At 44.3% G+C, this 72,089-nt stretch overlaps 3 protein-coding genes across 3 annotated transcripts in view; 1 reads left to right on the top strand and 2 right to left on the bottom strand.

The window, feature by feature from the left end:
• sbk1 (SH3 domain binding kinase 1) overlaps positions 1-1,959 on the bottom strand; it is a 3,746-nt gene extending 1,787 nt beyond the window's left edge. The window contains exons 1-3 of the mRNA XM_076298816.1: positions 1,932-1,959; positions 1,015-1,179; positions 424-626 (exon numbers count right to left, since the gene is read on the bottom strand). Of these exons, the coding sequence (XP_076154931.1) occupies positions 424-626; positions 1,015-1,179; positions 1,932-1,959 (396 nt within the window). The remainder of the gene's footprint in view (positions 1-423; positions 627-1,014; positions 1,180-1,931) is intronic.
• Positions 1,960-20,177: 18,218 nt separating this feature from the next.
• Positions 20,178-33,022, top strand: LOC143138572 (leucine-rich repeat-containing protein 4B-like). Its single transcript, XM_076299016.1, has 2 exons — positions 20,178-20,420; positions 31,106-33,022. The coding sequence occupies exons 1-2, from the start codon at positions 20,178-20,180 to the stop codon at positions 33,020-33,022; spliced, it is 2,160 nt and encodes a 719-aa protein (XP_076155131.1).
• Positions 33,023-43,565: 10,543 nt separating this feature from the next.
• On the bottom strand, positions 43,566-71,051 carry LOC143138320 (myosin-binding protein C, fast-type-like). Its single transcript, XM_076298815.1, has 28 exons — positions 71,009-71,051; positions 70,325-70,345; positions 68,939-69,001; positions 68,273-68,421; positions 66,368-66,485; positions 66,095-66,146; positions 65,290-65,349; positions 64,979-65,148; positions 64,492-64,624; positions 63,971-64,095; positions 63,262-63,367; positions 62,164-62,330; positions 60,947-61,112; positions 60,638-60,744; positions 60,338-60,367; positions 55,664-55,806; positions 55,232-55,391; positions 54,549-54,653; positions 53,466-53,654; positions 52,903-53,037; positions 51,851-52,018; positions 51,551-51,639; positions 51,139-51,334; positions 50,126-50,265; positions 49,017-49,176; positions 48,550-48,686; positions 44,959-45,213; positions 43,566-43,637 (listed from the first exon to the last, which is right to left on the bottom strand). Exons 1-28 carry the CDS (start codon positions 71,049-71,051, stop codon positions 43,566-43,568), a joined length of 3,459 nt encoding a protein of 1,152 aa, XP_076154930.1.
• Positions 71,052-72,089: the final 1,038 nt, after the last annotated feature.

Genomic DNA, 72,089 nt, shown 5'->3' with positions numbered 1-72,089 from the left:
TGCGGCAAGTCTTTTAGAACTTCCGATGCTAGCTTCTGGATTAACCGTTATCTGCTGTCTAACATGCTGTCCTGCATGTACAGGATGTAGCTACCAGCTAGCAGACAGCAGTAAAAAGCAAAGTGCACACCTGAGATTAATGACATTTTTATACAGAGTGGAAACGTTGAAACGTGTCGGAAATACATGTTCTGGACCACAGAGGGACAACAGCTCAACATACAGTATATAATGAAATCCAGAGATATAGCCATAGACGTGAATGGAGCTTGCGATCTGGGTTCCAGGAAGTGGCTTGTCACCTTGCTCTGCCTATCCACAACCCGTTAGTTAACACATGCATCCATGCATGAGTTGACAAGCTGTAGGGCAAAAGGAAGTGACCTCCTATGGGCAGGAAATGAGGTTGCGGCGCTGCAGTACCTGTGGGGGGATGATGTCGAAGAGGTCCCCAGCGGGCGCATACTCCTGGCCGAACACGTAGCTGTCCTCAGTCTCGAAGAGCACGTCGAGCGTCTGCACAATGAACGGACTGCAGCTGAGTGCCGCGTTCAGGCTGTACTCACGCAGGAAGGAGCGCAGCCGCGTCTTACCCTTATTCACGTACTTCAGGGCCAGCTTGGTGCCTGTGTGCGCAAACACACCCACACACCCACACACACACACACACACAGAGTCAGTGTGTGTATATTTACACAAACATACATATACTATAAGCACATAAAGTCTCGCACACTCACAGACAGACACACAAAAACATGTGCTCACTGTCCCTTTCTCTTGCAAACACACACACACACACACACACACACACACACACACACACACCCACACACACAATCTCTTTTTTCTCTCACACACAGACACACAAAAACGCACACAGAGACACACAAAAACATGTGCTCACTGTCCCTTTCTCTTGCAATCACACACACACACACACACACACACACACACACACACACAATCTCTTTTTTCTCTCACACACAGACACACACAAAAACGAAAACACACCTTGACCCCGGAGCGCCACCAAGTCCACACGGCCGTAGGTGCCCTTGCCCAGTGGCCCAATCAGCTGGTAGCGCTGCTGCAGCTCGGAGGTGGAGATTGGGGTGAGTGACAGCGCCTGCATGTCCTCCAGCAGAGTTCCGCCGCCCAACGCTGCCCCACCCTGCCCTGCCGATGGCGCCACGGCGGGCACACACACCTGGGCGCTGCTGCGGAGGGAAACGGAAACACACACACACACACACACACACACATACCCTTAGATTCAGACTCCCAGTGCTGAAAGTGTGTGTGTGTGTGTGTGTATGTGTTTGGGTGTGTTTGCATGTGTCTTGTCTGTGTGTCTATGCGTGAGTGTGTGTGTGTGTGTGTGTGTGGTTGTGTTGTGTGTGTGTGTGTATGTACCTGTGTGGTTGTGTTGTGTGTGTGTATGTGCCTGTGTGTGTGTGTGTGTGTGTGTGTGTGTGTGTGTGTTTCCATGCGTGTGTATGCCTGTGTTCTCATCTGTGTGGTAGGGTGCAGCTGCCCTTCACTATCACAGTGTGAGAGTGTGTGCGTGCTCCTGAACGACTGCAAATCTGTCTGTGCTAAAGAAAAAGTGAGCTGTATGTTCTATATGGGGATGTTTTCACACATGATTTGTGTAGCTACTTTTTCACTGTGTGTTGTTTATCTGTTGTTGACAGCACATTTCTACCCTGTGTGTGTGTCTCTCTCTCTCTCTTTGTGTGTGTGTGTTTGCTCTTGTGTGCTGAAACAGTTGCTGACACTGAAGCTGCTGCATGCCCTAAACATAGCCACTCTGCTTGATGCACACAATGGTTACTTTAGTCAAGCGAAATTAATTGTACTACATTTTATACTCAACATCTAAATAAATAAAAATTCTGGTGTTGACCGTGAAGTTTAAGCAGACTTACCCGCTTGCGCCCTGCCTCTCTCCCGCATGTTCCTGCATTCACGCGCTGCGCAGAGACCTTAGTGCCTGAAGCACCTGCTCTCGAGGTCAACTGATGTCGGACGTCCTTAGCTCGCGCCCCCTCTGACGGCTCAAATGTAAACCGCGGGAGGGCGGAACTGCAGGGGCACGAATAATCGTTAATTAGTAATGAAAAACAACAAAGCTTGAATGACTGATAACCAAGTCCCTCACGTGCTCCACTCAACTCCCCTGGCCACTCAGTTCAATCACCGCGTGGCTTTGGGTGCCTGAAGTCCCTCAGCACCTTCTCTAACAGCCGTTGCTTTTTCTTTGTTATTTTCCACCATTCCATCCAAGGGTGCACCTAGTAACCGATCTTATTGAAGGTTAGTCACACTTTGTCCATTAAGATGATTGCTTGAACCTAAAAGCTGCTGTTCCCGTGTTGCTTGAATTTATGTTTTGTTTTAAGTACCGGTATACGCTGTGCATCCCATGCGTCCGGGTTCGGTTCAGAAGTGAAGGTGCGTACCTTATCCAACAAGGGGGAAATGCGAAGCAGCGCCTGTCTGGTGTTTATCTTCTACTCTCCTCCGTGTGCGCGCGCGGGTCGGTGTGTGTGTGTGTGTGACCCAGATCACTCCACTGGTGCATAATGGTTCTCAGTGTGCGCGAGGAAGAATGGCGGCGTGTTTTTTTTCCGTTAGACTGGTTCCAGTCCCAGACTCCATTCACAAGCCGTCATTCCGCGTTTCCATCCCTCCGCTTTCCGTTGAACTCCACTGACGGAGCGCTTATTGTTCCCCTAGCGCCGCTGCTGCTCCTTTGGCCAAGACGCGAGAGCTCACGTGAGCTTGGACCGGGTCCTAGTGCCTGCCTATCAGTGGATCAGGTGCGTTTTGGGTGACGCTGGAGCACCAGTCTTATGAAACGTGAGAGTCACTGAATATGTTTGGGAGCAATAACTAGAAGACGCAATAGCCGTGTAACTGGAGTCCGCATGTTTAGTTGCTGATTGAGTAACAATCACACTGCCCACAGGCACTAAAATAGACCAATTAACTCTCCTCTCCACTGTTCTTCCATGGCAGCGCAAGCTAGAGTCTAATCAGGGCGACCTATTTTCTGTTTTCCTTAGAAAAAAAACAGTGTCCTCTAAACTTGCTTAGATTTAAAGTGTGCTGGGCCTCTCTCTCTCTCTCTCTCTCTCTCTCTCTCTCTCTCACTCACTCACTCTCCTCTCTCTCTCTATAACCACAAAAATAGGAGGCTGCTGGATGTAGGCCTAGAGGACACTGCAAGACTCTGGAACTGGAACTGTTGATAAGTTCGTCCACAGCACTTACGTCACATTATGTCTACGATACAACTGTTTCAATAAGCAACAATGACCAAAACCCATGGCACTGACTTACAAAAGAATTTTGCAGCAACAGTCTAAAAACAATTGTGAGTCCTTTGTGCAGCTGAGCTCCTCTCCCATGTCTTTATGGTTTTTTGTTTGTTGTTGTTTTTTTTCTTTTAAAAGATTTCCGTCAACATACTGGTTAATCCCCAACTGTAGCCCTGAGCTGCTTGGCCTCCTGTTTTAAACTGTCTACTCTCTCATTATGATACTCCTTCATGCCAAACCTACCAGCTGTACCAGTCACTGCCCAGTTCTGAAGGAGGAATGAGAGGATTGTGTTCTGCTATTATTCCATTGCATTTTAGGCACTGTGCTTGTTTTTCGGTGATGATTGTAGTGCCTTTTGCCATATTCTTATAGCCTGAAGCACATGAATCAGAATGAAGATCCACTGAATGTGCAGGTATATCGGAAGCTCTAGTTTGCACAAATTCAGAATTACACTTCTCATATTCAATGACAAAAAGTCCACACAAAAATATTACATAATTATTCATAATCAATAACATGGTTATTACTATTTTGAGGTGGGAATAAGTAACTGTTGCATGGCCTTTTATAGTGCAGATTAGACTTCTTAAAGTAAACTCCTTTCTCAGGACATCTTATGAAATGAAACTTCAGATTATCAAGGCAAGTTAAATGTATCCCTCGTTTTTTTGTGAAAAAGCAATTTCCTTAATCATTACTCAGATAACCATGTGACCCCCATTAGAGCAAAACATAGAACCTATCACAGAGATGGCCAGGAGTTAAAAGTAGACAGATAGACTATTCATAATGTTTGATTAAGGTGCACAAATCCTATTATTGTATGAATTAAACATCTTGCGGGTCTTGTATCTTATCTGCTACAGAGTGGTACTGTTAAAACCATGGCCATGGGTTTAATTCCAAGGGAGACGAAGCGGTAAGAAAAGTGTATGCCATCACCGAACCATAAGCACTTTGGATAAAAGCCTGTGCTAAATGATTCAAGTATGAATATAATATTAAAAGGACATTACATAATGTAACAGCTTAGCAAATCTGTTGAGACAGTAGTCTCCATTGTGAAGCATGTCCTCTTGCAAGATGAACCTGACCCTACAGTTAGCAGCAGCTATCAGGCACTTCAGAAGAATACAAAAAGGTGGTCTGGACCTTACCATCACACATTAGCCTATGTGCAAGTTTAACCAAGGGTTCTGTTCAATGATGTAATAATGAAAAGGGGGCTTATAGAACCTCTGTCAGACATTTAGGTCCACATGTCTAATTCTGGAATGACTTTCAACACAAATTCATTCCATAAAAGGTTAGCCTTGTCAGAGGACTATTTCTAGTCCACATGTGGCATTGGTCAGCCAGACCTGGGCCAGAATACCCTGTAGTCTTACTGTGCTTCAGAGGGAATCAAATATCCAGGGCATACACCTTCCTGAGAATGTACCTGTCTTAATAATTAAAATCCCATTAAATCAATTAAACAGATACAATGTCGCATAGCATACTATTCTCAGTAATTAGCACTTTTCTAAGTCTCTATTGAAGATTAGATAAGCCAGTGATGGATGCGGGCATCGTCGCTCAGTCCAGCAGTGCACTCAGTTTGACATATAGCCTACACTACAGAATGCGACACGAGCCTCAATAAACTTCTATCGTCATCAGGCTCGAGGGCCATTAGTATTGAGGTCACTTTCATGTGAAAGATGACCTACTGTGGGAGTGTATTTGGGGCCAAAAATGTGGGGAGGGGATGGATTCACTGTGTGTGTGTGTGTGTGTGTGTGTGTGTGTGTGTGTGTGTGTGTGTGTGTGTGTGTGTGGGAGAGAGAGAGAGATGTGTGTGTGTGTGTGTGTGTGTGTGTGTGTGTGTGTGTGTGTGTGTGTGTGTGTGTGGTTGTCTACAGAGTGAGTGAGTCTAAATCTGTGTATGCAAGTGTCTCCCCCTAGTGGCAGGTATTTGGAAGAATGTGGCCGGTCATGCAAGAAATTGACTACTATGAGTCATTGCTATGGAAACAAGGACACAAAGAAACAAGGGGTATATGGAGATGATTGCATTGAAGTGGTGTATGAAAATGTTACATGAACACACACACACACACACACACACACACACACACAGTGTAGCCTTTGAAGCTATGGTACTGGCTGCATACTAATTGCACACCATGCAAATTAAGGATGTGTTTTCTTTTTCTTTTTATGTTAAACACACATTTTATGGTTTGCCAGCAATAAATGCAGATGGAGGATGAAGCATAATGTCTCTCTCTCTCTCTCTCTCTCTCTCTCTCATTGTCTAAACATATTTTGTTTGCAGAATGATGAAATTTCTACCTTGCACTCTGCATAGCACATCACCAGACCCAAAATAATCTGTGGGGATTCGGTGCAGTCTGCACAGCCTACTCTGTAAGAATAATATGAAATAAACAAGAAGGCAGCGTGGCTCACCTGCACATTGTGTATTTCATTTGCTTTAGATACTAAGGAATTTGGTCTTGTGTTGGATATATTTAAAAGAAATGTTTCCATCAATTGTAATAGGCTATGTTCATGGGGTGTGAATCATGTTATCCGTGTTCAAGACTAACTGAACGTGTGTGTGTCTCTGTGTGGAATATTTTCATCTTGGAACATCATATGGAGCTGCGCTTTTCTATACCTCATGCATATACAGTAGCTAAATGTTGACAAGCCTATAAAGTCAAACGCCTCCATACACGTTCACCATTAAACACAACACTTGCCTATTACAGTAAAGCAACGTGTTCCAAAATTTGAAATGGGGAGACGAAATGGAAAAAAGTTATGGAATATGTGAAATGAACATGTTGATTCGCAGGGGACACATTCAACTGGATGAATGCTATTTTAGATAAGTTCTGCTGAATGAAAACATCGACCTGCAAATGTGCACATTGCACACAGTACATTAGTGCAATCATTGTAATATGGTTTCTGTCCACTAGGTGGAAGCAGACTACAGCTATCTGTGTAATACTATTGGCAGCAGCAAGGCTGGAAGGCTGTGCATGTCAAGGGGAACAGTGGTCAAAGCGGAAGCATAAATAGATATAGGTAAAGCATATGTCAAAACAACTAGGTTACATTTTCAGTGATACATCAAGGATGTGTTCTGTGTTTGAGTCCGTATTTAAAAACATTTCAATCGAGGTGAGCATCACTAATAGGTCAGTTCTCCTGAAAAGTCAAAGACCCAAACCCCTTACTCCACACCTGAGTCATTTCCATAGGACAGTCTATACAACATTGAGAAATCAAGCAATAACCTGCAAAATGAAACTGACTTTGGGTGCAGTCCCTGTGGAGCGCTGCATGTTGTGCTTTGTTACTGTTTGAGTGGTCAATCAGTATTCAGCGTTTGCTCGTCTGTCCCCTACTGCTAAGATTTCAAGGATCCTTCAGCCATAAAATCGGAGTGGAAATCATGTTTTAAGACATCCCAGCACTCCGCTCTTCTTCTAAGGCTTCGCTCACACCGCTCAACCTTTGAAATGCAAGGCAAGGCAAGGTAGAGAAGAGAAGAGAAGAGAGGGGGGAGGAGGATGGGAAGGGAAAAAAGTTGTCAGGAAGAGCTCAACTGGCAATCTCTCTCATTTGTTTGCGCACCGTGACTGGTTCTGCTGGGATCAGGATCAAAAGCTGAAACCTCTCTGTCTTTCTCTCTCTCTCTGTCTCTCTCTTCAAATCCAAATGGCTTTTTAAAAACTCCAGGCACTTATGTGCCCCCCCCCCCCCAACACACACACACACACACCATTTCCCCACCACCACCAGCCCTAGCTGAGCTGCATCTGGCTATAGCTACTGGCATCACTGTGAGGGGTCAGAGGTCAGAGGTCAAAGTTCCTGACCCCTAGGAATGCAAGCACTGACCTGAGATGGTAGACTGGTCCAGCTGAGCCAAGTACTCATGTCCCTGCCGATGATCACACTGACATCAGACATTTGGTGGAGCATCTACCCAGTCTACAAAGACTTGAAGCGATTTCTTTTGTTTGTTTTTGTTTTGTCACTCCAATCAGTGCAATTTACCAACATCATGAGTAACAACATGGTGCACCAATATGTTAGGGACATAGCTGTGACATTCTTTTTTTGTTTTGTTTAATTGAACGTCTGAGTCCAATTCCCAATAGAAATTAGGGAATAGATTCACTATTAAAATGGTCCCTTTTTGTCTGTCTTTTCTTCCTCCCTTTCTTTCTCTTTCGCTCCCTACCTTTTCCCCCAGGCTCTACGATCCTAGCGCTAGGCCTGTGTCCACTGCATTCTTAATTACCTAAATGCCCAAGCCAAAGGCAAATTAGGGCTCATCTGAGACAAAAGCCTCTGCTAGAGGTGTCCTTTGTAGGCAGGGGAATTTCTCCTTAGCAAAGTCACCCTGAAATTGGGATTCTGCAGGCCTTTCATTGATACAGATCTCTTCTTCTGTTCTTGTATTCTAGAATACCATGCCATTTAATGGGGGGAAACGGTCCATGCAACCCTCAATGGCTCTTCAAGGTCCTTTGGGAAGTTCTAGAAGCAACAAAGAACCTTCTAAGAACATCCTTTTGGGGCATTTATTATGACAAAAAGCACGCCTTTCCCCGTTTGAGTCTGTACACAAATAAAGAAAGTAAACTGAACCTCCAACACTAGTCTGCGGCTGCAGTAGCAGCAGTGCAGTATCGATGACTTGACACGCTGTAAGGAGTTCTGAACATGAAAAATGTGTTGGCGGGAAGGCTTGGTGCGCGGATCGATCCTCACTCCAGGATCCAGCGATGCGGAGCCCTCCCGCGACCCCGCTTCTCCTTCACTGCGCCTCTGACTGACACACGGATGTACTGCTAACAGAATTCGGGTTGCCCAAGGGACGCATGGACGGGTTGGGCTGCCAAAAAGCGACCGCCCCCCCATCCCCCACTCACCCCAGCCTCGCCATGCAAAGGCACCGCTGCGGATCTCGTGGTTTGGAACTGGGCTGAAAGTCGAGGATCTCGTATGGTTGGTCGTTTGAAGAGCGGAACAAACGGATGCTTTGCGGAGGTGCGGCGTGCGCCGCTGATGGATGAGTTTGATCTTTTTTGGCTGTTTCCTTTTCACGGTTACAGGCACAGTGTACAAACAAGGCGAAAAAAAAATCATTTATTTACTTGATGGCATCACTTTGATGATTTCCCCCCAAGAGTCGCTATCCGCCGCTTAAAATGTTCAGCCTATAACGCAACATTATGAACAAAGCATTTGAAATGTCAGATTCAATACAAGTCTTAAGTTATCTAATAAAGGCATTTCTTGTAAATTGATGTAGATAAATATATTCCACTCTAAATTTTGCTAGGTGAGATATGAGTTCACGAAAAGCTATTGGCATGCAAAACTACAATGAATTATTTTGAAATAAATATGCAATGTCTACTTTCATGACATGATTTCAAATAGAATCTGGAACACCGACCAGCCAATCAAAGTGATATAAAAAGCAGTAGGTCTATGCATTCCAAAGCGTGTCGTAACAGCTTGCCTGCTGTGAATTCATTTATGGACAGGATATGTTCCAGGCCTAGATAGTCTGAACTGTTTTGAAAATGTGGTTCTTTTCACGATTTAAGAGAGACGTACAATTTGGTGCTCATTAACATGGAAACTAAAAAGCAGTGGTGTTTAGGAAGCACTTCGCTGGGTGTTCAGCGAACATAATGTGGTGATGGGAGGCTAAACTTGAGGGCCTCATTCAATTGTTTCCAGAAAGATGAAGCCCAATGTGCTAAAACATGAGGATATTAAAGTGATATTTCGGCAAGACATCTAATTAACCTGGTTCTAGCTACTTAGTATGCCGCGGAGGAGCGCAGATGGTGTTTAAATCCACGGGATTCTACACGAGCTGGCTGAGCTGCGCCGGTTTGGCTTCAGCCTCACTCTACCGCGAGAAACACGCTTATCAACATTAATTAAAGGCGTGAGAAATAAACGGAGGGAATTCGGGAATGCAAAGATACGTGGGTGTGGTGAAGATGCAGAAAGAGAGAGAGAGAGAGAATATGGATGACTTCCCCCGACTCCATCTGTAATTCAAAAGAAACAGATGAGAACAAAATTAGTTACCAATGTGGGGCTGTGGTAAATATCACTAGGTCAAGATGCTCATCAAACGCAAGGGCCAAAAATTGAGTGGGGGACTTGAACCTTTCTAGCACAATCGGTTTAATTACTAAAGGCAGGTGAGGGCAGGTATTGCATTAACATTTCATATGTCAATATCCAGTAATGGCAGGGCTTGTCCCGTATTGATGCTTGGAGCACTCCATGTAGGCTGCATTTGGAGACAGACCTCATTAGCGACGGACGGATTTATTTTCACGGTTGTGTTCTGTTGTCGGCTTTCCTGAGAAAACCCACATATTGACTGAACATCATATATTTTAAAGTGCTGTTGGCCTACTTATTTTGTAATGATAATCATGAGAGAAAACAATTTCAGTAACTGTTAATTTATCTATTGCACGCGCGCGCGAGATTATAGATTATAATATCAACATCAACATCAACAATGAACAAATGTAGAGGTGCTTTAGGATGATTCCAAAGGCCCTACACTAGCAGCCACCCTATGGAACAAAATTACCAACATTATCATTGGGGGGTGGGGGAATGGCCTATTATATTTTGTCACAGGGCCCAAAAGGTCTAGCAGCAGCCCTGAAAATATGTGTGGTTATACATACATTGAATATTTCAACGACGTGAAATCTCTGGACGCTGTGATGTGGTCTAATTCTGTATGATACAACAGATGGCTGATGAGACTTTAAGTGCTGAGTTCAGTGTGTGTGTGTGTGCGAGTGTGGTTCTGTCACTGGGTGTCACCAAACTGCCGTGCTGTACGCACTCTAAGCCAGCTGTAGGGGCCATGAAAAAATACAGATGAACCCACTGGAGTGAATGGAGTGAGTGGTGGAGCGCAAGACAAAGACGTGCCCAAGGGACAGTATGTTTGGGCCAGCCATGCCACCACTATAGTATTCTGACTTTGAGAAACATTTAAAAATTCAGGTGTTCAGAGACAAGCAGAAAACTAGTCAGACCAGATGACAGAGGCTGGGTTGTTGACCCAATTAGATCTGGAGGAAAGTTTTTTTTCTCCCTTTTTCTTTTGCGGGGATGGGCACGATGGCCTACATAAAAAAGATCAACGTTCTTCTGGAAAACTACAGCATGTCAATCGTAACCTCATTTGTAAAGAGAGGGTGGAGCAGGGTAAAAGAGGTTCCTTACACTTGGCAGGTCACCCCCCTCAAAGCCCCCACCCACAACCATCACCAGCACCACCAACACCAATGGTGGCTGTTTGTATCAACACAAGAAATCAAATGCAATAGCTGCACACTTATTCTGTTATAATTGATTAGTTTAAAATCATCCTTATCATAAAATCTACACCACATCATAGCAATATATCAAAATAAATGGAGTTTAATGTACTAAAAAAAGATGTGTGTAGACCTATTTTTGGGCCTGCTTGTGAGTTGCTTTGTTTAGCTTGAGCCAAACCAGTAGTTTCCAGTAGATTAAGAAAATATTTTGCTTTCATTGTGATTAAGGAAAATCCAAAACCTCTTAATTTATACCAAAATGAAAGAAACCCTCATCTGAAACAAAGATCCATACCAATGGTTGAGTGAGCAATCAATAGCCACTGCTGTGTAAACTTCGCTACAAGCCTCAGTGTAATAAGGTCCTATTGCAAATACATCAATTACACAGGCATTTAGAAAGCGGACATTTTAGTACCATTAACAATTTAATTTCATTATTGCATGGTTTGACACATCTGACACGTTGCTAAATTATTACTGCGCTGGACGTAATTGGCAGGTCCTTCAAATGAGGTGTTAAACTATTATGAGTTGCATGAAATTCTGTCACATCTGGCAACAATGGCCACTGTCATTTCCGTGATCATACTGACTCTATTAGCCGTTGGTCTGTCCAGCCAAATCTGCTTGATGTCTCTCTTTTTTTCTGTAAAACATAGTGTGTGAATTAAAGAGATTGTCATTAGAGCTTATTCATGGACCTTTGAATGTCAAATGAGAGACAGAGAGACAGACAGAGAGAGAGAGAGAGAGAGAGACAGACAGAGAGAAAGAGAGAGAACATGCCACACCAGGACTCTAGTAACTACACTTTATTCCTACTTGGCCATATAATAACTATGGTGACCTCACACACATACACACACACACACACACACACACACACACGCACACACGCACACACACGCACACACACACACACACACACACACACACACACACACACACACACACACCTTGTAATGTTACCCACATTACCTGTGCCAGTGTGTTACTGGATGGAGACATAACACAAATTCGCTGACAGTGACACTGTTCAGTGCTTACCTATGAAAGGAAGCCCACATATTTATCATTTATTATATATATATATATTATGTTTAACTTTACCAATGTATTATTTTATGCCATTCGTTAAAAAGAAAATGTGTGAGGATTGTGAGTACAGTAATAGTTTCATTTCAAGCAGCCAAGAACATTAGGCACATGATTTAGTGTCAAATGTAAAGACTGATACGAACATAAAAGGAGAGTCCCCTCTTGGGAGATAACAACAGTGGATTTACTGACAAAGGACAAAGAGTCCTTATGCTCCCTCTATCTCTCCCCATCCCTGCACTCTTTCATCGCTCTCATCTCTCCACTCTCTCCATCTTTCCAGGGATCACTTTACTTAAATTTCAAGGACTTGCATATGCTATCAATTCTCTGTACCTTTACGGTTTTTAGTTTCAAAACAAACACAGGTCCACAAATGCGTGCACTCATGCACGCGCATGCGTGTGCGTATGCACGCACGCACGCACGCACGCGCGCACACACACACACACACACACACACACACACACACACACACACACACACAGAGACATACACACAACCCTTCAGAGAGAGACCCACAAACACAGAGAATTTCACAATGTACACATTTCAGGATGCACAGAACTACAGCCCACATAATGCCATGTGTAATGAGCATGTAACATTTTAAAAAAGGTTTTCCTTTGGATAGTTCAGAACATGAGTTCTCTTTCATGAGATTAACATAACCATAAATATTTCCTTTAATATATTTTCATACATAAATGTTTTGAATTACCATGTTATTACACATATTAAGGCCAGCAAACATTATGATGACTATGGTAGTTGGACTATTATGTCATCATTCAGTAGCTGTCATGAGTGGACCTGTAATGTGTCAGAAGCAGGGTAGGAATTTCACGGCGGCCACGACGGCCATGGCCGTCGTAGCCCCTTGCGTTGGCCGAGATGCCCCTTTGAAAATCAGAGGTTTACAGGCCACGGTGGCCTTGGTGCCCCCTTCTCTCAATATTCTGGTTTGCGTCGGACTAATAGCGTATTTCATTAGCCTATGGCCTGACAAAATAATTTTTCACAGCGCAAATTATTGTAGCATTTTACGCAGTGGAAAAGTGACAGCGCACGGCAAGAAAGTGTGTGTCCAGATTCCCATTCTTCTCAGTTGAAGTACTCGCAAAGTAGCCTACTCATCATACAGGCATCACAAGTATCAGCTTTTTCTTTTCTCAGCTTTTAAACGATGTTAGCCATTTGGTGAACGGTTCGCGAGACAAATAAATACTATGATTAAATTGAATCATAAATTCTAGGATCTGCGCCCATCTTCCTCATTCATCTTGGAATACTTAACGAACCCTTCGTTCAAAACATGGCAAACCATATATCAAAATAAACAGCAGACCATACCGAACACGAAGGTTTAAAGCAGTCCCCTGTACAGTTAGCCATTCCAGAGTAATTTGTAGCAAATTTCGACATGCATGTCTCCAAATTTGGGCTTTAAGTTTCACAACGTGTTTAATTTTTTCCCTACGTGATTTCATAACATGCCAAATACAAAATAAATGTTACAAATATCGCCTAGATGTCGGTTAATGTTAAAATCAGAGGATATACAGCTGACTAAGAGTTTGTTAAAGTAGCCTTAATGATGACAAAATGCTAAGCATGCATCTAGGCTATTTGAGTTTCTTAAAGCTGAGCTGTGCTTATATTGTTCAATACATGATTTCATAACAGGCCAAATATAAAATAAATGTTAAATATAGCCTAGATATCTGTAAATATTAGATGATCAGATGATTTACAGTTCTATGTAATATGTCATGTTTTTTTAATGTTTCATACAGTGATGCAGGTCTATTGAATAGGCTAAATACAATTTCAATCATTTTTATAGCCTACTGTATGGTTAACTTTGGCCTTGGTGCCCTGACATGTGGCATTTGTGCCCCCCACCAAATATGCCCAACTGAAGGCCAAGTGGCCTTGCCCCCAAAATGGTGAAATTCCAAGCCTGGTCAGAAGTGTAAAATAGCAAAAGTGGTAAGGGGACCAGCAGCACTTGTTGAACTAATAATAGTTGGTTTGCCAGTGTAAGATGGTTTTGTTGCTCTTCTAATCTTGGAGACGAGCAATTCTTACCTAGATATGTCACATGAACATAGAATTCACAGGGCATACTAGACCAGCCATTGTTTACAAATGTAGAGCGCGTCATTTCAGAAATGTTCGTGGGTCATTGCCAAGCATAAACAGTGATGGCCAAGAATCCCCTGTAACCTCGTCTCACAAACCAGCTCTAAGCTGTGGCTTACTTCAGACCAGTCCATCCCAGCCAAAAACAGCTTAGATCAGCAACCAGATAATGTAGTCTGTGCTGTATTTTCAGTGGCTGCTGGGGTGTTCAAGCAGATCCTATTTGCATGTCCAAAGTGCATGCATTTGTAGTGGCACACCCACAAGCGTTCGAACCACTGCAAGCAAAGGCCGTTCTGGTCAATGCACATGTCTGCAATGAAATTCTGTAGATTGATATGTTCCTTATGAGAGGCACATAATATCAATCCATACACACCGGCCAGCTTAACCAGCCAAATTGGTTTCAGATTGAAAAGCTAATGTAGCCTATAGATTTGGCTGTGATATATAGTGAAACCGTCACTATAGAATAGTTGTAGTTATATTAAATCTAATCATATACAGCACTACCAGGAACTGCAACCATTATTAAACATATTTATTGACATTAAATCGTATGATACATATTTTTTTAACATGTTTACAAGTGAAACAAGTGAAAGCTAATTACCTACACAAGGTATAATTTTAAACAGCTTCACCATATCATACATGTAGGTTTACACTATACATATGAATGTACAAATCCTTACTATGCAGCTTGGAGACTGAATGTCTTAGAACAGAGTGCAATTGCTTTGGTTTGCTTAAACTGGATTTCAAATTGGTATAAAAAGTATCCATGAAGCTTTCGCAACAGGTGATCAAATACTAGCTGTGTCCTTTCAAGACTTGTATTATTTAAGCACAGCTGTTCAACAGTTGTCATTCCGAGAACGGTATGTCGGACATGTCCTTCTTGCCTGACTGAGTTCTGTTGTTTATTTAGTTTCAGTGTGTTACTTTGAATAAGTATGTTTTTACGATCCGCTGTAAGTGCACGCACTGTGGTGCCATGAGTGGCAATAGACTTTTCGCATCATTTGGGGTTGAGCGGCATCAGGATTTAACTGTCCAGACTGCTCATTTGAGTGTCTTAGAGGCTCATTATGACCTCAGCTCGTAAAAGCACTTAGGACCACAAGCATCATGCTGTCACTGTTGTTATTTTGGTTGTTGTTGTTGTTGTCATTGTTGTTAATTCCAAATAAATGTTATGGCGAAACATAAAGGCCCAGGTGCAACAGTTATTAAAACCGGATTTTTTTGTCCTCAGAGAAAACCTCTCTTTTGGAGAAGAGAGTTTAATATGAAGGTGATGACTGCTGTGAGACCCAATGGTATACAGCCTATAGAGTATAGATGTTGGGTAACTATCAAAGTTGGTAACATCTCTGTATTTCCAACGGATTGTACCCATTGTCACATACTGTTGTTGGAACATGAGTAGAGTAGCTCAGTGTTTTTCAACCACACACTAGTGTGCCGTGAGAGATCATCAGGTGTGCCGCAGAAAATTACCCAAATGTCACTCACTGGTCCAGAAAAGCAACTGTTGCATCAAAGAACCTTTTAACCACATGTTCTTATTGATTGTATGATTGCACTATTTGTGGTATGCAGGCATTGTACAACGGGGGCCCCATATCCAGAATTCACAGAATCATCACATATCCAGTTCAAAACAACAATTAAATTAGATATAGTCACCTACAAATGAAACAGAGGGCGCTTGTTTTATTGAGCAGGTCTTGCATAGAAGCCATAATAAGGCCATCTGTGTATTATTTGAAATTTTAGGCTATGGTATGTTTATTTTTTCTTCACACAGGATGTTAGTGTGCCGTGGGACATTTTAAGTGTCAAAAGTGTGCCGTGGCACAAAAAAGGTTGAAAAACACTGGAGTAGCTAATATGACACTGCATACCATAATTTGAAGACAGTTGGTATATACATGTGTGTTTGTGTGTGTGTGTGTGTGTGTGTGTGTGTGTGTGTGTGTGTGTGTGTGAATAGATAAGTGTCCCCCCACTACCATCATCACTAACATACACAAACACCCACATGGTCACACAACAGGCGAGAGAGGAGGAGAAAAAAAAACATATTTCATAGATAGACAGGAAATGATGTCAGGCCTTGTCTCCACGGAGATGGAGACAGTTGCTAAGATACTGTGACACTAGGATCTCTTTTTGTGTGTGACTGTGTGCATGTGTGTGTGTATACGAGTCACCGTGCATTTCTCACAGTGTATGTGTGTCTGACATGGCAAAGACACAAAATGACACCTTTACTAAATATATTTAATTCCTTTTTAGACTTAAGTGTTTAAAAATACTTTGCTTGGCGTCACTTCAACACTCAGGTCTCCTCTCCTCTCATCCCATCGCTGGTTCTACCCCTCTTCTCTTCTACTCCTTCCCATTTGTCCCTCTCTTCTCGTCCCATCTCCTCTCCTCTCCAGTCCACTCCAGTCCACTCCAGTCCTCCCCAAACAAACTGACACACAGAGAGAAGACAGCAGAGGAGAGAGAAGGACTGCTCAAATCACTGGAAAAAAAGAGAGAGAGAGAGAGTAGAAAGCAAAGAGAGGGAGAAGGAGAAAGAGGGAGGGAGAGAGTGAGAGAGGGAGAGAGAGAGAGGATGAAAGAGGAAAGAGTAGGATTTTTTGGATCATGGCAGAGGGGAGGAGAAAAGGAAAGAGGGAATATCCGCTGCACCGCTGTGTGACTAGAAACCTAATGGAGAGAGCGAGAGAAAGGGGAGAGAGAGAGAGCGAGAGACAGAGGGAGAGAGAGGGGGGGAGAGAGAACGAGAGGACGGTAACAAGACAGAGGGCTCATTGCTGTGAGATCAGAAATCACACTAAATAGAAGAGACTGTCTGTTTGTGTGTGTGTGTGTGTGTGTGTGTGTGTGTGTGTGTGTGTGTGTGTGTGTGTGTGTGTGTGTGTGTGTGTGTGTGTGTGTGTGTGTGTTTGTCTGTCTATGTGTGTGCATGCGTGTACTTGAGAAGGAGTGTGAGAATGTGTGTGTTAGAGAAAGACTGAGTATGTGTGTGTCTGTAAGTGTGTGTAAGAGTGTAAGAGGGAGTGAGGGAGAGATGGTAAGGTGCTATGTTGAACCAAGATAAGGGTCAAATAGCCACATAAGTAGTAGGCTCATTAAAAGCACTCCAACTTAACCAGCTGCTCTCTCCCGATGAGACAGATGGACAGGGCAGGCAAAAGGCCTCAATTTATATTGGACTCTCACTCATGCTCAAAACTGCTGTGCGCATGTGTCACTCTTTTTCTCTCTCTCTATCTGTGTGTGTGTGTGTATGAGAGAGAGAGTCTGTTGTGTGTGTATGTGGCGTCTGTCATCATCCTTGATGTGCATTTAAATAGGCAAGTCGGACATCTAGTAGCCTCTGCCCCCTGTTATCATGCATAAGCATGTTGCCCAATGCTGTGTGTGAGTCCAAGTTGGACAGGGTTGCGATTAAAGAGGCTTGAATAAAACAAACCTAAAAAACGCACAGAGAACAGATAGAATGGCGGAATGACAGAGATGGTGCACGTTTCTCTCTGCAGCTGCGGAGCTCTGTGTCGCCCTGTTCGCCCGCGTCTGTTCGGTTCCAGCGCTCCATCCCCCCGGCTCTGCGCGTTGCTAGTGCTATTCACGAGTGGAGTTGCGGATTTTGCGTAAGCCCCTGCTCGCGCTGCAGCGCACACTCTCCCTCTACCTCCGTTGGCAACGCCGCGATTGCTGCTTAGTGCGCGCGTTTTTCGCGGACGGGAATCGGCTCTCAGCGCTATAAAGATTTTGTTTTTTTTTGTCTTCGATCCATCCAAGCCGGTACAGAAACCATTTTCGAAACCTTTCAGCGACCTGCGTCGAGTGTCCACGTTCCACTGTGGAAGTAGCTCAACGATACGCGCGCCTCAGAATGCCACGGTGCCAGATAAACGGAGGACAGCGAGCGAAAGCCACGCGCAGAGCCGTGAGAGAGACGGGATCAATTTAAAGGAGGAGAGTGAGAGTGGGAGAAAAGGTTGAGGGGAAAATACGGAGGAGAAGAAACTATAGGAGAGGACACATGTAACGAACATCAGCATCCCTTATTCAAAGACCTAAGGTGAGGTGGTTGTTTTATAACGATACCGCTACATATGGATTCTCTACCGTAATCTCTGATTAATGCGTGATTGGACTGTAATTTTGATGGAGTAGGCTATACGATGTCTGTGTGAGGCTGCGGTAGAGGGGATAGATGGTTTAGGGTCGGAACGCTGCGAGATCCGTGGGAATCTTAATGCGCTGAAAGCCGAGAGGGAATCTGCATTCGGTAAATCGCTGAGCGCCGTATTCCTCAACATGTTGTAATCCGATAACGAAGGTTATTAAATGATACAGGGTCTTATCAAAACACGGCCCTTCGCCTCTGCGCAAATGGAGACATTCTACGTGGCAGATGTGTCGTCTGTTTTTATTTTATTATTTCTTTTTATCTGAAAACCACCCATCCGATTTTGAACAGACACTGATACGCTTTGATCGCTGGCGTGATGTCACAAATAGAGACACAGTCGGCGCGTGCCATTTTGCATTGCAGCATGTGTGTGTCTGTGAGTCTCTTGCCTCTTGCTGTGTGTGTGTATGTGTATGTGTAGGCTATGTGTATGTGTATGTGTGTGTTTATGTGTATGTGTAGGCTATGTGTATGTGTATGTGTACGCGCGTTAGTGTGATTGCGCTGGGGGCCTGATCTACGAATGTTAGTCGCGTCCCAGAAAAGGTGCGCCGTTCTGAGGCCTCTGCATTCTGCTGGCGAGAGAACTTGATTAAAATGGACAGTAACTGTGACAACGATGATGTCGCCAATTAGGCTCACTGACTGCATTGGCGATGGATTGCGTTGTGTCCCTCTTCTCTCAGGAGGTGTTCAATAAAGTTCAAATGCGTGTTTGTCCATCCTCTTGATTTCTCTCCCTGGCCTCACCTCTGAGATCCGCGGTGTGCGCGTGCAGACAGCGCCGCCATCCCGAGGCTCCGAATCAATTTCTCGTTGTCATAGCAACCGTGGAGCGCGCTGCTGCACCTGTGTCATTGCGCGTGTTTGTCCCGAAAACAACCGAATATATGAGCGCGTAACCGACAGACCCCCTCAACCTACACAGACGTAACACCCCCAAGCGCCGGGTGTGACAGTTCTTTTGCACTCTGACATACGTCAATGGATGCCAATTGGCACAATGATTCTTGACAGCTATGTTTTTCTTCCTTACAGATAACCTTCTGCGCATATTTGAGCAGAGGGGACAATCAGCCCTGGCCAGCGCCTGATTAAAGAGTCATATGTATTTACACGCGCACGCACGCACGCTCTTTCGCTCAGTCGCTCCCTCACAGACACAGGCTGACAGGATGAGCACAGCTGATAAGAACTGACATCAGTTGAAGAAAACGGGCAATTCACCCCAAACGCTAGTTACACACTGGGTCTGTTTTTCTCTGAGCTACAGAGAGAGAGAGAAAAAAAACACAAAACGAATAACAAAGACACGTAATTTCTAACTGAATGACAAATACAGGCGTCACCGTATTACACACATTATAGAAACTAGGGCCTATAGATGACTTGTCTGTCTCTGCGGGCGACCGACCGCCTCCTCTCTACTGACATGTACTGTACAGTATGATGCATGAGACGTCACAGCGTCACAGGCAAACGCATGCACCCCGCACCAACTGTGAGCAGAACGGGACTTGACCAAAACATTACTGATGTACAATACAACATGACTGTGATGGATGATGTAAGGGACTGTAATAGCTGGGATGGATTTTGATGATATCCTCTCTCTCTCTCTTTCTCTTTCTCTCTCTCTCTCTCTCCCTATCTATCTGTCTCTCTCTCTCTTTCTCTCTCATGCACTTTATTTCTTGCTTTCTTTTTTCCTTCTCATTTTCAGTGGGTGGATCCAACAGTCTGAAACAGCATGAGGACACTGTCTCCATCAAAGGCGAACGCTGACAGCCAGACACCGCGGCTCCGACATCAGCTACATATCTTTAACTAGTTTCCGTCCAGTGGTGTGGTGTGCTCAGGTGAAAACATACGGATACAAGGATAGGATGGACTTTGCCTGGAAGTGATTTGTGATACTTCTGTGCATTGTTTTTTTTTTTTTGACCAATCAACACTCTGGGAAAAGGGGCGGGGGGTCATGATCCTGTTGCCATGTGGGCTGCCATGGTGACCGGCTTGTCAAATCCCACCCCCCTCCTCTGGTTGGTCCAACTTTTGTTGTGGCCACACCCCAGCGGACCTCAGTTGACAGCAGCCACACCCCCGTGCCCCACCCCATGCAGCTGCTCTAATCAGGCGAGCCGGGTAATCTGTACCAGGAGGGGATTGGCTGAGGTGCCTGACAATATCTCGGAGAACACACGATACCTCAACCTGCAGGAGAACACAATCAAGGTAACGAATTGCCCGTTGTAGCACCTCATTATAAACACACAAAGGGCGTATTTGCAAAGACAATACTCCAATGTCACAACACCCCATGACTGGCTAGCAATCAGATTGGGGTGATAATTCAATCAGAGTGTCAACATACACAGAGTTCCAGTGTTTACGCAAACTGTTTACTTGTAATCTGGTGAATGAATCGAGTTGCTCTTATAGAGCGACCTGACACCAGGTGTGCACTTAAAACAGGTGCAATGTGCATCCGTTCATGCTGTTTACATACTTCAGTTAATCAGAATAGTTTTCAGGACAGAAATCAAGGCATGCACTTACACTTGCACTTATTTAATGTGATTAGGGCCCCATCCCACTTAAAGAAATGGGCTGAAGTTGTTTATATATTGCGTTTGACATTGGTGTAACATGTGGGTAAACACATCCTATTCAGTGAGTGGAAATATGCACTTCAATCAGTGGATGAGAGGGACGCTTAGACTTTCTCCACAGAAGCAGTGTCTGGGACTGACCTGGCCCTGTTCTGGCATCAGTGCACTGGGGTTGCGCTCAAAACAGGAAACCAAGGCAAACATTTGAAAAGCAGTTTTTCGTTTGCCCCGAGTTTATGGCGAAAATTTGCATATGCACGCACACAATCTGAGGTGGTAGGCCTTGGATACTGGACTTAGGGGTACTGTTGAAATTGAACAATCTGAAATGATGCACAGCAAAATGTCAAAATTGAAAGTTCAAAGACATATTGCCCCCCAGTTAGTGGCAGATTTCCCTGTGCCCTGTGCACCACTGTTTTGTGGTTCCTTTGTCAATGTACTTCAGTGTAATTCACAGTTCATGGGTGGTCAAGGATCTTTTCCAGTTACATTTGTAATGACCATGTTGAATGTGTTTGTATGCGTGCATCTTTCTACTCTTAATGACACTTCTTCACTTATTATTATTATTTTTTTGCCTTCACATGTCATCAAAGAGAAGATAGATGCAAAGTTTAATGTTCATTTTAGGACACCAGCGGTCCTAAAGTATAAAAACATCTTCACACAATTTAAAAAAGACGTTTCCATATCTACAATATGCGTTTCTGTTCCTCTTGTATTGCAGTCCATGATTTCCCTCTGAATCTCTTGTATGTAGGCCTATGACTTGTAAGCCCAAAATATCTTGGGTCTGTGTTGCATTCTGGGCTTTTGGGGCTAGTGTGAGTTGTCTAGTCCCTCCTGCACTGAATTACTCAGACTAGAGATAGCTACAGAATGGCGAGGTTTTTTTTCCTCAGGAACAGAGTCAGACGTTGAGAAATTTTCCTCTATTCCAGCCTTAACTGTGCCAGAAATATTCTGTGATGCAAGGACATCTACAAATGCCTTGGAAAGAAATGGTTTCTCTTGGGAGAAGCAGAAATATATCGTCAAACACTAAATAAAAACAAAATGGAACCGGAAGTGCAAAGCAACACAGCAAAGGTTTTTAAAGTGTTTCTAGGTGGTTTTTTTTCTCCTCCCTTTACATGGTAGAACAAATAGAAGTCAACATTAAAACCAATATGCAGAACAAAACATTTTTCTTGACACACAGTATCAATTCTTCCTTCAAGTGTGTGTGTCTCACAAACACCAAAGTATTAGTGGCAATGTGCTACCCAGAAATATCCCATCTCCATAGTAACGTTGACATCACTGGAATTCACCCCTGCGTTCCACTTGAGCTCCAGAACGCAAAACATGCAAAGGTTTGAGGTGGCAGCCGGTTAAAGCCCTCAGAAACGAATGGCTTCTCAGGAGATTGTGGCTTTGGGTTTAGACGACTTCATTTGTGTTGGCTTGGCCTGAGAAATAGAGGTGTCAGAGGTGAAGCAGGCCTCTTCGCTTGATAACTTGTTTGTTTTGTGGCAAATAGCGAAACTGCAGATAGGGCCCAGAAAGCCAGACTCTCTGTGAAGCTGGACGGAACACTTAAGAGCGCTAACTGCACACTTCTCTAACATGCCCTTCTCTGGGCTCCTATGGGCACTGAGAGTTAGGAATATTTTACCCCTCCTGTAGTCGTTTAAAAAGACTACATAATATATTAGTTGATGTCTCGACATGATTGTAGAACAGATGTTTTTAGAAATTAACCTGAAATGTCATGAACCTTTTTTTTTTTTCCAAGTTCTTTTTTGCCGTCGCGGGAACAGCAGTTCCTTACACCCAGTCCAGCTGCTCCGAGGAGCGCATACTGCAGAAGTCATTGCATAAATCTAGTTCTGACTCTCGCTCTGCATGGCTAGCTTTGACTCAGGATTGGAGCAGATATGGAGGGGCGAGAAGCGAGAAGCGACCCCCCCCCCCTCACCCTCACCTCCCCGCGCCTCAGTGCCTCTCATCCATCAGGAGAAGGGGAGGAGGGTGATGGGGGGAGGGGGGTTGTTGGAGGAAGGTGGGGGGGGAGGGGTGCAGAGAGCTGCAGGAGGAGCCAAGGCGTCATCCACCCACCAGCCCGGCTCTGCGTTCCCTTGACAACTCTCTTGCGACCGGGCTCTCGAGGAAGCGTCCGAGCAGCCCTCGCGCGCTTCGCAGGGGGGCCAACGAGCTGGTCATTACTCCTGCTCGCTCTGACGCTGGACAGAGATGAGCATGAGAATGGGGAAGCAGAGAGATGATAGCAGAGAGAAGATGGCAGGCCTGACTGCACATCTCTCCTTTATGGCCCTCTCACTGCTAGACTCTGGTCAATACCAATTCAGGCACTGAGAGTTAACATGGAGAAGTTGTGGGTGACCTAATGGTAGGTCAGGTTTGGTTCTCTGAGCTTGTTGTGTGGAAACATCCACAGAAATGCTCTGTGACAGATCACAACATACAAACACTGCAGCCATGGCCATAGCTACCATAGAGGGCACCGAGGTCATGTCCCCGGTATTTTATTCAACAAGTTTTGTTTAATTTATTAAGTACAAAAAGCCGACGAGACAATAATACTTGCGTCAGCGCACCGTCACGTGACACGTCGTTGCAGATACCTCTGACATGTCAAAACGAAAGTAGACTCGGCTATCGGGGAGTGTGTCCGACGCAGCTCTCACATAAACTTCAATGCACAAATCCATTGTCCAATTTCAGCAAGTAATCTTAATTTACCTGACCTGAACAAAGGCTGCAACAAAGTTAACGTTTGGAAAGCCAGCAGAAGTTGAGCAGACAAGGAGAAGGAGGGAAGGTGAGAAAGGTAATGTTGAATACAATAAAGATGCAATAAGGCTCCAATGAGATGCTAACCTGTAGTGAAAATGTTATGTTGAAATTAAGTGGAGATTCAGTTAGCTAACCTGCACTGAAAATTAAGCTATATTAATGTTATATAGGATGGATAATTAATGTTGTGATGGATATTATCTCATGGCCCAAACATAACCTTTTGTCAAATTATATAAATTATTGGTCAGTAATTTAAAGACTTGTTGTTAAGAAATTCAACACAGGAGACAGGAGATAGAAATCAGGCAGTAGAGGAGAAAGAGGAGGAGAAGAAAGGGAAATGATAGGTGAAGGGCCCTCTTACATGTGACACTCACTTTATCAAAAGGTAGCCTAAGCTCTGCATTCTATGACCCTGCAAATTATAAATATAACATTCACTACTCTGGAGAAGCAGATCATTCTTAATAACAGATTGAGCAAGGTCCAGTATAAATATCCAAAGCCAATTTAGTTTTTTGCTTGTTTTTATTAAAAAGCTCTTGAGATATACAGGTGCATCCAAAACAAATCTAAAAAATAGAATATTGTGGAACAGTGTGTTGGTTCAAGTTATAAACCAAACCCCCTAACATTTCGGAGTGGCCAAAATTTCTAGCGACGCCCCTGACCTCGGTATTTGAAAAATCCTGGCTACGGCTTTGACTGCAGCGATGAATATTGGAGCATAAGATGGCTAATTTGAATCTGAGAGCCATCTGAGCCATCGTCTATTGTAACCAGGCAACCAAGCCCAAAAGAAGGCCTATGTGATCACAAGTACATAGTTATAAGGTAGAGCCATCAGACTTCACTTCTGATGAAGCAGGCTTGTATACATGATGCGTTGGTAAGCAGTTTTTTCTTGAGGTTGGGCGGGTTTGTCTCGTCATATTAAGTCAAACTAACCAACGAGAGCCTCCTAAAAATATGGACCTAACCATGTCACGGTAAGAATAGGGGTGGGTGGGTTGTATGGGTGGAGTGGCGTAGGGGCAGAGTTGGCACGCTCCGCCACCCGAGGCCTCTGTCTCTTGAAGACAATACTCCATTTCCTGAGCCATCATCAAAAATAAAAAAATGAAGATGGGTATGAATAAAAAGTGAGCTCAAAGAAAGGGCCCGTGCGCTAGAACTCGCACAAGAAGGAAAGAAAGAAAGAAAGAAAGAAAAGGAAAAAAAACGGGCCTGCTGGAGAGAATCCTTAGAAAGGGGGGAAGAATAGCGGCTCGTCCGAAAGGCCGGCATGCGTGAAAGGGTGAAACAAAGGTCGAATAGAGGAATATCTACATAGCAGAAGCCACTAGCCAAAAAATTAGAGAACAGAGAGAGAGATGGAAGAGAGAGAAAGAGAGAAAGAGCAGAAGAGGGAGAGGGAGAGGAAGAGAAGTAGACACGAGAGGCTGCTGGCGGCACCCGATGCTACCCAGGGCAATACAGAAAGATGTGGCTCTCTCTCTTTTTTCCCTCCCCTCATAAAGGTTCATTAGTGGCATCAATGGGCCTTGTCCCATTACGCGCACTCGTACCCTTGCTCCACTGATGTGCACATCCCCAATTAGTTAGCGTGCAGGGCCACAGGGTTAGCCCATTTTTCTATTGTCCTCAACTGGGGTCCCTAGGAGCGTCCTCTATGCATGGCTGATGGACCTGTTTCGTAAGTGTGTTTGAGAGGGATTTGCCTGTTTAGTCCCTTTATTTAGCAAGATTAAGCAATTAGATTCCGTTTGAAGAACGGAAGTGTATTAAACATATGTGGTGATGGTGCCAGAAATGGACAAGATTATGTTTCACCAACAGCATGGCATTTTGACGTTAAAGCAGCACACCACAGTAGTTTATTTATTTGATTAAATTTTCATAAATACATAATGTAGGGACAGGAATTCATGGGAGACCAGCGCTTTTTACAGAAAATCAAATGAGACTGTCGGCTATGTAGGTCTACGTATCAGTTCTGTTTTGAAGTACAGATCGCTTGTTCATCTCCATTGTGGTATTGAGACAGTTTGTCTATAGTACCCTAAATATTGATTCCTTACCTAACAGACTCATATATTTGTTTTCTTAGGCTACACTAAACAAATGCATCAATGCAACGTTATGTTTTGGACCCATGTTTCACCAGTTGAAATGTAAGACCCTGCTTTTCTTTAAAATTCTACAGAAATGCATATCTTGGGTCAATCATATATTGTGGCACATGCTGCAGCATCCCTACCATATTGGGGTTTGAGTGCACATAGGGGACCAGGGTCTGATTCTAACCTGAGGTCATTTCCCATCTCTATCGCTCTCTCCCATTCACTTCCTGTCTGTCTCCACTGTCCAATCAAATTAAAGGCACCCCCCCAAAAAAAATATATAAAAAGAAATTCTTTTGTGTTAGTCATGCAGAGTCTACAATGTACTGCCTGAAGCATCAACTGATTTGAACTGTCTCAGTAAAATGTTTGAGATTTTGAAGATCTCAGAAAAATATTTTGGCATTTATATTTGTACTCAGTATATTGTCCACTCTAAAACACCACAGAAGAGTACCCATCAGTTTTAGGGCCACCAGGGTTGAAGTGTGTGTAATGGGACGAGGCAGTGGGACCAGATTTATGTAGTCTCACAATGCAGTGTGCTCCATCTAAAAAAACACACACACACACACACACACACACACACACACACACACACACACCACACACACACACACACACACACACACACACACACACACACACACACACACACACACACACACACACACACACACACACATTCACTGCTGTAGTTGCCTAGAGTTAAACCTCTAAGAGTGTGGAAATCTTAGAAGTCTTACTAGTCACTAAGTCACTAGGTAAATATTAAGCTCAATGCTACTAACCCCCCACCCCCCACCCTGCATCCCTGGATCGATTGAATAACGATTTCAAATGAACTAATGCTTTGTTTACACGGCAAGCACACCGCACTAGGAAGTAAAAAAAGTCTTAGGATTACTTTGATTATTTGGAAACAGCATATCCTAAGATGCTAAGATATTAACAGCTGCTACCCGTAGCAAAATCAATTTGAGGTGAGAATCTTTACACTGAAGACTAAATTATTTTTGAAAAGACTACCTCAGTGCTCATATTTCAAGTTTAAACACAAATCTAATCTATTAAGAACAACTTGCACAACTTGAACAACAGAATCAAAATCCAATCTATCAAGAACAACTTGCCTGTAAATATCTGCAAGCTGCCGATGCTGGGATGCAATCATTGTACTCCACTCAGGGATCTGAGAAAGGGGTGGATGTCTAGAGGAAGTTAGCAACCTCTCCATCGTCTCTTACTTCCAGATGGCGCTGCCTGAGAAAAAGCCCAGAAGGGCCGGCCGAAGGCACACCCAAGACCCGCCGCCTGGCAGCGCCAAGGAAATCTCCCCCCTCCATGAAAAATTTACCTAGAGGAAGGGCGGGGCTGGCGGTGGGGCTCAGAGAGAGGAGAAGGGAAAAAAGAAAGAAAGAAAAGACAAAGGAAAAAACTAAAATGTCAAATCTTCAACCTAGAGTCCTAAAGTGCTCTCTTGTTTCTGGATAAACAAGTCAACTTTTTGGTTGGCCAAACAGCCTGCGGGCTAAAGAAAAATGAAAAGTTGTCTTTAGGTTCTAAATATACAAATTAGGTTATGTTGAGTCAGGTGTGTTATCATGGATACATGCAGAACTCTGGGAGGACAACACAATCTTGTCCCTTTTTAATCTCCGTCAGCAATACAGTATAGATTAAAAACATCCTTCAGACGAAGCTGAAGGTCCAATGGTGCCATCTGATATAGCAGTATTACGCTAGATGTGTTGGTTTGAAGTAAGTGTGAGAGGTACACTAAACAACACACTGATTGAAGAAAGCAGAGGGAATGCTATTGTATGCTCCTGTAAGCCATGGCTTTAAAGCTTAAAGGCGCCACATTAGAATGCACATGCCTTCGTCTTGCATACTGATATTATCCAAATGTGAGACGGGAGATGTGGGAACAGATGAAAATAGCATCAGGAACAGAAACAAACAACAACAACAGATCTGAAAAGCAAATCAGGCTGCTGAAGAGGGGAAAAAAAGAAAAGATAACAACCAGAAGGACAAACACGTCCTATCAATGTCAGACTGACACTCAAGAAAAAAAAGAAAAAGAAACAAAAAAACCCACCAGACCCCTATTTGGCACTAATCTGGCAACCCTGGTCCCTGGGACAGGCGGCATATTAAAAGTAGCTATGATAAGCATCCCCCTTAAAGCGGCAGGTCCAGAAGGCACTGTGGAGGCCGAGGGCCAGCAGGAGTGTGTGCCAGTCTGGGCTTATGGGCGGCTCCTGGCAGGAGGCTAATGGAGGCCAGGTGTGCTGTATTAACTCGCCCAGGTGTTGAGTTGAGAGCCTACTCACTACATGGCCAGTGGCAGACCATTTGCTGTTAACTAATTTCACACACGAATCCCCCAAACAGTAAGCAGTTTAACCGGTCAATATTGGTCCACTAAAGGGCACTGTTGGCGGTCATGCTGGAGCTTTTGTTCATATGTTTATTATTTATTTATCTATTTATTTGTGGGAACTTGATTTGTTGCCAATTTTTTCACATTATTGAGTGGATTCATTATTTATAGAACTCTATTAATTTGTCTTGTTCTTAGAGTCCATTGAGGAGGCACATGTAAACAACTGAGGAGGTCAAAAGGCAGGTTCGCCCACTGGGCCACCAGTGTGAAAGTACCGTTTTGCTAGCAGGCATAGTAAAGATGGGGTACTATCACTTTGAGTAAAAAATGGGGCCGTATTGACAACAGTTTCATGTTCAGTATGCATTTGTGAGTTTTCCTTTGACTTACTGTGTGAAGATTTGACATGTTGTGCACTGGGTGTACTGTAAATGATAGGTTCAATAGCTTTTTCAACCCAAGACCTTGTTTAAAAAAACACTTTTCCTGCCATCTTTTAATATTGCCCATAGCTTAGCTTTCATGATAGCCTTAGTATTGACCGCTTTTCTGCATCATGTACTTGGGCTTAAACGCAATCTGATGGACCCGTCTTTTCAGCCTTCGGGGGATGCCAGTGAGTGTCATCTTGAGGGACATTAAGCGCAGGCGTGTGTGAATACACTACGCTCTCGTCCTCGCCTCCAGGACACATGTAGCCATGGGAATGGGTTCCTGGGAATCTGGGAATTCCAAATAAGGTCAATAGAACGTGATGGAAAAGAGTGATGATTTGGAGCAGTTTGCCCTTGTACATGTACATTTAGTCAACAGTTAAATCCAAAAGCTACGCATATGTGCATGGAGGGTGCATTTTATCTGTGTGTGTGTGTGTGTGTGTGTGTGTGTGTGTGTGTGTTTGTGTGTGTGCGTGAATGTGTGTGTGAGCTCTCTTAGAATGAACCTCACCAAACAGTATGTGTGTGTGTGTGTGTGTGTGTGTGTGTGTGTGTGTGTGTGTGCCTATGAACTCCCTGAGATTCAAATTCGCTTTACATTTTCATTGTGTGCATGTATGCATTGTGTCTGTGTGTGTGTGTGTGTGTGTTTGTGTGTGTGTGTGTGTGTGTGTGTGTGTGTGTGTGTGTGTGTGTGAATGCTCCCAGTCAAACTTAACCTCCAAACCTCCAACCTTCTTGTCTACCAGTTTGGCTGCAGCCGTTCGCATATCTGTACCCTTGAGTTCCCCCATTTTTTTGGAAAAAAATCTGATTTGATTTGGAAGACTGCACCATTTGGACTGTATTTGGCTGCTCATGAGCCCGCCGAGAGGCACAAAGCAGCAAAGTTTCTCATCTTTCTCAGTTCTCATGCCATCCGTTGCCTTCTGTGATGCACAATCAAAAAAGAACAAACATTTTTGTAATTGGAAAACATTGGATTAAAAAAAAAAAAAAACACGGAGAGGAAAATAACAGCAAATGCACCCTTAATGTAGACTCAAGTCTGAAATGGTAACGGCGATTCATTTTCAGTGCGCCATAGCATATAATCTCTGTGAGTGTGGGTTTTCTCCGAGAACGCTATTAATTATTTCTCTCACTAATTTGTTTGTCTCCGGTTACCATACCAGTTTACATGGGTAGGGAGCCTCGCGCCAGGGAGTGTATGACCACAAATAAACATGACAGCCAATGTTGTTTCCACCCAATCAAAATCCTCCGCCGGCAAAACACTGCGCTCTGCCTCGAACCAAATGTTTGTGGTCCTCCTCCTGACTAGTCCCAAGATGCATTGCAAACTAGGGCGCTCAGGGCCACATTGAAGGCAGAGACTTGAGACTCAGTGCAGAGGTGGAATGCAGTGACTCGTTAGTGTTCTGGAACATTTCAGAAAAGAAGTTCAGAGTTCAGAGCCACAACTGTACAGTTCAGAAATAAAATATAACCCTGCGGTGTGGACAGGGGTTCTGTTTTCTGTTTTCTCTGTTGCCTTTATTTATTAAATTGTTTGTTTGTATATTCGCTTGCTTGTCAGCCTGCTTGCTAGCAGTTGTAGAGGAAAGCATACAGTGGTGGGAATATATATAAGAGCATCATGGATTCTCTAGTTGCCCTGGCAACTGGCTAAAATTTAGAAAAATCAGCTTGCCTGCCAGCAAGCTAACCTAAGTACGGTTGCTAAGCTGCTGACCACTGGGCTAATTTAATAGATTAATGTTTTACAAGACAAAGTGCTGCAGCAGCAGATATTATAGTTGGAAATGAGAAACTCAAACCCATTTTCGAGACAGGGGCATCTGCCCTGAAATTTAAACTTAGCGATTATCTACAGTTTTCCATGGATTGCTGCTGTTCAGCTATACCCACTTACCCCATTCTCCTATCTCCCCTTTAATTGATTTTCTCGTAATTTCCAGACATTGTATTGCGGGCATATTTCTCTTTTTACGGTGTGCCCCGTTTGAAATCTGCCATGGCCAGACACAGAAACGAGAGGAGCTTCCAGCATTAAGTTTAATCAGATAGAATAAACATAAAACTGGATGAATATATATTCATTCAGTGGCTGAATTGAAAGCTTCCATATGTAAATGCACCCTCTTACCCTATTTATCTCCTCTCTGTCTGTCTGCATCTTATCTGTCATTTCTCTCTCTCTCTACCACACACACACACACACACACACACACACACACACACACACACACACACACACACACACACACACACACACACACACACACACACATGTACACACACACACACACACACTCACACACACTCACTCACTCACTCACTCACTCACTCACACTCACACCATCTTTCTCACACACATTCTCTTTCTCTCTCACTCTCTCCTACTCTGTCTCTTTCTTGCTGTCGCTCTTTCTTACCATCTCTTTCTCTCTGTCACTCTCATTCTATCATTCTCTCTCACACACACACACACACACACACACACACAAACACACACACCTCTCTCCTCTCTCTCTCTCCTCCTCTGCAGATAATTAAGTCAGACACCTTCCGACACCTGCGGCACCTGGAGATCCTGCAGCTCTCCAAGAACCACATCCAGCAGATCGAGGTGGGCGCCTTCAACGGCCTGCCCGCGCTCACCACCCTGGAGCTCTTCGACAACCGGCTCACCGTGGTGCCCTCGGGCGCCTTCGAGTACCTGAGCAAGCTGCGCGAGCTCTGGCTGCGCAACAACCCCATCGAGACCATCAACTCCAACGCCTTCGCCCGTGTGCCCTCGCTGCGGCGCCTGGACCTGGGCGAGCTGCGCAAGCTGGTCTACATCTCGGACATGGCGTTCGACGGCCTGGAGAACCTGCGCTTCCTCAACCTGGGCATGTGCGAGCTGAAGGACGTGCCCAAGCTGACGGCGCTGGTGCGTCTCGAGGAGCTGGAGCTGTCGGGCAACCAGCTGGGCATGCTGCGCCCGGGCTCCTTCCAGGGCCTGGTGTCGCTGCGCAAGCTGTGGCTCATGCACTCGCGCGTGTCCGTCATCGAGCGCAACGCCTTCGACGACCTCAAGAGCCTGGAGGAGCTCAACCTGTCGCACAACTCGCTGCACTCGCTGCCGCACGACCTGTTCACGCCGCTGCAGCGGCTGGCGCGCGTCCACCTCAACCACAACCCGTGGGAGTGCAGCTGCGACATCCTCTGGCTCAGCTGGTGGCTGAAGGAGGCGCTGCCGGACAACTCCACCTGCTGCGCCCGATGCCACGCGCCGCCGCGCCTCAAGGGCCGCTACATCGGCGACCTGGACCAGAGCCACTTCACCTGCTACGCCCCCGTCATCGTGGAGCCGCCCACCGACCTGAACGTGACGGAGGGCATGGCGGCCGAGCTGAAGTGCCGAACGGGCACCACCATGACGTCGGTCAACTGGCTGAGTCCCAACGGCACGCTGATGACGCACGGCGCGTACAAGGTGCGCATCAACGTGCTGCACGACGGGACGCTCAACTTCACCAACGTCACCATGCAGGACGCGGGGCCGTACACGTGCATGGTGACCAACGCGGCGGGCAACACGTCGGCGACGGCGCTGCTCAACGTCTCGTCGGCCGCCGACCCCACCAGCATCTACACCTACTTCACCACGGTCACCGTGGAAACGCTGGAGGTCAACGACTCGGCGCGCCAGTACGTCAACGAGTCGCTGATACCTGGCGGGACGATGCCGGGGGCACTGGGCGATGGGGGCGAGCGGGCGGTCTACGGGACCGTGCCGCCCAACGGACCCTCGCTGCCACCGCTCTCGCCGCGCGACAAGGTGACGGAGAAGGCCTTCACCGTGTCCATTACGGACGTGGCCAACCTGCACGGGCTGGACGACGTGATGAAGACGACCAAGATCATCATCGGCTGCTTCGTGGCCATCACCTTCATGGCGGCCGTCATGCTGGTGGTCTTCTACAAGCTGCGCAAGCAGCACCAGCTCCACAAGCACCACGGGCCCGCGCGCGCCATCGAGATCATCAACGTCGAGGACGAGCTCACCGCCGGCAACGCCAGCGGCATCTCCGGCGGCTCCACGCTGCGTGGCAACGCGGCGGGAAGCATCTCGGCCGGCGGCGGCTGCGTGGGCGGCGGCTGCGTGGGCGTTGGCGGCCACGAGCCCGAGATCGTCACGCTGCCCAACATCGGCCGCGCCGACCTCAACCACTACTACAAGAGCCACACGTTCAACAACAACGTGATGGGCCTCAGCCTCGGCTCCAAGAGCAGCCCGCCCAGCCTGAGCCCCCCAGGGAAGATGGGCCAGGACGGGCCACTGGAGTCCAGAGCCAGCCCCCCGACCCTCTCCCTCCACATGGGCTTGCACTCCTCGCTCAAAGCCCAGAACTCGCACATGGAGCCCCTACTGTTCAAGAACAGCTCGAAGGAGAACGTGCAGGAGACGCAGATCTGAAGGATTTAAAAAAAAACGGGGGGAACCACAGACAAGACGACAAAACACACACAAAACCAACCAAGCAAAGAAAAAGGGAACAACATGTACACACATGCCTGTGCAGACACATGAACATCAATCTACACACACACACACACAGAGACACACATATATGCACACACACACAAACACACACACATGCACACACACACACACACATGCACACACACACATGCACACACACACACGCACACACGCACACACACACACATACACATTTTACTGACATGCAGACGTGAGATCAGAGGGAGCATGGAGAGTGTTTGAGGTTTGAGTGAAGTACACTATGCTAAGGTGTTCAACACAACGTGTGAGGGGGAATTGAGGAGCAGACAACAGGGGACAGGATCTCACAGACTGTGCCACAGACAAAGCAGTCCTTCTCACCGCCTCTGTTGTGTTAAGGAATACGGACACACCGCCACAGCGTATATATGTGCCAAAGTAAAAGTTCTTTTTTGCGGTTTCTACGAGTTGTATCTGCGTATTCGAAAACAAAAAACAATACAAAACAAAAAACTAGACAAACAAAAAACAAAAAAAAACAAAAAGAAATATAGTCTATCCAAGTAGCTTAACTCCGAAGTGTTCGTTTGCCACAGTTGAGACACGCACAGCACTCATTTACATGGAGTTCTGGGAGAGAACCGTGTTAGAACATTTGAAGAACACATTGCTCTCTGCGTTCTGCTTTCATGGCAGAGGAGCCCATGAGAACTCTCTATAACTGAGAGAAGGACTAAAGGAACTACTGTGAACAAAAAAAAAAATCATCAAACACACAAATCTATTTTCTTTTAAATTTGTAATATGCACATTATTATATGTGAAGGGGCAAAAGGGGGGTGGGGGGTTGCGAAGACTGGACTCTGCAGAGGCTATAAGAAACCCCCTTGACGACCCACCCCCCCATCCTTCACAGCCAGCCCTAACCCCTAATCTTCATTCACAGACTAAACCCCCACCAACCCCACCACCCACCCCCTCCCTAACTCATTACTCTCCTTGTTGTCTCTCCGAACGTCTGAGCCAATCCTAACCTGTCACCTCCGGTCTTGAGCATTACTCATCAAAGGTCAACTCCACATACTTAGTCATTCCATCCGTGCTTAGCCAGGGCTGCCATTCCTAATCTTCTCATACCTCACATCCAGGGACGGAAATAAATTAGTTGACTCGGGGTGGAAGCGAGCAAAGGACTAGAAAGAGGGTCTTTAGAAATCTAGTAGCTCTTGACTAACCATGTTCTTCGCAATGAGTGATGAGTTCAAAGCTCCTGTGAGTGATGCTAGCTTATTAGCATTTTTTTTTGCAAGCAAAATGATTGGCTAGCAAGGATGACCATTCCTGATGGGTCGATATTTGCACCTCATGTTAAGAATTTCAGATGAGTACTGTACATCCCAGGGGGACATTTCTCGTTTATTTCTCTCAGAACATTATATTTTCATAATAACTTGGGTATCTAATATAAAGCAAGCCAGCGTCAGCATTTCAAAAACAAACAAACCGATCCCAGAAGCATTGACTGTGAAGTGTTAAAGAATCAAATCCTTCCTCTCTGAGTGCAGCATCACAAGACTGAGAGGTAGAGTTCACTGGAAGCTGGACCTCTGTAAGTTCCCTCCCGCTGTCATGTTGTTCTCCCCAGAACAACAGCTGACTCCACAGCCAATCTGATGCCGGATCCACTTCACATCCAAACCGACGCCGAGCCAGACCCAGTTCAGGGGGTCGACTGCTATCTGAGATGGGCTTACAGAGGCTTTATTCCTAAGGCTAACGGCATAGTGTTGGTGAGAGAGAGCGAGAGAGAGAGAGAGAGAGAGAGAGAGAGAGAGAGAGAGAGAGAAGGAAGGAGAAAGGGAGGGTAGTGAGGAGCTGAGTCATGCACTTCAGCTTTCTTCTGGTGTGTCCTTTGTCACGCACTCTGCACACACACACACACACACACACACACACACACACACACACACACACACACACACACACACACACACACACACACACACACACACACAAACATTCTCAGGCATAGCTTCCCCCTCTCAGCCAGCCAAACACATACGCTTGTGACGTCAGATGCCTGCCAATCACCCGTCAATCCCAATTTTGGGACTGAAGAGGTGTCGGGAGAACAGATGGAAAGAGAGCAAGAATGAGAGAGAGGGGAGAAAGAGAGAGAGAGAGGAACAGTCATGAAAGGGGAGGGGGGTGGGGGGAACCCCACCATTCGCCATCCCCCCCCCCCCCCCCCCCTGTAACAACCGCTCTGTGAGTAGCTGCTTTAGCTTCCAACAAGCCTTGGGTTTCATTCTGTCAGGATTGTAACTGCACCACTCCTACTCTCACTCTTGATTAAGTGCAGCTTAGCTGGCCGACCACTGGCTGCAGGCTGGGAGAGGAGAGGAGAGGAGAGTGCAAAAGCGATGACATTATATTGAGGTGAGCGTTCTGGAGGATTACCTCCTATAATTCCCCACCGCCGCCAGTCACATGCTCAGAAAACGTGCCCCCAGGGGTCACCTTCCCCACTTCCTCTTCTTGGTGTAAATCACCACTGGGTAGGCGGACTGACCCAGAGGCTTCAGGTCCACGACCCGGAGGTCCACCATCCGACAGGGTTTTTTTTTTTTTGTTCAGTCGCAACCCCAAACGCAAACACTTCTGGCTCCTGTGAAGCCAGGGGTTTCTCTCGAAGGGCTTGTTTTTAGATGATTCAGGTGGGTCTTGGGTTGCGGACTGAGCCCTATTGGAAGGGTAGGGGCACCAGGAATGGGAGTGATCTGGTCTCTCCCCCACTACACACCTGGTTTCCATGTATTCATCTAGTAGATGCTTTTATCCAAAGTGAATCATAATATAGAAAAACAGATTTCAGATTTCACCTGTATGCATACTCCTGCTGGGTTATCAAGCCCATGAACATGTATAGTACAGTACAGCAATGTATTATGAGCTCCGCGTATCAAATCCATTATGCACGTTGGAACTCTGTTGACTTGAGCTGAGAAGAGGATAGAGTCCTAGAAATACTGGACATCTCACCTCAGTACACTATTCAGCATTTACAGGTATTCACTAAGCACATCATTTTATCCAGATGAGTTTACAGTACAGAGTACATTTGCATTAGTGAGTGGGTATGGAGGACATTACCTTGCTGCTGCTAGCAGCATCTTAGTATGCTGGTCGCTTCACCAGTTGAGCCACAGGACCACACTAACTGAAGCAACAAGGGACTAGTCACCCAGAATGTGTGTGTGTGTGGTGTGTGTGTGTGTGTGTGTGTGTGTGTGTGTGTGGTTTCTAGGGTGAAATGTCAAGCTGCCGCTTGGGACAGAGGTCCAGAACAGAATCGTTCTCTTGCTAAAAGTAATTTTCATCTCACTTGCTTGCCACACTAGCAGGTAATAACACAGACAGTCATCTGTCAAGTGCATTACAGTTCAGGAAAAAAATAATCAGCTTTTGCCTGCCTCTACCCATCCTTACTGCTTCTTTCATCCTGAACCCTGACCTCATGAACTTAACCTTTGACCTTTGACTCCAAACCCATGTCCCTAACACTGACACCCCCCCCCCATCCTTCTGCCATAACCCATTCATTTCCCGCTACTCTGCTTCAGTCTGGATGGATTATTTTATGCTAAAGGAACTAGGCTATATGGGGGTTTATAAATGACCATTGTGTGAAAGTGAACACCTCATAGGAACCGAATGGGTTGGCGAGGTGGCTAACCTCGTTTAGGGGTGGGACTTTTGTTTCCAAGCGACACATGATGTTGCTATGGTGTATGGAGTGGTAGTGGTGTGAGGTGGGGCAGCAATGAGTTCTACTGTGGATGTGCAATGCAACGTGCAAAGCAAAGCGAGCGAAAAAAAAATGATTTAACATGCTTCATTCTTTGTGTTTGTCTGTCTTTGTTTTAAATGAAAAAGAGTGCAGTTTATAGTAGCTAATTGTAATATTTACTGATATTATTATAACTGTTATTATTAATGTTCCGTTCTCATGTCCAATGGAATTGCCAGCACATTAAACGGAGAGAATTTTTACATTTCACACGAAGCGTCAAATCTCTGCCAGCACTCCCCCTCCACCCCCCGCCCCCCTACCCCCCTAAGTGCTCCTTTTCCTTATGATCTGACTCCCCCACCAACCCCCCGAGCAGAACGACTCCTTCCTTTACCAGCGCCTCTGAGTACAGAGTTTAACAGCAAATGTCATAATTTAACCCAGCCGAATGTTAATCTTTCATGTGTTAAATAGTATGTGAACTGTGCCAGCGCTCCCCGTGCTTAGCTGCTTGTATGAATAATACACTGGTCTCGCTCTGCACGCCGCACGCCTGGATGGGTGATAAGAGGGGAGGAGTGTTAGGACTAAAGATTTAGCAGCTCCTGAATCTGAACTGTGTGTTTTTGTATGTTTGTGCAAGTGTCTTTGTGTGTGTGTGTGTGTGTGTGTGTGTGTGTGAGAGAGAGAGAGAGAGAGAGAGAGAGTGAGAGAGAGAGAGAGAGAAAGAAAGGAACTCACCCTAATGCGATGTTATTGATGTTCACATAGGTTACCCTTGGATTATTCAAGTGTGAGTGTGTGTGTGTGTGTGTGTGTGTGGTGGGGAGAGAGAGATGAACTCACCCTAATGTGATGTTATAAATGTTCACATACTGTTGGTTACCCTTGGATTATTCAAGTGTGTGTGTGTGTGTGTGTGTGATGAACTCACCCTAATGTAATGTTATAAATGTTCACATGCAGTAACTGAGTTATGAATAGTCGGCTAAAGGCCCCGACATTGCTCCGGCCCAATCAGCATGTCTAATTTGATGATCTGGCGATAAAGGGCTTCATGAAGCAGCAATAGTATTTGCTGATGTGTGTGTTTATTAGAAGGCCACTCTCACTAAAAATAAGTCCAGCGTTGGGGGGGGGATCTTGTTATTGTGGCATGTTCTACTGTACTGTGTCCTGATTGGCCGAGCCGTGTCGTGCAGTGCTCGGTTTCCTGCTGAATCACAGAGATGGTAAGCGATATTAACAGAATGGAGATTCTCCACGCCTCTTTGGCTTACATCGACACGCTTCATTTTTCCCTCCCCACCCGTCTCTTTGCTTTCTCCGCGCTGATCTCTCGCTGTCGTTGTCTCTGTGTCTTTCACTCACACACACACACACGCACACACACACACATACACACACAGACACAGACACACTCTGTTTTTCTCTTTCTCTCACACATATCTCTTTCTCTCACACATATCTCTTTCTCTCTCTCTCTCTTTCTCTCACATACACACACACACTCTTTCTCTCTCTTTCTCAGACTCATGCACAGATACACAAACACACACACACACATGTACACACACACAGACACACACACACACACACACACACAAACACACACACACATATTTCTGTGTCTAGTGGCAAGATCAAAGCACCTCTGCAAAGAACCAGAGACAAAACACATTTGTGTGCAAGAGGAGAAACAATAGAATAGCATCTCAGCTTCCCTCTGTCTGTTTCCTCTCTCGTCCTCTACATAATGTATAGTGCACACATTTGTGCAGCTGTCACCAGAACTCACACACACAAACACTCACACACACACTGACACAGTCACACACTTCCAAAGACTGACTTCGCGTTGTACACTTTGTACACTTGCACAATGCAGGTCTGTGTTTCTCTCTGTACTTTCGCACAATGTAATGAGTGATACGGGGTCTTTTCAGACCACAGACAATGATTTTTTTTGTTTGTCAAAAATCAGGATCCGCATAATGGCACAGTCCACTACACTTTAAAGAACAACTGCCTCACCAGTGTCAAGGGCAAAGTCAATATGATAAATGGTATTTACAGTGATGATGGATGCCTTGATCTGTGGGAGTGTGTGTGTGTGTGTGTGTGGGTACGGGGGGGGGGGGGGGTTGATAGGGGTTTTATGTGTGTGTCCTAAGTGTGTGTGTTTGTGTGTGTGTGTGTGTGTGTGTGTGGGTGGGGGGGGGGTTGATAGGTGTTTTATGTGTGTGTCCTAAGTGTGTGTGTTTGTGTGTGTGTGTGTGTGTGCGTGCATGTGAATTGCAAAGGGATACGTGAGGACTTAACCTCCCTACTGAGGAAGACGTCAAAATAAAAGCTCATTGGGTTCTCATGGGGTTCTCATGGGGCCGCCTCTCTCTGTTCCCCCTGGAACCTGGAAGGAGAAATTGATTATGATGGACCCTGTTACAGCGACAACAACAAACGGGCCTCTGCATGGGCTTCTGTGTGTGTTTCAGTATGTGAATATGTGTGTGTATGTATTGGTGTGTTTAGTTGTCTTTAGTTGCGCGTGCGTGCTTGCGTGTGTGCGTGCGTGCGTGTGTGTGTGTGTGTGTGTAAGAGTCTTCTCTGCTGATGAATATGTGGAAGTGTCTTTTTGTTCTTATCTTCCTCATAAGCGTCGTTATCATCATGTCCTCTCCGTACGTCAGCCCATCACATTGCCACCCCCGTCGTAAATCCTCTTTGCCTCGCCGTGGCACGTTGGCGCCGCCGCGTCCCTCTCCTCGACTGTGCGGACCGGCACACCACTGCCGCTGTGCCGACAGGTTCTATATGGCATTGGCAGATCTGAAGCGGTCGCCGGGGGCCTCGGGGGGGTGTGGGGGGGGGGGTGGCAGCGTGCCGTGGGGGGAAGCGAGGCGCGGATGGATGGGCGGTGTGGCACGGACGCTTCTGGCGCGTAGGTGCGGCGGCGGAGGAGTGTCGGAGTGTCGGCGCGGCTGGATTTTAATCAGGAGGGGCCCCCGTGTGCCAAGAATGTGGAAAGCTCCACAGGCGTTGTTGTTCCGCCGGCGTGGCCAGATTCCAGCCCTGGCAGCAGCGATGAGTGGCGCGAGGTGGGGGGGTGGGCAAGTGAGGTCCCTCGCCATCACTATACGTGAAGCTAAACTAGTGGCGTTGATGTGTGTGTGTGTGTGTGTGTATGCATACAGTGTGAGAGGGTTTGTGTCTGTGTGTGTGTTTGACTTTCTGAGTGTATGTGACTCTATGTGTGTGTCTGTGAGTGTGAGTGTGTGTGTAATATGCATGTGCATGTGTCTGTTTATGTCTGTCTGAGTATGTATATGACTGTGTATGTGTGTGTGCATCTTTTTGCATGGAACATGGTACCTAAGTATTTAGATTTGAAGTCAGTGATGGGTCTGTATTCGTATGTGTGATTGTAGGCAATGTCTATGTGTGTGTGTGTGTGTGTGTGTGTGTGTGTGTGTGTGTGTGTGTGAGAGAGAGAGAGAGAGAGAGAGAGAGAGAGAGAGAGAGAGAGAGAGAGTTTGTGTATGGAGCATGTTCAGTATAGATGTATTTTTGTAACATTTATGACCAACGTGTGGGTATGACTGTACACCTTCTGTTCACAAGTCTGGAAGTCGTATGCGTGTTTGTGTGTATGTGTCTCTCTGTGTGTGCCTATGCATAGCACTATCTGGGAGTGTAAACGGTGTGTATGTAGCATTCTGTATGTCATTGTATAATGTCCAAGAGACATCGAGGGTGTGTGTGTGTGTGTGTGTGTGTGTGTGTGTGTGATGGTGTTAGCGCAAGCATGTCTTCTATATTCTCCTTAGTCTTTGCCCCTCCCCCCTCTCCTTTACTCTCTCCCTCTGTATACCTCCATCTCTCCCTCTCTCTCTCCCTCCCTCTGTCTCTCTCTACCTCACTTCTTACTTGTCATTGTCCTCTCTCTCTCTCTGTCTCTCTCTCTCCCTGCCTCTCCCCCCTCTCTCTCACACTGCAGTGTTGCCATAGCAACGGAGAAATGTGGGAATACCTCTGTCCTTCAGAGAGAGGGAGAGAGAGAGAGAAGAGGAGAGACAGAGAGACATAGAGAGAGGGAGGAAGAGAGAAAGAGGGAGAGAGAGAGAGTGGCTAAGGATGCATTCACATTGATGGTACTAAACAGACAGTGTGAAACGATTTTGACCTGACACCACGTACAGTAGCAAGCTGCATCATCAAGAGTCTTAGGAAATGAGAGATGAGTCTGTGTGTGTGTGTGTGTGTATGTGTGCGTGCACACACATGCATGTGTTGCTAGATTCACACAGCTGCTCAGTCCATGAGCTCTAAAGGTCTCTTACAGTAGCCATGGCAACGGCAAACCCAAAATAGCCCACCCCCTTCTCTCACTCTCTCTCTCCCTCTCTTCCTCCCTCTCTCTCTCAGTCTGTCTCACCCACTGCAGTGTGATATGAGTTCATTTCTGATTCCTGCTATAGTCTTACGCTCTTTCCTTTCTTTCTCTCCCCCTATCCCTCCATCCTTTGCTCTCCGTGTCTTTTTCTCTATCTCCCCTCTCTCTCTTTTTCTCTCCTAATTCAGTTTGAATTTTCAGCCTCTTCAGTTACCATGGGAACCTCTGGAAACCATGGTGATTATTTTATCGGCCTAGACATTACATCACTAAACATATTTTTATCCTCATAGTTGATATTAGTAAACACTTGTATGGTGCAAAGTGGATATATGTTTGACTGGATGAGGTAGTGTGAGTATGTATGTTTGCGGTGTGTGTGTGGTGGGGTGAGGGGAGTAGTTGGAGGTAGCCTATGCAATGATCATGTGTGTGTTAGTGCATGTCTCTTATGTGTGTGTGAAATTTGTGGCATTTGTGAATCCTAATGTATTCTACAGGCTCTGCAGTGATAGCTGTGTGTGTGTGTGTGTGTGTGTGTGTGTGTGTGTGCGTGTGTTTGTAAGTGCTCTACTGGAGCATATGTGACTTTAATCGACTGCCTTGACTCAACAATTACCTGAGAGTCTGCATGTGAGAGCGAGCACGCAAGTGTGTGTGTGTGTGTGTGTGTGTGTGAGCGACTCAGTAAGTGAACAACTGTGTGGTTGAAAATCTCAATCTTTCAGCGTTATTCTAAAAGGCTGCACCTAATTTGATATGTGTTAATTAAGCGTGGGCAAATGAGATCAAAGATTCAATTGAAAAGGGTTTTAATTAAACTCTCCCATATGCCACCGAGGGACGCGGCTCCATCACTCTCTGGCCTCCTCCACCTCCCTAAAAACCGCTGGGAGAACGAGCAACGAGGAACAAGCACCGAGCACCACAGAGCTCTGCAAGGGGAGACGACGAAGCGCACCGCTATCCCCCTCTACTGGTGACAAGTAGTAACGGCAACATTCGGTCGGGGCAGCTGTTCTTTTGCGACCGCCTTGCCTTTTAGCAGATGGCTACATTTTGGGCAACACTGATTGCAAATGCTGGGACACATGGTCTGAGCATATCTTACACAGTTTTATGGTTATTAACATTTGCAGAGTCCACTGCTACTGTTAGTTACCCTTTGTGTTGTTACGCAGGCCAGTAAAGTTATGGGAATGCAGATTAGAAACACAGATTGAGTAGATCTGCTCAGGCACTTGTTATCTAATCACTCGTCTAGCAGATGCTCTCATCAAAACGAATTCAGTGTACATGTTGTCAGTATGTAGGCTACTACATTATGCATGATTCCCAAGGGTGTAGCACCATGCCAAAATGTATTGTGCAAATGTGTATCTGAATCTGAATAATGTTCGTATGTAGTGTGAGTATGTGTAGTATGCATGTTTTGTTTTAATGGAATAATTTAATGCATATGCAGGATACAATACGTTTGACTTCACTCAGTCTAAGCACGTTCCCTAAATGTGACCTGTTAGAAAGTCTCTCTCTCTCAGGGAGTGTAGAAGGCATTAGACTTGGTAATATGGTCATAGCTAATAACCTGAATGTCACACTGACACTCTACCCTTTTCTGAGTAGGCCACCAACGAGACAGTAGGCTAACAGAGGTCCAACTGAAGCAGCCAGGCCAACTCATGTGCTGCAAATGGCTGAAATGATGGCTGACATATCACTGCTTATTCTTATGGTCAAGAAAACAATATCTATGAATCCATGGACCATTATTTGGGAGAGTGTCTTGCGAGTGTCTTATAATAGCCTACACACCAATTAAAAAACACATATTAGATATCGTATATAATATTATAATATAGTATATACTATTAAGTAAATAGAGTTGACAGAAATAAAACCTAAATTAGGAAAACTCCAATATTTATAACTCTCAAAGACGTGATTACTTATAGCATGTTGAAGCCGAAATAAGAGTGGATGAGGTTATATGGTCTGTGATTGATTTTCTTGAGTGTAGTATATATACAGGGGTCAATTAATCAGTGGATGAGTGGATGGATGGCTCATTAACCAGTGTAGAGTTCCCTGACTGAACTTCTTTCTTAATTTGTAACATCAAAAATCCCAGACAAAATAGACAAAATAATCAGTGGACAGACTAAGGAAAACTGGGACAACAGAGCCATTGTTATTATTACATACGTTTATTCTGAATGTTCAAGTGTTATATCAGACACGGTACCAGTTGTGCTAGTGTGTGTCTGTGCTGCCTCTAAAGCTCCTCTAAAGCTCTTTGTGTTTGTCTGTCAGTGCTGGTGCTGCTGCTGCTGCTGTTCGAAATGTCTCTTACTTCCTCTTCTCCTCCACTGGGGGTTGTGCTGAGGAGGTGGGAAAACACCAAACAGGTAAACATAAACAGAAAACAAACAAAAACACAAAACATACTGTACATCGAAACACAAACACTGTGCTTCAGATGTGTATAGACAGTCCCATTAGCTTTTATTTTGCCTCTGTCTGTCTGTCTGTCTGTCTGCTTTCTACTTGTGTGTCTGTGTGTGTTTTCTCTCTCCCTCTCTCTTGAACTCTCTTTTCTGTTTCTCTGTTCAAGCCAGTAACTTCTCTAACAATAGGATTTTTTTTTATTTCTCTCTCTCCCTTTCTCTCTCCCTTTCTCTCTCTCTCTCTTTCTCTCTCTCAGTGTGTCTCAGTCCATTCTTAAACAGACACAGGCATGCAGGCATCCTTCCAAACTTTCCCTGAAAGAGGCTTATGCAGGGTGACTTTCATGCTGCCATTATACACACAAACACCTATCCAGTTATACACTAACCCAATTACACACACACACACACACACACACACACACACACAGACACACACACATTTTGTCCAGGTACACACAAACTCATGCTTGCACTCCTAGCTCCTGGGATTTGGGTAAAGGAGCAAAGGGATACGTTTCTCCCCACGGGGCTATCTGTCACACACACACACACACACACACACACACACACACACACACACACACACACACACACACACACAGTGTTCATCTGGGAAAGAGCCATGTCCTCTCATCCAAGGGTAAGCGTGTGTGTGTGTGTGTGTGTGTGTGTGTGTGTGTGTGTGTGTGCATGCATGGATAGAGGAGAGTTTAGAGAGGGACAGGGAGCAGGGGGAGGGGAGGCAGGGATGCAGTGCTCTGTGTTGGAAAAGGATGTGCTCTCCCCATATCCCCCCACTGCACTGCCCATGAGCACATCAAGAGACATCTGCCATATCATGTCCATCTCTCTCTCTCTCTCTTACATCTGCCATCCCATGTCCATCTCTCTCTCTCTCTCTTACATCTGCCATCCCATGTCCATCTGTCTCTCTCTTTTCCATCTGAGTCTTCAGATCCCTGTCTTTGCATGTCTGTCTTTCTGACTGTCTGTCTGTCTATCTGTTTGGCTGTGTTTGAGGGATTTGTTGAAATGGTTCTAACAACTGATTTGATTTCACAGATTGTTTTGTGAAAAAAATTCTAAATCGTAAGTGTGTCTCTCACTGTTTGTCTTTTTTGTTATATGTTTTAACACTCCCTTTCATTTTGTTATTTTTCCATATAACCTCTCCTGAAATATCACTCAGTAAGCAGAAAATAACACCTCACTATGCTGTAGTGGGGCGTATGAATGCACTACCACAGCACACCAGCAGAGGGGGCTGCCGGACCAGCCAGCCGCGAGGCGAGACCCTCGGAGGCGCCCTTGGGTACTTACGTCTGATCTCCAGTTTGCACTCCACCTCGGCCTGGCCCAGGTCGTTGACGGCCCGGCAGGTGTACTTGCCCCCGTCGAACATGCCCGGCTTGCGGATGTTCAGTGTCAGGACGCCCTGGTTGTTCATCATCAGGTACTTGGGGTCATCGCCAAGGATCATATTGTTCTTCAACCAGATAATCTTTGGCTGGGTGGAGGTAGAGAGAGAGAGAGGGAGGCAGAGATGGAGAGAGAGAGAGAAGGGGGACATGAAGAAAAAAGGGATGTATAGAATGACAGACTGCACAGATATGCACATTTATAAGGAGACAAAAAGGATGATGTAGATGAAAAAGCATGGAAATATCCATAGGAATAGGTCTGAAGAAGAGAAGGAGGTATATGTGAAGGAGGAGGTTTCAGAGAGCCAGGTGTGAAAACAGGTGAAGAGAGGGATAGAGACAGGGGATTTGAGGAGGAGAAAAGAGATGTAGTGAATATGCAGGTTCAGAGAGAGATAGAGGAGAGGGATTTGATTAAAGAGCAATGTATATGTAAGGGGAAAGAGACATACACTGAAGGGATTAGCGAAATGATATATGTCTGAGCGCATGAGAGAGAGAGAGAGAGAGATGGAGAGAGAAGGAGAGTTATTCAGAGAAAGACAGAGGAGAAGAGAGAAGTTAGTGATGAACTCATCACTCTGCTCTGAGTGGGGTGGTGGCTGGGAGGTGGGGGGTCTGATCGCTCCAAATAGTCATTATAAAAACGGAGCGTCCAATTTCATGCGATCTCCTTCCTCAATTTCCATATTAAACGGCTGCTATATGATATTACTGGGCCACCCGATACATCTGCGGGATAATCCGCGTGGCTTATGTTTCATGAGTTTTCGTATCGGGGTCAGAATTAAAGGCTACTTATGCAACGTCAGTCATGAAGCAGTGAAATTAGATCAGCGTGTCGTAACTCAAACCTCTCGAAAGGTTTATTTTGCTCCAGCACCATGCTTCATCCATCCATCCATCCATCCACCCCTTGAGTACACCTGGAGGTCTTGAGTAAAAAAAGGGCTTGATGCCTGTAAATGCTCCTTTTAGAGGGCAATAAATGTTGCAGTCATGGCAGCTAAACAACAACACATAAAACCTCCCTGACGACCCCCTCTGAGATGATCTATGTTTATGATGCCCTGACCGAGCGCCCGTCTGGCGTGGCATACTTGGGGCGACGCCTGCGCACCCTCGCCCTTGACGTGCCCTTCGTTTGCACCGTAAATCACCGGAAGCTGGTGAAAAGTAGCGCGCGAGAGGGGTGTGCGTGTGCCTGCCAGTCACCGCTGATTCCGGGAGCTCCCCACCGCCGTGCCAGAGCAGAGCTGACGGGGCCCCTCCAACTTTCAACAACAACACCCCCCTCCTGAGTTGAACCGCTCCCGTGAGACTTCACTGGGATGTGTCTAGTACCAGCGTTATACAGCGCGACCTGTTTAGAACGTAATGAACCGTGACTCCAGGATCTCCCTGCAACTCTGCCAGCCAGCGCAGAGTTAACGGTCCGTCCAAGTATCAACAACCACTCCTGAGAGACAGATCTCCCTGGTTGTTGAAGACATTTTACAGAGACTGGCCCTGTTGGTTACTCCAGTGTGTTATACTGTATGGCCTGTTTAGAACATAATGCATCAGGCTCTAAGGTGGATGCAAGGAGATGGTGTTTTGCAGTGCACTGCATTAAAGCTCGCCAGGCTCTGAGATGAAATAACATCTCTTTGAACTTACTGCACCACACTGATGAGGACAAAAGCACACCAAGGGAAAACACACACACACACACACACACACACACACACACACACACACACACACACACACACACACACACACACACACACACACACACACAGGCCTTCCTTTACATTAAGTGAGTAAGGCCTGCTGTAAAATAGTAATGAGCTTTCACAAATTCACCACCAAAAGCACATCTCTCTCTCTGTCTCTCTCAAGTCAATATGCTAATGAGCTACACTAGCCTGGAGGTTTACATTATGGAGCAGGCAAAGCATACATGTGCAAATAAAAGCAATTTCATGGACCTTCATCTTATGTTGTACAATGGTTTTCTTTGGAGAATCAATGTGTCTTCATTTGTATTTCTGATGTGAATCATCAAAGGTCTGAGTAGAGTGATTGAGTTCCCTGTACAATTTCTGCTAAAAAAATTATGTTACATCCTACAGGAATCACACTTGGAACACACAATAGTTGCATGATATATCTGTGGTAAAGAGCAGATTTATTAATTTCATACTAAGAGGACAAAATATCCTTCAGCCTCCACAGAAGGCCATACATAAATAATTTTATACGAAATACAAAATACTTGCTTTACAAAATGCAAAGTACTTTTTCTTTTCCATTGCATATAATTATGTGTGTTAGATGTGCTGAGTCCAGGATATTCTATAACATAATTGTATTTATACGTATGTTTATATTTTATGTGTGTGTATGTCTAAAAATGAACAGTGTATGAATGCAGATATTTTCCATAGGGGTGTCGTGATGGGGCATCAGGGTGCCTTTAACTTGGTCGTCCGCTTTGACTCCCAGCCACCAGATCTGAGTGGCCTGACACATGGAGGTGGCAAGACTCTAGGGGCTCACAAAACACACATACACACACACACACTCACACACACACACACACACACACACACACACACACACACACACACACACACACACACACACACACACACACACACACACACACTCACACACACACACACACACACACACACACACACACACACACACACACAGAGAGAGAGAGAGAGAGAGAGAGGTGGCAAGACTCTAGGGGCTCACAAAACACACACACACACACACACACACACACACACACACACACAGAGGTGACAAGACTGTGGGCCATTACGTTTGACATTGCCTCTGAGTAGGGGTTGAGTTGTTTTGAGTTGTTTTGACTCAGTAAATGTGGCATTGCCGTTAGATACGTGTGTTTTGACTGTGTGTTCATGTTCTTTTGCCGTATCACGTGTTTATGTCAGTGTGTGTGTGTGTGTGTATTTGTGTGCCTGTGTCTGTGTCTGCATTTGTATGTGTGTGTGTATTACCCTAGGAAATGTATGTGTGCGTGTCTGTGTCTGTGTGTGTGTGTGTGTATGTGTTCGTGTCTGTGTGTGTGTGTGTGTGTGTGTGTGTGTGTGTGTGTGTGTGTGTGTGTGTGTGTGTGTGTGTGTGTGTTAGTTTGTGTGTGTGAGAGAGAGAGAGACAGAGGGAGAGAAAGATTTTACCCAAGGAAAGGTGTGTATGTGTATGTATGAGTGTTTGTGTTCTGTGCATGTGTTCTCTGTGTGTGTGTTTTGTGTGCATGTGTTCTCTGTGTGTGTGTTCTGTGTGTATGTGTGTGTGTTTGTGTGTTCTGTGTATATGTGTGTGTGTGTGTGTGTGTGTGTGTGTGTGTGTGTGTGTGTGGGTGTGTATATGTTTGTGTGTGTGTGTGTGTGTGTGTGTATTACCCTAGGACTAGCTTTCACTGCACAGCTCATGGCAGCACTGTAGCCTTGAATGACAGATCTGTTCACGAGGGGAGCGGTGAACTTGGGTGGGCAGTTCATATCATGCTCTTTGAAAGGAGGGGGCTTATACTCCAGATCTGGGAGAGAAGGAGAGAGAGAGAGAGAGAGAGAGAGAGAGAGAGAGAGAGAGAAAGAGAGAGAGAGAGAGCAAAATAAGAGAGATAGAATGAGAGAAAGGACAACGGAAAATACAGAGCAAGGGAGAGAGAGAGAGAAAGAACAACGTAAGGGCAATGGGAAGATCAAAAGACTAGCAAAAAAAGAAGAGTTGACAGAAATAATACAGTATCTTCTTAATCATTTCCATCATGATCACTGTAGGTACACACACACACACACACACACACACAGACACACACACACAAGCACACACACACACTCACTCACTCACACACAAACACACACACTTTGTTTGACGATCTTGGCGGTGTCCTTGCTGACTCCTGGGTCGTCGCTTGGGCCGCACATGTTGACACTGAACACGCGGAACATGTACTCGTTCCCCATCACCAGATCCGACGCTGTGCAGTTGGTGCGTCTGTTGTGCTCATACACCGTGAACCACTCCTGCCCAACACACATACACACACACACACACACACACACACACACACAGGCAGAAAACATGTTAGTGTCTGTTAACAGTGCGGAGACAGCAGCACAGAGCTGCTGAGTTATTGTGCCTGATGACACACGACAGGGCCAATAAAGAGCTCCATCCAGTGGGTGTACAGTACGAGTAACCTGTTTGGTGTTGACTGTGCAGACTCAAACCCTCATTGTAAATATGCTCATGGATGTAGTTTTCACATTCAGTCTTCTACTCTAGCCAACTTTGAAAATTGCAATGCTGTAATTGGATCATTCAAAAGATGGCGCTATAGAATAGATTAATGAGAAGATAGTTTCATTTCATAATCTAATCAATCTACGGTAAAAACAATTAGAGCTACAGTCATTTGGGTGATTGGATCTTGTTATCATTTACCTAGAGCTCACAACTTTCTCACTATTCAACATCCTCTCCTGGGGAGAGAGAAACAACATCAGTTGACTTTTAAACCCCTATTTGACATTTGGCAAAAGAGGAAAGATTGTCAAGGTCAAGTTCAATGTCCAGACAGCACTAATAGACTACTAATGAGTAGTTTTGAATATGAATATTCATAAATGTATTTATTTACACTTAATATGGAGTGAATGGGTCACATCACGACCACTTCCGGTTTGGGACAACTCGGTGAAAACAAACACATGGTCATCTGATGTGAATTCCAAAATGGCACCAAGTACTTGCCCATTTAGTTGGGTCATTTTTCTTTGAGCCAGCTGGGGGCCAGTCTGTCAACTTCAGACTGCAACACGTTTGACTTTTTATCTAGCTCATGAGAATAGTTGTATGACATCTTCAATGACCAAATACAACCATGTGGTTTTGTTTTCAGAGTTCTGCCCTTAGACTTTGCTTTATGTCAAGAGGAAATGACGACACGCTATCATCCTTCATGGCCCCTACCATCGTTTTCTTATCAGCCTTCTGGATCAGATAGCCAGTGATTTCACAGTTGCCGTCGTCTTTGGGGGGTTTCCATTCCAGTGCGGCGTTGAAGCCCCACACGTCCGTCACCTTGACCGCAGTGGGGGGACCTGGCTTCTCTGCACTCACACACACACACACGTCATTCAGTTCATGAGTCTCCTGATGTCCAGTTAAAGTCACAGAAACTGATTCATTTGAGTGGTTCTGATATGTACCATACATATGTGCAGGGGCAGTGGTAGCCTTGCTGCCAGAGATATGGCTGACATGGGTGTTGAACCAGTTGCCTGTGCCTGCGTGTGTATGTATATTTATGTGTGTGTGTGTGTGTGTGTGTGTGTGTGTATATCTATATGTATGTGTCCTCGTTAATTTATTTATTAGAGGATAGTCTATTATCTTCATGTAATATATGTACCAGCTGCCAGTGTTTGTGTAAAATGCTTTAAATTGGCCCCTGAGAATGAAATGTGATACATATGAATGTGTCTAGCCTCAGGCCTGCTGCTCGCTGTGCCAGTGTTTCTTGATGTGCATGTCTCAAGGACTTGCAGTCATCGAGAGTGACTACAGGGGGTGCTATATACACGCATGAAATATTCAGTCATATAGTACATTATTAATATCTGTAGAGAGCAAGACTGAGCCATGTAATGCTGACTGCGGGCACCCATGCTGGGTTGGTGACCTGGCCTCCAAAGTATAACCTGCATTTAGTTGATTAAAGGTACTGTTATTGATAAGTGACATAAGATCAAAATGATTACCTTGCAAATATTGATGGCCAGTTAATCAGATGAACTCAAATGTCTTCAGCAACTGGCAAAATCATTAAAGACCACACTACGTTAAAATCCTCAACGTGGATGTCTGTTTTGGCTCATACAGACGCCTCCAGGGACTGCCCAAAAGGTGTGCTTACCCACGACGCGGATGTCTGTTTTGGCTCATACAGACGCCTCCAGGGACTGCCCAAAAGGTGTGCTTACCCACGACGCGGATGTCTATGGTGGCTCTGTCCTCCATGTTCTCGATCTGTAGCACCAGTGTGTATTTGCCAGAGTGGTCTCTCTCGGATGACCGGATGAAGAGGACGCTGTCCACAAATGAGTTGCGCACACCCACCTTCTTAAGGTCTACGGGCTCACCGTCCTTTAACCAGGTAGCCACTGGACGAGGCTTACCCTATACAAATGAATGGTGCACAAAGATACACAAACATAGAAATGAACACGCACACACGCACACACACACACACACACACACACACACACACACACACACACACACACACTTTTAGACATTCATTTAGATCAGAAGAAGTGATCCTTGAGGTACACCAGATGTGGTCACTGTTAATTTGACTTCTATTTTGTCCTGAATCTTTTGTCCTGAACCTACCTGGAAGGGGATGACCAGGTTGATTTGGTCTCCGACCTGCCTGACATATTTCTGTCTGAGGCTCCGCGGCAGGCGAATCTTAGGACGCTCTGTGCGACGCAGCCGGGGAAAAGACACACACATCAGGAGAAAGAAAGATGAAAATTTGGCACTAAATTTGGTACACAATTTGATACACAATATGCAATGCAAAACATCAGTCAGACTTCAGACAAATTCAGGCCCATTTTGCTTGACCCCACACATGAGCTAATTGACCATTTGAACTTTTAAGTGTTGACCACATGCTTGTGACCTCACCCACGATCTCTCTGATAGTGACTGGTTGACCCAGGCGGGCGGGGGGGCTGCGGCCAGCGATGTTGACCGCGACAACGCGGAAGTCCAACTTCTCCCCCGTGGGCAGGTTGCGCACCACAAAGCTCTGCCTGTCCACTGGCTCAGCGTTGGCCACTTGCCACTCAGTGTCTAGAGAGAGAGAGAGAGAGGGAGAGAGAGAGAGAGAGAGGGACGTGAAGAAAAAAGGTATGTATAGAATGACAGACGGAACAGATATGCACATTTATAAAGAGACAAAAAGGATTAGATGAACAAACAATGTCATATCCATATATTTCTATCCATATATTGGAGGAGGTCTGAAGAAGAGAGAGAGAAGACACAGTATGTGTGAAGGAGGAGGAGATTTCAGAGAGCCAGGTGTGGAGGTGAAGAGAGGGATGAATGTGTGAGGGAGGAGGAGATTTCAGAGAGCCAGGCGTGGACACAGGTAAAGAGAGGGATGAATATGTGAGGGAGGAAGAGATTTCAGAGAGCCAGGCGTGGACACAGGTAAAGAGAGGGATGAATATGTGAGGGAGGAAGAGATTTCAGAGAGCCAGGCGTGGACACAGGTAAAGAGAGGGATGAATATGTGAGGGAGGAAGAGATTTCAGAGAGCCAGGCGTGGACACAGGTGAAGAGAGGGATGAATGTGTGAGGGAGGAGGAGATTTCAGAGAGCCAGGCGTGGACACAGGTGAAGAGAGGGATGAATATGTGAGGGAGGAAGAGATTTCAGAGGGCCAGGTGTGGACACAGGTGAAGAGAGGGATGAATATGTGAGGGAGGAGGAGATTTCAGAGGGCCAGGCGTGGACACAGGTAAAGAGAGGGATGCATGTGTGAGGGAGGAGGAGATTTCAGAGAGCCAGGCGTGGACACAGGTGAAGAGAGGGCAAGACGGGGGATTTGAGGAGGAGAAAAGAGACGTGTTGGAGGAGATGGGGAAATGGGAGATATGGCTCATTCACATTCTTTGGCCAGCCACTGTGCGTGTGTGCGTGTGTGTGTGTGTGTGTGTGTGTTAACACACCTCCCTCTTTGCAGTACTCTATGATGTATCCGTCCAGGCCTCCAGCGCCGATTCTCTCGGGGGCCAGCCATTTGAGCGAGCAGGTGGTGTCCGTCACGTCGTTGACCATCAGCCTCGTGGGCTCACTGGTGGGTGCTGCAGGAGACACAATCCTCACAGTGAGTTATTTACACTACAGTATGTACACAGTCCATATACTGTAGCTACCATGTAGATTACAGAGCGTCTAAAGCTGGTACACACTACTGTGCTGGAAGACTTGAGCTGATGTCTACAGTAGGATGACATTTGAAGATGAATTGTGAGAGTTCAAAAGGTTACATGACTCATAACTGGAGCACTGTTTCTGATAGTATACCACATGCAATTGGGCTTGATGTGCGTATGACTGTGTCTGTGTGTGTGTGTGTGTGTGTGTTTAAACAGAGATAGATAGCTAGAGAGAGAGAGATAGAGAGAGAGTAGATGGGTTCCAATATGTGTCCCCACGTCTACAGTAGTCAGAGTACACACTGACCAGAGATCAGTATGTGTGTGTATGGGTGTGTATACTGTGATCTCACCAATTGGCATGAATGGTTTAGAGTTGAGGCTAGGCTGTGACATGCCGATGCTGTTAACTGCGAAGACCCTCATCTCATAGAGGACCCCCTCAATCATACGCTTAGCCTCGTATGTGGTCGACTCATAGACGTCGAAGTTCAGCTTTGTCCAGCGAGACGAACCCTTCTTCTTCCTCTCCATGTAGTAACCTGAGACAGGCGGTGTGGAAGTTAAACATATTGATTGCTTTAGATTCAATTCATCCATTTGTTATCATTATACAGTACAATATACAATGTAATGTATAAATGCAATGAAAGATGATATTAACATCTAACAAGAAAGGCACAAAGTAGCAAATTGTGATATGAAAGGAGTGGCAAGATGGTTGTTGAGACAAAAATACACTAACTCTGAAGCTGCTTTAAGCAACATTAGCAATTCTTGCTAACTTCTACCAGAGCCCCAATTACAGATTCTCTGATTTACTATGCTGACCCACAGAAGCAAGTGATGTATGCACTTCTATGTGCAGTGAAATTATTGGGGGGCAGACATGCCTATCCCAATAGATGCTGTCTGATTGGTTTATACAACTAGATCGTGTTTCAAACCTCTATTCCCATCATGCTCTGTTTCCATGGTGGTTACCAGTGTGCCAACTAGATGCTAATAAACTGTAAGCAAAGCTCACAATGACTTTAATGCCAATTTGCTCACATGCATGACCTACAGTACAGTATATCAGCACGTGGTCTTACACATGGTCAGACATCCCAAATCTCATTTCTCTCCATCCCTCTTTCATGACACCCATTCCACACCAGGTCCTTCAGTGGCAGCTATTTAGATTGTAGTCACATGGCCAGTGTGTTGTGTGCAGTATGGGGACCTCGGAGTGTGTGGGCCTAATTGGCTAATTCTCATAGCAGAGCCTGATTTGCATAATAGCTTTTATCCCTTGGGTGGTGGTGGGTAATGTGTTAATGGAGGCAGGGGGTGGAGAGGGGGTGGCAGTCTACCAGTGATTGGTTGTAATTAGTTGGTGGTGCCAAGGGAAGAATGGTGTGTGTGTGTGTGTGTGTCCGTGTGTGGGGGGGTACCTTTGATAGGCACGCCGCCATCGATTTTTGGGGCTTCCCAGGTGATGGTGGCACAGTCCTCTCCCACAGCAGTACATTTCACATTTTCAGGAGGATCAGGGACATCTATAAACACACACACACACAACACACATATAGTAACACACACACACACACACACACACACACACAGAAACATTTAACATAATAACATGCACCGGTATTTGGTCTACACAGATTGCTGTGTGTTATATGGTGCCATTGAAAATGGTTTCTTCTGACAACTAGCTACTAAACAAGTCACCTGATGCTATTCACTTTTTGGCACAAGAAAGTTGACATACTTTCCTCTAAGTGAAGCAGCAGAGGAAAATCTCAAAGGACTTACGTGTGTGTGTGTGTGTGTGTGTGTGTGTGTGTGTGTGTGTGTGTGTGTGTGTGTGTGTGTGTGTGTGTGTGTGTGTGCAACTGGGTTAGAGTACATTCTAGTAAGTGTGTAACTGGATATCTGTTTGTGTTTTGCATGGTAGCCTGAAAGTCACCTTGCATAAGCCTCTTTACCCAGAGAGTAGGCCTCTATGTGTGTGTGTGTGCCAGTGTGTGTGTGTGTGTGTGTGTGTGTCTGTGTGTGTGTGTGTGTGTGTGTGTGTGTGTGTGTGTGTGTGTGTGTCTGTGTGTGAGTGAATTTGTCCACAGAATCTGACCAACGATCTTGATGTGGATGTTGGCCTTGTCCTCTCCGGCGGGGTTGGTGACGGTGATGCTGTAGTTGCCCTCGTCCTCCCTCTCGGCCCCCTCAATCACGAAGCTGCTCAGGCCAGTACGGGACTCCACGCGAATACGACCCCCTTCTGCGTCAATCAGCTGATTCATGCATGCATAGACACACCCACACAAACACACACACACAATTGACACACACACACACATACATACATACATACATACATACATACATACATACATACATACATACATACATACATACATACACACAAACACACACACACATATCATGGTGGTTATCCAATGTTGTAGAAGATATTTCTGTGTCTGTGTGAGTGCATATGTGTGTGTGTGTGTGTGTGTGTGTGCGTGTGTATGTGTGTGTGTGCGTGTCTGTGTGTGTGTAGCACCTTATCTCCCCTCTTCCACTGAACAGTGGGAGGGGGGTCTCCTGAGATCTCCGTGTCAAGGCGGAGCTTATTGCCGGCGACAACAATAATCGTGTTCTGAGAGACCATTTGGCCAGTGACGTCCAGATGAATCTTAGGAGGCTCTGGAATTACACAGAGAGAGGTGAGGAACAGAAAACACATGATGAGAGAGAGAAAGAGAGAGAGAAAGAGGTGAGGAAAAGTAAACACATGATGAGAGAGAGAGAGAGAGAGAGAGAGAGAGAATTTTCAAAAAACTTTTATTACAAAAGTTCAACATAAAAACATTGTGTCATGAGTGTGAATAAATCACACTAGATTAAAAAAACACACTACAAGTGTGAAAAGCTAAGTTCATCATTTACAACTGAGCATAAGACTCCATTTATACACCAAATACTTTCAAACATTGTTACATTTTCAGTTGCTTTGTAAAAGTGAAAGTCTATTTGCAGTCCAGATTTAAACCATTACAACATCCTGATTTTTGCCCATTTTCAACTTTATTCTTTCTGCTCAAATAGATGGCCATTTTAGCCTGACCTAGAATGAAGTTCAGCAACTGGCAAACAGTTCTGCGTTTTTAACATAACGAAAACCAAAAATGAAAATCTTATCTGAAAATGTCTCATTGAAACCAAAAAAAGTCTCTCCAATGCATTAAACAATTCCACCAATCTTGAACAATGCATAAAAGCATGAAAAACAGTTTCTCGCTCAAAACAAAATGGACAATTTTGACTCGTCTCACGATTTAAAACAAAAATAAATGCATTCACAGCTATAATTCCATGTATAATTCGCCATTGCAGGTCCCCAATTCGTTTAGCTAACGGTGGCTTGTACAGTGCTCTCCACTCTGGTTTTACCTCATTACCCAACCCAAGTACAGAGCGCCAAGGAGTGTCAACCTTCTGTTTTAAACCTTTCTGATGAAAATTTTTAACAAAAACATTGTAAAACACTCTACCACAATTCCCATAGAAAGACAGAGGTTCAATGTCATCTAAGAAATGACCAGTATTCTCACCAAACTCTGGAGTTAGCATAAGATTAGGAAAAGGGTCACTTTCATTTGCCCAAATTTTCCCTCAAAGTAGCCCTTTAACAACATCTTCTCCTCTGCTGTAAGTGAAGAACAACATCTCTGCAACAACTGAGAGACAACACGCTTTGACCTAATATTTAAAACACTTGCTACATTTTCACATTTTTTAAAATCCACGCCAGCTACATCTAGTAATTGCCCAAAAGTGAATAGGCGCGACTTTAAGAGAACTTCAGACATTGCATTACTGTTATATGTTAGGTCTACCCGTGTTCCATAAACCAGAGGTTCTTTTAAAAGCCAAAACACAGAGGTTGTTCTTACAACTTTCTGCACCTTAAATAAACCCCACACTTTGAACAGATTTTTATAGAAAATTGGCAGTTGTGAGGTATTCAATCTCTTGGGATCGATCCATGAAGAACAGAGATTTATCCATGTCCAATTCTCCAATAGTTCTTAAAATCGCAATAGCCACAGGTTTCCATCTCAAGTCTCTTTGGTCAGTTAGTAGTTTTTGAAGAAATTGCATGCGAAAGGCTGCCGTTCTACTTTGTACATGAACTAGGCCTTGTCCTCCTTCTTCTCTTGGCAGATAAAGAACACCTTGTGGAACCCAATGCAGTTTATCCCAGAAAAAATCTAATAGCAATGATTGAACTTTTGCAAGTAAATGTATAGGTGGGTCAACACACGCTAATCTGTGCCATAAAAAAGAGGCCACCAAATTATTAATCACTAGTGTGCGCCCTCTGTATGACATTTGGGGTTTAAGCCACCTCCATTTATCCAAACGCCCTTTTACTTTGTCAACAATCCCCTCCCAGTTCTTTTGCACATAACAGTCATCTCCAAGAAAAATCCCTAGATATTTAAGACCATCCTTTTTCCATGTTAAACCACCTGGCAAACTTGGTAAACCCTCCTCCCATTTCCCAACAAAAAAGGCATCACTCTTTGACCAGTTAATTCTGGCTGAAGAGACAGTTTCAAAAACCAGACACTTCAACCAAAGTATCAACATCACACTGGCCACTGACCATCAAGATCACATCATCAGCATAAGCTGAAAGGCAAAAGGTATCATTGGAATTTGGAATGGATATCCCTTTTAAAGTATTCCTAAGTTTTTGCAATAAAGGCTCTATCGCAAAACTATAAAGAATACCTGACAAAGAACATCCTTGTCTCACCCCTCTTAACACCTTAAAGGGAGAGCATAAGCCACCGTTAATTTTGAGCATACTTTCAATGTCCTTATACAGTACTTTTATTTTATCTATAAAATTTGAGCTAAAACCAAATGCATTCAGAGTTTTCCAAAGATAGGAATGCTCCACTCTATCAAAAGCTTTCTCTTGGTCAATAGAGATAAAAGCTGTGTTTAGACCAAAGACCTTGGATGCATCTAAAATGTCTCGAATCAATGATATATTATCAAATATTGACCTGCCAGGAACACAATAGGACTGATCAGGGTGAATAACTTCTTCCATGACCTTACCCAACCGGGTGGCCAGTACTTTAGACAGAAGCTTGTACTCCGAAGCAAGCAAAGAGACTGGACGCCATGACTTTATGTCACTAAGATCTCCCTTTTTAGGCAGAAGGGTAAGGACAGCTCTTCGGCAACTCACTGGCATCAGCTCTCCGGCTAAGCTGTCATTAAGCACCTCAAGCAAATCCTCCTTCAAATCAGTCCAAAATGACTTATAAAAGTCCATTGGGAGTCCATCCAATCCAGGCGCTTTCCCAGTCTCCATGCTTTGGAGGGCCTTTTGCACTTCTTCCAGGGTTATCACCCCACTGAGCATCTCATTAGAACCATCTGATACTTGAGGAAGTCCCTCAAAAAAACTCTGTTCAGCAACTATGTCCTCTCTATACTCACTAGTATAGAGTTTGGCATAAAAGCTGAAGGCCCTCTTACGAATGTCAACTGGATCTGACAGCAAAGCACCAGTTTCAGATTGTAAATTGTGAATCATACGTTTTTGTCCATTCTTTTTCTCAAGATTAAAAAAAATACTTAGAGGGTGCATCCATCTCATTCACACTTTGGTAACGTGATCGGATCAAAGCCCCTTGTGTTTTCAGCCCTAGCAGGTCAGACAATTTAGTTTTCTGTTCAAAGAGTTTATCTGCAGTCGCTCTCATATTCAGGCTCATCCACATCAGTGTCTACGGGCCCATGTCCTGATTTTTTTGCGGGCTTTGTCTTAAGGCTCATTTTTCTTTTAATGGGTTTCTTAAACACATTTTGATCAACATTTGACACAAAAAGATCCTCATCAAGGCTCACGTCATGATTTACTTGTAGGCCTATATTAACCTCTTCGCTTTCAATAGAAGTGGTTTCGTTGCTTACATGGGGTTCATTGTCAGAGTTATCCTGACCTGCCTCATCATGATTTTGTTCTCCTACCACTGCTAACGGAGCCGGCCCAACTGGACCCGCTCCCTCAGCAGTGGAGGCTTGTGCTTCTGTTCTAGAGACTTCGTGATTTTGAAAAATTTCTTCGTTGTTCAGATTTTCAGATGATTCATTAGAATCACTTGGCATTTCGCCCTCGGCCTGTGCACCATCATGTGTCCCTCCTACCTCTGCTGACGGAGTCGGTCCCACCGGACCTTCTCCCGCAGCAGCGGCGGTTTGCGCTTCTGCACTAGGCTCGGCGCCACTGTCGCAATTTGCTTTGGTACTCTCATTGTGTTTAGTAGGCCTACTTGTTCCCTTTACGGGACAAGCTCGAACAGTGTGTCCTGCTTTACCACAACCAAAACAACGCATTGAATCGGTTGACACAAACACAGTATAATCAAACTCATCAACTTTGAACTTTAGCGAAAGATTTAAATCCATATTGTGATTGTTTAAAATCACGTAAACATAGCGCCTGAAAGACACAACATGTTTGACGAGCTCAGATTTGGTCCCAATCAGCATTTTCTTAATTGGGGATACCAGTTTTCCATATCGACACAATTCTCTTTTTAGCATGTCATCAGTTATAAAAGGTGGTACATTAGATATTGTCACCTTTCTAGCAGGTGTAGAGAGAGGAAGGACAGGAGTTAACAAGCCGTTCACAGACAAACCCTTCTCTACTACCTCATTTGCCTTAGCTACAGAGCTCAGAAATAAAACAATGGCATTGTTCATTCTTGAAGCTGCAACCACATCATCGTGTCCTACAATGTTGCCTACCGCAATACTACACTCGTCTACGCTTAAAGACGATAACACTTTAATTGCGTGGCGACGAGTGAGTGTATCAAACATTTTGAAACCTGGAGCCGCCATGCCTCCCAGTTTAAACACTGGTCTCTGGCGACCCACGAAAAACAGAAGCACAAGACTAGGAGGCTCTATTCTTACCAACAATTAATTAATACACAAAAAAGATAGAAAGAAAGTTAGAAAATAGAGAACGCACTTTCAGGCCACAGCGGGCACAACTCACGCTCACACAGACGCTCCTTCCACTCACTCCCAGCATGCACTCCGACAGAGAGAGAGAGAGAGAGAGGGAGGACAGAAAGGACAAGCTATCAGAGGCAAGGGAGACCATGGCACTGCATTCAGGTTAGATGGCATAACTCACCTTGCCTTGGGACATAGTCAACCTTGATCTCTGTAGGGCAGGAGAAAGAGAACAAGTTATTACAAAGTTATTTATTATGCCATATGATCAACAAGATGTATAATCTTAAACAAATTCACACAATTTTGAATATGCTGGTATCATGAATCTAGAAGACCAAATGCATCCATTGGAACTAGTCATTATATGCTAGCTTGTGAGAAAAGGGAAATAAGGCTGTCCAAATCATTATGAATTAACCATTAGTGAACGATAAAGTAAATCCTGATCCTAATATGAGACACTCTCTCTCTCTCTCACCCAGGAAGTTGAGCTTGGCTGACAGTGAGAGGGCGTGGCCATCTGGAACAAAGGTGTAATCTCCAGCATCCTCTGGCTTCACATCATCGATGGTGAGTCGGTGGAACCTAAAACACACACACACACACACACACACACAGAGTGTGTGTTTGTAATATATGTGTGTGTGTGACACAAGATGCATGATGCCATTTAATACCAGGTGTTTGCATCAGTGGAGTAAGAGAGAGAGAGAGAGAGAGAGAGAGAGAGAGAGAGAGAGAGAGAGAGAGAGAGAGAGAGTGTGTCTTAAGGTGTACAGTACATTACCTGCCAATATGGGACATCTTGATGCGGTCGCTGGGCAGGACCTCCACGCCATCCTTGAACCACTTGCCTGTCACCTTGTCATCAGACACCTCACATTTGAACATGGCTTGCTCGGCCGACTTCACCGTAAGGTCAGCCATGTCCTGCAACACTTCCAGCTCCTTCTCTGTGGACGGGACACACAACAGAGGGGTTTACGCAGGTTACACATACTTATTATCCAGCTCTTCACAACGCTCCATTGACTTGAATGGGAATTCTCAACGTTCTACCGGTCAAATATATTCATGTAATTACCGTTGAAAACATAATGACCACTGTCAGTGGCAACGGGTTTTGTGCTTCTGATTCACGTCTTTTCATATCACTACGCAAGTAGTTTGGTCACTTCTTGCAATGGAACTTCATTCAAAAGTGAAAGCAGACGGTTGATCAGCTGTGATTTATAGAATGTTTGATTTCAGTTGAGCGTGTGTTGCGAACTATTTGTTTCTCAGCAAAAGCCACAACAAAACGGTAACAAATCAATCAAAAGACATATCATGTGAAGTTTCTTTTTCTTGTGTTGACAAGTAGCCGGATAATAAGAGGGACAATGTATAGAAAGCTGGTCATTGCCGGGAAAATAAGTCCCTTCTGGGCGAAGCAAGACCCCTCTGCTGCTCGTCGGGGTCCGGTTTGCCCTGTCGGGACTTATTTTCCCAATAATGACCGGCGTTCTATACATCATCCCTTACATGCCATTTTACGTCAGTTCATTGATTCAGTAGTAAAACGGAGCAAGTGTGTGCATATCCACAAAACTCCTCAGGTTCAAGACAGAGAAAAAACAGATCTGGTCTGCACACTGCATGGTTCCAAATCATTATCCATGTAAAGAAGAGAAAATGCAATAACAAAACTCTTATATCTTGGAGCTCTACAGTGTGCAGACTTTCCTTTTTACATTTTCAGAAGTATTCCAGAGTATACAGAGCAGATATAAAGGTAGACATAAGGTACTGTACATACTCATTTTCATGGATTAAGCCTAGTGTTGGACTAAAAGAAAACTTCAGGATGAGATTTCCATAAAAAAAAAAAAGATTTTAGTCCAGGACTAAATCCATGTATGGGAAACTTACTATGTAAAGCGACCTTGGGTTTGAGAAAGGCGCTATATAAAATAAACGTATTATTACTCTCATGTATTCATTCAACAGAACAAAAGATGGCACCTTCCACTTCCAGCTCTCCCTTGGTGTGGCCTCCGTTAGTGAAACAGTGGTACATTCCGATGTCGTCGAGGGTGGCCTCCTGGATGATGAGCCAGTGGCGTTTGCCGTCCTTCTTGAATCGAAACTTGCTATCTTCAGTCCTCACCAGCTCCAGATTCTCAAAATACCTGATAAGGGTAGACAGAGAGCAGAGCAGGTGCAGATCAACCAGAGGTGGCAGCAGGTGCAGACAGGCTTGTAGGGCCTTGTTTACTGCACAAGGACTAAGTCCAGTCAATGAAGTCTTCAATGAAGATCACAGAGAAAAAAAAAAGATTTCAGTCTAGGACTAGGCTTAAAGGAACCGTATGTAAGAAATGTAATTCAATTAATCATAAAATGGCCCTGATTTGTCACTAGACATTAGGAAATCATGCTAATTTCAAATACTTATATCACTGACAACAGTAGTCCGGCCAGGATATCGTCATTTAAAAAAGTGAAGTTGCAGCCCTCAACTGATGTTGATGTTTACATATTTGTGTTTTAGCCTGATCCGCCACCCTCCACCTATCTAGTAATCACAAAGTCAGTAGTGTTTCGGCATCTGGGTTGCCAGCTCTGCTCTAGTTACCACATCTGCGGTGTACACCGCTCTACAGTATTTTCAAAGTGATTGTAGTACCAGTTTTGGCCAAAATCCTACATACGGTTCCTTTAATTCAAGTACTCCGCTTTGTGTCATGGAGTTCTTTGCCTCTGCCTCATCCATTAATTAACAACTGACCATCAAGCATGACAGCAGTAGCCGTGAATGAGAAAGACTGCCATCAGCAGGACACGTGAATGAGTTAGAATTGACCATCAAGGATTTATTTTGGTAACATTGTACATAATGTACGGGGAAAATCAGAAAATATGCATGCATCATGAAATGGTTGATTTGACATTAGTTTCCATGATCTAAGAATTAAATTCTGTGGTGGAAGAATCAAAGAATTTAAAGAAGTGAAGAAGAACTGGAGGGACTGTATGTTTTATGTAGATGATGATGCAGTACTGCAGTACTGGTGGAGGGACATCACGAGTATGATGGAGTGATTCCGATTAGATACTGACCACATGACATGAGCGCCCTCTTCAGACACCTCCACCTCAAACTCCACCCTCTCCCCGACTGTCACGTGGTAGTCATCCATCAGTTTGGTAATGGTGATAGGAGGCTCTGCAGAAGAGATAAAAACCATCATGCCATCTCTTTCCCTCTCTTTCCTTCCTTCCTTCTCTCTCTATCTCAGTTCAGTTGAATGCACAAATCAGTCATACCAAGGTTGTACAATAGAAGAAACAAGACAACTAAATGTCCATGTGTAGGCTTACATAGACTTGCATAAAATCTCGTTTTGCATAAATTCTCTCTCTCTCTCTCTCTCTAGCTTTACAAACAGCATTCCATCTTCTCTCTCATACCTCCCTCCTCCATTACTTTACAACCATCTTCTCAACCCTTCCATAATCAACAACAACCATCCACAATCATCTCTCTCTCTCTCTCTCTCTCTTTCTTTCTTTCCAGGCAATTATTACTCCCACTCTAGAGCTTTGACTGAGTTCCACCATAGTCTATGCCTTTCTTTGACTCATTTTCTGAGTCTGACTGACTGTCCAGTGCTTCCCAGGTGGATGGGAAAGTCTTTTTTATCTACATCTCTGTTTCGGCATCATCTCTCAAGCGTTTCAGTAAATTGTTGCTATCTGATGATGAAATCGGACCCCAATCCTCCCACAGAAATAACGGGAATGGCCCCCTAGTGGTGAACTGCGGTACCTTTGACGAAGACCTCAGTGTAGCTCTTGTCAGTTCCACACACACACTCATAAGCAGCGTCATCAGCCAGGGAGCATTTGTTGATGGTCAGGGTGCGGAGATTGCCATTGGCCTCCATGATATACCTGACAAAACAGCAAAACATTTACTCTTTTGAACAAATGAAACAACAGATAACCCTTCTTCATTTTATTTGTTTCCTTTTAAACATTTTAGATTGACCAAACTCTCTTAAATGATTGTGATGATTCTCATCACAAAAACGTGTTATGCTAATCATGTGTGTAGAAGTATTGTATGTGTGTATGTATGGCATGCCTGTGTTTCTTTATAAGTGTGTGGTTGTGTTTGCCCATTTGCTTGCTTTCGCATGTATAGGCATGTGTGTGTGTGTGTGTGTGTGTGTGTGTGTGTGTGTTTGTATGTGTGTGCGTGTGTGCGTGTGTGTGTGTGTATGTGTGTGTATTTATGAGTATCTTTGTGTCTGCAGATGTGTTTGTCCTCAGTTTCAAAGGACGCACTTGGCTGAGGGTTTGATCTCCTGTCCATTCTTCAGCCATTTGACTTGACAGTTGGGGTCAACCACCTCACAGGTCAGGACAATCTTTTTTCCCTTTTCCACAGAGTAACAATCTTCCAACTTCTTAATGAAGGCTACAAGGAAAAACACACACACACACACACACACACACACACACACACACACACACACACACACACACACACACACACACACACACACACACCCAGGATTAAGAGCTTACACAATTTGCACAAACACATACAGGTACACACTTATAATGTACACATGTCACACTTGGAAGTACATACACACACAGACACACACTTCTACATTCAAGTAATATAAAATAATAGCCTTTCTCTGAACCTCTACTTTTTTCTCACTTTCTATCAGGCAGACACACACACACACACACACACACACACACACAGGCACACCACATACACCACGTATATACGTTCATCTCTTTCCCCCTCTAGACTTACCATCGCTGATCTTGGGCACGACCGTCTTCATTTTCTTGAGGCGCTTGAGCATGCCCCTGAGGTCAGTGATGCCGTAGTCGAAGGCGATCTTCTCGTACTCGCTGGGGTGGGCCTTCTTTAGAATGTCCCACACATCCTCTTTCTCCTCCTCCACGGGCTTCTTCTTCTTCCTGATGGAGAGAGAGAGAGAGAGACAGAGAGACAGAGAGAGGGAGGGATATATGACATCTTTCTCAAACATGCACTGTCTGAATGTTCATTCTGACTTCCAATGAGACAGAGAGAAGGAGGGAAGGAGTTGTGAATCGTACTTCTTGACGGCCTTGAGAAGAGAACTGAAGTCCAGTTCACCATCATCCTCTCCAGCACCTCTGCAGGGGAACAGAGAGAGAGAAAGAGTGAGAGAGAGAGAGAGAAGACATATAGAAGAGAATAGAATAGAATAGCGATTTATTGTCATTGCACAGTAATACAATTAAATTCAGTGCACTCACATATTGAAAAAAGGTAGCATAATAAATAGTCAGTAAAATAATACTGTACATTCTCATTCATTCATTCATTCAGTACATTCATGTCGTCATACACTATACCATCAACTCAGAGCCACTGTATGCAAAGTAGTGCAAAATACATAAAGTTCAGAGCATTGCATGAGGTATTGATGTAATTGATTAATGCTGACAGATATCAGTGGGTTTGTTTTCAGGTCAGAGTTGAGTATGGTGATAGCTTTGGGATAGAAACTGTTCATGAATCTTGTGGTGCGTGTTCTGATGGGCCTGTAACGTTTCTCTGAGGGCAGCAGTTCAAACAGATAATTAGCAGGGTGGAATGAGACAGACAGACAGACAGATAGACAGGTGGACAAACAGATAGACAGATAGATTTACATTTACATTTATTAATTTAGCAGACACTTTTATCCAAAGCGACTTACATATGTAAATTATATTATTATAGAGCCACTGTCCCCAGTGCAGCCAGGGGTGAAGTGCCTTGCTCAAGGGCACAACGGTGGAAGCCAGGAATTGAACCCACAACTTTCAGGCTACTGCATGCTAGCCCAGCTAGATAGATAGATAGAAAGATAGAAAGAAGGTAAACGAGACTCACTCTCTTTTGAAAGCAGACAGGACATCATGTTGATGATCCCCAGTGTCAGCCGCTGTTGGTGATGAAAAAGAATAAATCAACAAAAGACTAAATGAGTTTGTATGAACATGTCATAATAAATTCTAAAGTGAACTGATGTAGTAGGGTGTAGTAGGGTGTGTGTGTGTGGCTACTGTATGTATGTGTATCTCTTGATATATTTAATGCTCATATTATGTTGTTCGTTCAACATATCACAACAGTGTGCACATATGTGTATCTGCATTTACTCACCCTCTACAGAGACCTCGAAGGTGGTGCTGTCACACTTGTCTTTGGACGCCACCTCGCACCTGTAGCCTCCGGCATCTGCTGCCACCACCTTAATGATCTTCATCTCATATGTGTAGATCTATGAGGACCATGGCTCTCAGTTACTCAACACTCTTCACATCAGTGACTGAATGGGTGGGTGTGTGTGTGGGTGTGGGTGGGTGTGGGTGTTGGGGTCCTGTTCATGTGTGTTATATACTGTATGTGTTACAGTTTTCTCTCAGTCACTTTGGCACAATTCTCAGATCCAAATTGAATTTCTCAAAACTGTTTGCTCAAACTCCATATTATCACTCGTGCACATCATTAAAGCAGTTTCTCCCCATCTTGAACAAACAGCAATGCTTTTGTACATCACATAGTGCAACTGATTTTGTATAAATGTTTGCTGTTACATTTTCAATTGTTAATGTCATGTCAAAATGCACTATACTGGTGAATAGTCCTACCCCATAAAACAAATGAGCCGTATTTCATTGCTTGAGTCATTACTTGCAAATGTGTTACAGTAAACTAGCTGTCATATCTAGTTGTTATAGTCTGTCTAGCATATATAAATGTATGTGACCTGACAGACAGGAACGTCAGGATGTATAGAAAGATGTACAGTGGTGCACAGCTCTGACCCAGGGGTGTTTCACTGTATATTGGTATACTATACTTCATTTGCACAATGCTGTAAAAGCTTTTGCTTTCTTTATACTTTCAGAATGTCTGTCAACAGTAAAAACATTGAAACATAGGGCTGCAGTTATTGATTCTTTTTGGAATAGAGTATTTTAGAGATTATTTCATTGATTAATCGGATAAAAAACATATTTTGCATTACTAAGTGCAATTTATTAATATGCACAACAAATGTCATGCTGTAAACTAGCATAGTCAGTTTAAAGTAAATTAATTAGGGCTGTCAATCGATTAAAAAAAATAATCGAATTAATTACATACTCTGTGATTAATTAATCTAAATGAATCGCATATATCATTTTTGCTGTGAAAGTATTTTAAATATTTAAATTCAAATTAATCATTGAATATTCAGCATTAGTGACATTAAAGTTCAAAAACTCTTTTATTATTATTTTCACTGTTCAAATAATGGCCATAATAATCTATGATATGACCTAATATGCTGAGGAAATAAATTCAAAAGTGCTTCGGGAAGAAGTTGTTTTTTTCACATACAAGGCATTTCAGGCCAGATATAATACCTATACACTATTTCTTTGCATTGATGTGCGACTTTAGAGTTGACGAACTGCAGTGATATGCAAATTCCTTGCTGCAGACATTGTAGAGGAATTTATTTTAATCAACACTTTATTTTTATCAACACCATCAGGCTGTAAATGTTCCAATCAATGATCTCGGCAGCACATTTTCTTCTCTCTCCTTCATTTTACAGTCTAATGATTACTGACTAGAATGGCTCGGGGTCAAAGGTCATACGGAATCGATTAATCTGCGCTATTTTTTTTAATCAGTTATTTTTTCTGAAATTAATTAATCGAAATTAATCAGTTATTTTGACAGCCCTAAAATTAATATATCTGTTTTATGTAGATTTGTACATCTGCGGCATTTACCATGACTACCAAATAACTGCAGTTTTGATGTAATGCAGTTATTTTTTTGTAAGGGCTGTAATAATTATGTCTGGGGTAGGCCTATTTGATGTGATAGCCTAACCTAACACCGGAAGTATGTATGTGTGTGTGTGTGTGTGTGTGTGTGTGTGTGTGTGTGCGCGCGCATGAGACGAGATGAGTGTGAGTTTTTGACACACACAAACACAAACTGACACACGCACACACACACACACACACACACACACACACACACACACACACACACACACACACATACCTTGGAGTTCCTGTCATAGGTCTCCTTGAACTGCAGGTGCTTCCCAGCCTTACTACCAAGATCCAACCACTTCCCTTTCAGCCACTTTGCGCTGGGCTTAAACCTAAGAGTAGTTGCGTCCACCTTTGCTACAAATGTTACGTCAGTACCTGCACACACACACACACACACAAACACACACACACGCACACACACACACACACACACACACACACACACAAACACAGACACACACACAAATAAATACATACTTTGTGTTCGCATAAAATTGTACTGTCAAATTATTGTATGTTGTGTTTTAGTGGCATTGCTTTTGTGTTTGGCTGGGTGATATGTGATACAGTATATTGGGTGAAGTATGTGATATACTGGGTGAAATATGTGATATATTGGGTGAAGTATGTGATATACTGGGTGAAGTATGTGATATACTGGGTGAAGTATGTGATATAGAAATATGTGATATATTGGGTGAAGTATGTGATATACTGGGTGAAGTATGTAATATACTGGGTGAAGTATGTAATATACTGGGTGAAGTATGTGATATATTGTGTGAAGTATGTGATATATTGGGTGAAGTATGTGATATATTGGGTGATATATTGGGTGAAGTATGTGATATACTGAGCAGTGTACAGAGGGAAGTGTTCATCTCCACCATACCTGCAATGGCCACCACATCCTGTGGTCTCTCCAGAAACATGCCAGTCAACGTTGGAGGTGGCTCTAAAATAGGGATGATTGACAGTTTCAGTCTAAAGACCACAAAATATGGACACTACGACTAAGATGCTTAACATGGGCACGCACACAAACACACACACACAAAGATATACGTTACACACTCAGAGACAGATGTATCCTGCCACTGTAAATAATCAAAACAAATGACTGTACAAAAAGTCATTGTATCATTTTTTTACAGTCAATCTAACACACACACACACACAAACACACACACACTCACTCATACAACCTTCTGAGCCCGCAGACGGGTCTGGCATTTGGTAGGACCAGGGTGACATTAGGAGGACAGGAGGCCCTCATAGACATTTGGCAGACACATAGAACATGGTAACCAACATTATTGTTAATGCAGGGCCTAACATGGTATTCTTTCAGTTTCTAGCGTTGCCCCTGGGCAGGATAATAGGAAAAGCAACTCTGAAGACTCTGACTACTGTTACTGCACTAGTGTATGTGTCTGTTTTTCCAATAATAATAATTTAAATGGTCTGTTTCACCAGCTTGCCATAGTACTCCCACATACACACGCAGAAGCATGCGCACACACACACACACTCCCACAACAAAATAACACACACACATACACAGACACACATACAGACATGCATTCACATTATTTGGCAACCCAGACTCCTTATAGAGTAAATACACTTCATTTTTAAACAGGCCAATTCATCAGCAGTTTCTCTTTGCAAACAACATGAGGGATGCTTCATGAGTCTATATGCAGGACAACACAATTCAATACACTACTCCCAAACTCATTCACTTGTAGGCATGTAAGCCAAGAGACGCTCCAGTGCTGGACAACACCACCAGCAGTCCCAACTCAATTGGCATCCAAAGTCCAAAAATACTGCACTTCCCATGAGGCCTCACTCAATCTCCAACCCAGTCTTGGCTCATCAACATTTCCAACCGTGCATGCCATTTCACAGAGTCCAAACTTACACTCTCACCCGCAACAATTTTTGATCACTTCCATTCCAAGTATTCTAATTCTGTCCCACTCCATATTTAGCCCAAGGGGCATGCCATTTCCCCTCTCCAGACTCTCCCATACCTAAGTCAGCACAACCCAAATCACGGATGTGGTACCACTTTTAGCAAACATTTCTTCCTCACTCTAGAATATTTCATGTCACGTGGACCCAGGACCCCAAATCATTCCAAGTGATTCCATCTCCATTCCTAAACCAGCATGCCACGCTGCATCCGCACCATCAGCATTCCCGGCGGAATTCCACCAATCAGCATTCCCAGTAAAGCAGGCCTACGTGCTCAGGGTCAGATTTAACTCACCTTCCACCACCGGTGGCTCCTCTGCGCAACACACAGAAGTATTATTTTTGTTTAAGTTTCGAGCTCTTCATGAGATAAAGCTAAACTTAAATATTTCTTGTTAAACATGCGTATACATGTACATGTTGTAAAACGTGTTTTGAGGGATTTTTAATAGAATTCAGAGACTACGTATGTGGCCTACAGTACATATACTTTGGAAGTTGAAATTGTTTGTCTGTCATGATTCAGAATGAACTAGAGAAGACCGTTGCAGACCCTGAACTTTCCATTTTGAAATGAACACCAAAGTCTTTTTTTTTTTTTACTAAAATCTAATTAAACAGCACCTTACATGTTTGGTCAACACTGTAGTTTTTCCATACAGTGGATTCTTCAACAGTGTGCTATTCTCACCTATATTTTTCCAAACAAGAAGGCCTACATACATAAATATATTTTTCTTCACAGTGCGCTTTTTGAAACTGTGTTTTCCCTAACTGTGTAGTTCTCCTAAGAGTGTAGTTGCCTAACAGTGTAGTTCTCCTAAGGGTGTAGTTCCCCTAAGAATGTAGTTCTCCTAACAGTGTACTGTAATTCTCATTACAGTGTAGTTCCTCTAAGAATGTAGTTCTCCTAACAGTATAATTCTCATTACAGTGTAGTTCTCCTAACAGTGTGGTTCTCACACTGTTGGCCTCTCACCTTCAACTGCCGGAGCCTCTGGGGCATCTGATTGGAGCCACATTAAACCACATTTAAGGGACAGTTAGTCAGGGGAATGGACTCTTACAAATGACACATTATCAACCCCTCCTTTTGCAGCTTCATATAATTACTGTACTCTGTATTTACCTGGTAAATATACTATATACTTAATACTATAAAATGAAGTATATTACCACAGTAATTACCACAGGTAACAATTAAACAGAGAAACTACACTTGAAATACTACGAAAGAATACTAAGAATCTACACTTATCCATAAATTATAACAAATTATTTGGTAATTATGAAAGGTCATGTGGATAAATGTACATCACTGCTCATTATGTGACATGTAAACTACTCCATGGTGCCAATACAATTACGTAGAACCACTCTGATTATTTTTTCAATCATTCAGTCAAAGTAATACACCCCAGAAATGCGCAACTGAAATGTCACTGCAAATAAGGTACTGCACTGTATTCTAAATGTACACACTCCTCCCCTGTGCTTGCTGGTGCTTCTTGGCCCTCTAAACAACATTATAAAAGAATGGATTAGCACAAATGTGCATAAATAGTGTCACGTTAACTAAATTTCTGTACCTTGGGGAGTTTTGGGTATCACAACAGTGTGGTATTTCCAGACTATATATCTGGAAATCCTGCAGGTTATGTATGTGAAATAAGAGAACCGATCTGTACACTTCTCACCTGTGCTTGCTGGTGCTTCCTGGCCCTCTGAACAACATTTAAACAGAACCAATTAGCACAAATATGCAGAAATGAGTCATACTGAGAGAATTTCAGTGACTTCATTGCTTTGATTGCCTCGACTGACAGATTATATCACAGGTAATCTCACCTGTGCCTTGGATTGCCTCTCCATTCTCTGAGCAAAACAAGGTTTGGGGAGAAGCTTAAAGTACTTTGCTTCATGACAGTTATACTATGATGTAAAATGTGCTCGTCTTAAACTCTGGACCACATAGCCATTACTGTACAGATGTTGGGATTACATTTTTAGATTAGGTTAACACTCACCTATGACCTCACCATTGACTGCTGTTTCTTCCC

The sequence above is a fragment of the Alosa pseudoharengus genome, unplaced genomic scaffold (assembly GCF_046254945.1).
Source record: "Alosa pseudoharengus isolate Yale_2024_CS ecotype anadromous, Long Island Sound unplaced genomic scaffold, YU_APseudo_1.1 YU_APseudo_1.1_scf_21, whole genome shotgun sequence".
NCBI lineage: Eukaryota > Metazoa > Chordata > Actinopteri > Clupeiformes > Clupeidae > Alosa > Alosa pseudoharengus.
The sequence above is the reverse complement of the archived record's forward strand: the minus strand, read 5'-3'. Positions and strand labels throughout refer to the sequence as shown.

What these genes read in the sequence shown, in the direction of transcription:
- LOC143138572 (XM_076299016.1), top strand. Translation starts at nt 20,178, where the DNA reads ATGTGGGCTGCCATGGTGACCGGCTTGTCAAATCCCACCCCCCTCCTC. An exon ending in TGCAGGAGAACACAATCAAG is followed by an intron (nt 20,421 to 31,105) that starts GTAACGAATTGC and finishes CCTCCTCTGCAG; the next exon opens with ATAATTAAGTCAGACACCTT.
- LOC143138320 (XM_076298815.1), bottom strand. Translation starts at nt 71,051, where the DNA reads ATGTGGCTCCAATCAGATGCCCCAGAGGCTCCGGCAGTTGAAG. An exon ending in TGACTATGTCCCAAGGCAAG is followed by an intron (nt 55,807 to 60,337) that starts GTGAGTTATGCC and finishes GTGTAATTCCAG; the next exon opens with AGCCTCCTAAGATTCATCTG. An exon ending in TAAACCATTCATGCCAATTG is followed by an intron (nt 53,038 to 53,465) that starts GTGAGATCACAG and finishes TGTCTCCTGCAG; the next exon opens with CACCCACCAGTGAGCCCACG.